Source organism: Ostrinia furnacalis, unplaced genomic scaffold, assembly GCF_004193835.3.
Source record: "Ostrinia furnacalis isolate ACB-3 unplaced genomic scaffold, ASM419383v2 OfSCF4915, whole genome shotgun sequence".
Taxonomy (NCBI): Eukaryota; Metazoa; Arthropoda; class Insecta; order Lepidoptera; family Crambidae; genus Ostrinia; species Ostrinia furnacalis.
In genome coordinates, this window is record NW_021135154.1 from 487,590 (window position 1) to 540,536 (window position 52,947).

Below are 52,947 nucleotides of genomic sequence, written 5' to 3' on the forward strand. Positions count from 1 at the left end.
AATGTAAGACCAAACAAATAGTAAGTGCAGTACCTATCGTATTTTTATGGGTTCCTTATTTTTAGAGTTTTGTGATCCAGCGTCCTGCCGTTGATTTAAGTGTAAAATCATGTTCAAAACGTACCCAAATGTTTTAAATTCCTTCCTATGTTTGCCATTAGCGTTCACGTAGCGCCATTTGTTTCTTATTGTACTCGGTGAGAGTAATTAAAGTTGATCCGTCTGTCGAATTCATTAGCCTCAGTTTCGGTGATTCAGACTTTGGAACAGCGCAGTTTAATCAACTTTATGCGAACAAGATAAAATTGATGTTTTTCGGCAACTTGAATGGGGGAGTGATTTTTTTAGAGCTTCGGGGATAGTCATTTGTCTTAAAGATGTTTTGGACGGTTCTTTTACTTACCTACCTTTCTCAATGAGGTTTGGACTTAGGTAAAACCTGGCGATTAAGTAGGTAGACAATTTAATAAGACCATATAATATTCAATATAATATTCAAATATCAATAATATTAGTTTAATTTGAGGATTGTACACTTCCGCATCCTCACTATAGTTTTTCTATTAGTATAATAGGTAACTTTAATTTATTATGCTTTTTATATTTCTCGAAATAAAAATCATATTCGAATGAATATTTGAGTTGAAGGACTCTACTTAGTCCCTTTTAGAACTTTTTTCTTATAATCTTTTACAGTTTTTACCTAATTTGAGAGTACTGTACCTACTCCCAAATTAAGTAAAAACTGCAAAATATTGTAAGCAAAAAGTTTTTGGGAGGCAGTTCAGGCAGTAGACGTTCTAAGTATAATGGCTGAAATGATGATGATGCAAAAAAGTATTATGGTGTTACAATATTCTTAAAGTAGGTCAACTGACGACAACAGACTTCTTCCCCGAAAATCCCAATCATTTTTGTTTCCGTCAAAATATTATCGAATCAATTTCTGGAAATTGACATTGAATTCCATTGATTTCGCGGCAGAAGGCGAATCATTCCAGGCGTTTGTCAAGCTAATGGGTTGCTAATCGCCTGTCATTGTTATGATTTATGGCGCTCGCTCCCATTGTCGGCCACCCCTTTCCTGCCTGCCCGCAAGCAGTGGCGCACCTAAGTAACCAAGGGCCCTGGGGCAAATAAAAAAATGGGGGCCCATGGCAATCTAAACTGGTAAGGTTTTATCAAAATTAAAATTAAGCTTACTTACTCCTGATACAATTTTTTAACCGTTCTATTCTCTTCATAATACGCACCCATCGCTATCCGTCAAATTTACAACACTGCCAACCCACAGAAATAATTTAGGGGAATTACCTAGATATAACTTTCGAATTTCTCTCTATTTATTTTGAAAGTAGGGGAATATTTATAAAAGTTCAGTTCAGTTGAGATTTTCTGGTTTTCGGGGGCCCTCTGAGCTTGGGGGCCCCGGGGCACCGCCCCGCCTTGCCCCTTAGTAGCTACGCCCCTGTCCGTAAGAGGCATTTGTATTGTAGGAACAAACAATTAGTTTATATCAAAAGAACCACAACAATTCTGTAGAAATTTTATATACAAAGATTTCAAAGGTACTCAAACAGAGATAACTAAAAGTACAAACTATTTAAATACCAAGAAGTGAATTGGTGACATTTTCTCAACATTCAGAAATTAAATAGGGGTTTAAATGGTTCTATGAATGTATTTCCAGGACTTAAAATATTGAAAGCACTTTAAGTTCCTGTTTTTTCATCGTACCAAGAAAATACGAGTTCCTACCTAGTACCTACTTACCTATAGAGAAGAGATAGTGTAGTGTAGGAAAGTAAGTAATCATTCTTATATGCCTAAACGTGTAGCTATTACTATAAAAATAATTGATTAGTAGGTAGGTATTACCTATCTACATAAATCTAACCATGATGAAAAATAATAAATTATGCAATCGTTTACTCAAAATTTCCATTGTTTTCCATAGATTCGCGACTATTCCCGAGCGTAAAGTCAAGTTAATGGGTTGCTAACTTGCTAATCGTCTGTCAGTGAACTGATTTATAGAGGTTACTGCTCCCTTTGTTGATTACCCTTTTAATGTGTGCCTTGTAATGGACTGTTTTTGGTGGCGATCAGATTAGTAGTTTTATAGGAATTAGGTAGGTACTTTTGTTAAATTACTAGGTGACTAGAGAAACATTAATCATAATGATTGTGTGTGTACCTATCAATACGTAGCATTAATCTAGAAATCTAGAATCACCAATAGCTCAACTGTTTTGTCATGGACTGCTCATTCGATAGGTAGGTTTTTAGCTGAACTATTTAAAAAATAGATACTAGAAAGCTTGTTCCATCAGTGTGGGTACCATAGAGGAATTAACTCCTCTATGGTAGGTACAGTCCGTCTTTGTTTCAATTGGAATAAGGTTGTGTCGTCAACTTTTAGGCCAATTTGGTTAACACGAACTATTATTTGACGCTGACTGTAACATAATGTAGGTAAGTATCTAATCTCCTATCTAATCTCAATGATTCCCAAACACGTCAATCTTTCAAATTGACGCGCCATGAGAAGGAATTGAAGCTACGATGGAATTGCGATCAGTGATTTGGCCAATGATCATGCCACAGTGTAATGGAATACCTAAAAGCTAAACAAATTGACTGTAAAATATCCGCTGCGAATTTTTTGTGAGGTGGGTAATCAATGTAGAGCTGTAAAGCGTTATCCATTCTATGGTAGAGCCTAATCTCTTTTTTATAATAAGGCAACCTTAATTTAGAATAAGGTTTATGTTTTTTTTAGATGCCTGCCTGACTTGTACTCTGTAGACTTCACTAGTTGGGTTTTTATTGGCAGTCAATCTGGAGATCCCAGCTATACACAGGAGATGCAGCAGTGGGAACGAGAGATGGGAATAGTCTCGAAATTACTCTGTAGTCTGGTCATGGGATTAGACACCACAGTCAATTAAGAAGGTTCTTTATTTCCAAGAGCCATGCCTATTTCCTGGCTAAAAAATATTTTGGTAAATTCAATCGACATCTGCTTGACGATAGTCTGTGCCCGTATAATCCCCGGATCGGCATCGCTGACAAATGAACGGCATCAACGCCGCGCGACACGGTGACGCTGACGCCCATCCGATGCGACAGGGCTCCAATATGGGGGATCTATTTTGCTGTGTGATCAGTCGGAAATGTTGATTTACTTAGCTATTCATAGCTGGGGTAACTGCTGTAATTAAAACTACATGGATAGAGAGTTGAAGGTGCTGTAAGCCCAAGATGAGCACCGTGATAACTTTTATCGACGTCAAAATGTATGGGGAAAAACGATAAAATGGCGTGATAACCGCTTATCGCGGCGTGCATCTTAGGCCTACTGGTAGAGCTCGACGTCGAGACCAACCACCAATACCTAGACAGCTGTAGCCCAATTCTTTTTACGTTCGTTAGCGATGTGTGTGACATTACAATGTAGGTACCTACATCACATTTTTTTACAATGATCTAAGTACCTATAGGTTACTTTATCTATTTTTATAATACTTTATCTATTATCTAAGTAGGTACATAGCAGGTACGCAGAACTGACGGCCGATGGTTCTGAAGTGGAAGCCGCGTACCGGAAAACGCAGCGTAGGACGCCCACCCACCGGTGGTCGACATCATAAAGGTAGCAAGCAGGAAGGCGCTGGACGCAGGCCGCTTGGAACATGGAAAGCATGTGGGAGGCCTATGTTCAGCAGTGGACGTCATATGGCTGAGATGATGATGACGAAGTAGACTTCAAAACAGACCTTTTACTTACACAATCCCATTATAATTTCAACTTATCGTAAGTACGGCTTCGGGTAATATAGACATTAATTTGAACTCTCCGTAGGTAGATACTTAAGTACTGCTTCGGGCATCCAGACAAAATAGCCCGACTGGTTTTTAACGTGATGAAAATCGAACTTAGTTGATTGAACCATGACCTCTGGGGCTCCTTTCATTTTAACAGGATTCCTTTTTTTGAGACATCAAAGATTTCTTTCATCCTTTTATTACATATCAAAGCACTGTTTGTATGTTTTTAACAATCACATCAAAGGAATACAACTTATTGATTGTATTGTTACCTACGTACCTACACTTGGTAAAAAGAAGTGAAGTACCTAGGTAGGTATACATATTTTGACCTTATAAAAAGTAAGGAAGGATAAAGGTTCCATAATAATAACAATAAAGAGTAAAAGTAATGTGATATACATGTTACAGGAAATGTATGAATTCTAGGAATTGTATAACTACTATTCCTAGGAAATGTATACAATTCCGAAGCTATTTAGGAAATGTATAAAATATTGTTACAGAGATTTTTTAATACGCACATATTACGGAATTTTATAGAATTCCAACATTGTATTAGGAAATGTATAAAACTAAGCGGCACTAACGCGGTCGCGTGATCGGGTGCCCCTCGGTACGCCTAAAATTTCATTTAGCCAAACCACATTGGCCTATAGGTCCACTTTAAACTCACAATTATTATTGTTTAGCCTGACAGTTGTTTTCGCACTATTATACTTTGGCCGAAAAAAATATTTGCCTAAAATTTATTGGCATAGGGGCCGTCCATATATTACGTCATTCTAAATTAGGGGGGGGGGGGTTGGTCTGCGGATGACGGTAAATGATAGATAGGGGGGGGGGGGGGGGTCTAAAATCTGAAAAAATCGATGACGTAATTTATGGACGGCCCCATACCTACCTTCCTTTCGGCATCACGCATATTACGCTGAAGTATTGGAAATCCCTAATTTTAACATCTCTTTTTTTAAACTGTTTTTGGCATGAAGGTTTTAGTACTCCTGTAGCTGGATAACAAAGTCTCGGTTAGGTTAGGTTAGACTTACGACCTCCCCTCACACCGCATGTCCACGCATATTCATTGAAATCTTATAGGTTATTACATTTCCAATTTCTGTTTAGGAAATGTGTAAATTTCCTAGGAAATGTGTCGAATATAATTTACATCACACATTTCCGCGTGATTTTAGGCATTATACACAATTCCTAGGAATTGTATACAATGACGGATTTCATACATTTCCTGTAACATACATAATTTTACATGATAGTAAACCCGTGGGTATCTAGCTCCATAGTAATTTTATATTTCCATTTACAATTTATATAATCTTATTTACTTAGTTACTAGGTCGGAAAAAGAGTTTTACCCCTTTTTCCAATTTCACTGTAAAGGCAATCAATGCTCGGTCACTTCTGAGTAAAGGCCTTTATTTGTTAGCAAATTTAATTATGGCTGAATTTCCCTAAACTTGTCTCCGGGTGTTTTTCGGTTGCCATAAATTAATTCATTCGGTCACTGTCCGCGACGTGACCAGCGAGTGTTAAGTCACAACCCGCGTCCATTACGCTAACCGAAAATAACGCACCATTTGTGTTCAGCTTATCACTGTTTACGTGCGTGTAGGGTCGCCATGGATAATTATTAGGAAAGTCCCAAAAAGTTAAGACGTTTTAGAATTGGTCCAGATCCAGACAATGATACCTATCGAAGTCACGCAGGTTTTTAAATCTCAAAAGAGTTTTGTCCTACCGAGGCATAAAGTAAAACAGAGTACAGTGGGCCACAGCTCCAGCTACCCATTTCCGGTCATGAGAGTGAAAGAAGAAATGGGAATTGGTAACTAAAACTTTGGCTTTCTGTACATACAGCTTTTTATAAGTAGGAAAACGGGGAAAAAAGACTGCTGGAAGGCTTAAAGTCCGGATATTCTCGGAAAATTCGGAGGTATGGTAAACCTATGTGCGCGTGACCCACGTGTCGAACGACGGACCGTTAATACTCATTTACGGGGTTTTAAACTCTGGTTCTAGTAACTTTGATAGTAAAATGTTTACAGCTTCGGTTAAGTAAGTTAGGGCAAAGCTTCAGTCTTTGAAAATATACTTTAAGCAAAACATTAGGTCAAAGAATTGAAAGAAAGATATTTTTGCATTTAAATTTATTTACTACATTTGCGTATAAAATATCAATTTCTAGATCATTCTCAAAATAAAATGAATATCATTGCTAATACATTACAAGATAATCTTACATTTGTCATCATGTTAAAAAATGTTCACATTTTCAAAATAATACTTTCGTAAATACAATTCAACAAATAATAGAGCCAACTCTTTTTTGTTTATATATAACTTATAACAGTTTACGGAATATTTCAGGCATGTATAAAACTTTGCAGTAAAGAAATATTGTATAATAAGGCAGTGGCATTCCAAATAATTATTCTCTTAAGTAATCCTTATCTATTGTAAATGGACATTATCAACTTATGAATAGCTTACAATTACTACAAGCATTAGTATCTCATAATTAAGATTGTCTTAAATTACTTCAGGCACAGTTACTGTCAGGCAAATAATCATAGGAATGTCAAAATCTGAACTCGTTATCAATTAAAACTAATACTCTTGTATAAAACGTTGTTTAACAGTTAACAATGTCCTGTCTTTTTCTGTCAAATGTAGAATAACACAAGACAGAAAGAGAGAAAACCTTTATTTAGCTAATACTTGAACAACATTTATATAGGGTGTAAATTACGGAACCATAGATTCATGAGATTACATCATAAGAAATGCATAAAACCAACTTTGATTGTATAAAATATTGAATATAAATTAACCATTAGGCTTATACTTGAATAAACATCTTAAAGCTATGATAAAACATGTAAAAAATATGTATAAATAGGCTTTAAGCCCCCGGATTTTTATCCGCCAAGCAAATCAGTCATACGATCGGACATCTTTTTATGAAGTGACGGTCAGAATACAAGATTGAAGGTGGAGGTTAGCAAAAACTGAAACAGTGAACACAGTACAGTCTATGCTTTAGTTAGTCCCGAAGTAAATATCGTTACCCTCGTATTTCGGAATTCAAAGTATTTCGTTTCTTTTTAATTCACTTGTTTAACGCTCTATTGTAACTGCTTAGTAACACTATGATCTGTATGTGGTCGAAATAAATAAATTTATTATTATTATTATTATTATTATTATTATTATTATTAGTTTGTTAGCTTTAATGTATATAGCTAAAACAAAAATTTTCAAAGACTAGATTACGACATTCCACAGAAATGTTATTTGGAAAGTCATACATTTTCCGGGAAAAAATACTAAAAGCATCAGAACTCAATGTTGAAGTTTTCACCAACCTCTTCTTACACTCTGTATGTTACCAACCAAAATCAGTTTTTTGTATGACGGCTTGGTATATTTGACTAGCCGATGAGAAACCAGGAGCATCTTATAATTAAAGTTAATATAAAGCTAATAATTTTGTGCTAACATTAGAACGTTCGATATTTAACGGCATAATACTCAAAGTAAATACGTACTCTTTAATAACGTTAAGTAAATTCTGGCAAAGCGTCAATAAAGTTGAACCAATGAGTATTTCTTAATCACTAATTTCGCTAACATGTCTACTGTCTGTCGATAAATCTACGAAAATAATATCAGAACTTTGATGAAGATTCATAAAATTCGAAAGCCTTTAGACAATGTAATATTTCGCATAACATCGCTAACGAATCGAATTATCGCAAAGTCGAAACGTATTATACAGAATGTTATAATTAGGTACATTGTCTAAAGGCAAAACTTCTAAAGCATCCTGTTAAATAATTTCTTTATCAAAATCCATTTGCACCGCATTAAAATAAATATTTTGTTTGTAATATCAGTGCACTAAATTCATTGTATATTCGATTGTGATCTTCGTGTCTCATAATACATAAGAAATTAAATATAAACATGTGATGATGAACTACAAAAATATTAAAAAGCCATAATAACTATATTAAAGTTAGACGAATACAACATTGCCTTACACTAGCACTACACTAAGCAGACAACAGACATGTTATGAATAGTTTGAGTTAGTAAACTTAGCACTAAAGCCCGGTCTGTGAGCACCTAGAATTTTGTCCAATGACCCCAAGCTACCCATCCTTTTCGCTCGCGCGTAATTATGTTGCTGTTGCGCTCGCACACTCACTGCGGGCGCCCGTCGCACAGTCGCAACAGCAATATAATTACGCGCGAGCAATAAGGATGGGTAGCTTGGGGTCATTGGACAAAATTCTACGTGCTCACAGACCAGACTATAATAAAATATACGTTTTATAATACACTCAACATTATATTGTCAGCCATTATTCTCCTGCTGCATTTCACACGACCCTAAACATTTCCACGCGAGTATATAACATCAATTCATCAATGCAACATTACCTTCTCGTTTATAGAACAGAAATATAACTTTAACGTGATCGACACAGGAACGATTTTCAAATACCATTGCAGAATAAACTTCTGTGTATGTAAATAAATAATTGTACTTTATGAATACCACGATGGCAGATCTATAACATTGTCTTTTCCTTCAATTTTACTAATTCTTCATAACATTTAAGTCAGATACTAAATTCATCTCACAGCTCCCGTTAAGGCTAGTAATTGGCCAATAATTGAACACATCTCTTTAGAACATCTATAGCTCTTAACACACTGTATTAGTTTAACAATATTTAACAGTCACTTAAGCCCTTATTACGAAAACGACCCAAAACTCGATCCATGCTAAAAAAATTCTGCACTGTAAATTGGCCTTAACGTTGACGTTTAAACCCAATTTATGCTTTGGATTGAATCGAATTTTGGACTTCGTTTTGTAATACGGATCTTAGTGTTAAAGAGCTTAGACATCCACTGGCAATAATACATTGGATATTTCTAACATGTTATTAACATCTTATAATGTAACAGGCACAATCGGATTATGAAAGGGAGAAATGTCCACGAGTGTGCTTAGTCGCATGATACGAATTCAATCATAAGAGCGCTGCAAATATGGGTCTTATTTGCTTGTTCGTTATTGATTTATTGTATTCTGCGCATTATCTTAACTGTATTAAGGTTCAAATTGTAATTGTTTACGTAATACCATACAACTAAGCAGTTCGTGAACGGAAAGTAGGAAGGTGTTAAGAAATGTGCCACAAAATGGGAAAATTCAATATCCAAAAATTTTTATAGTAACACTTATGAAAGCCGTAGGGATAGTAAGACGAAGTGAGATTACGTCGTGAGGTTCTTACCCTAATAACAATAAGGTACAATATTAGACTTACAATTGAGAAGTACGCCTTACTTTTTAAGACCTACTTGTTTCTGTTTTACAATATTTAACACGTTACACATTTACAACAACAAGTTTTTTAAGGTCAGTAGCGCGTTTTCTTTAAATGTTAGTTGGAAAAACTTTGATATAATAAATACGTCATATTGTTACACACAAGTTATACAGATAATTCAAGTGATAAGAGATGCCTGCATCTTTCTTTATTCATTCAGTTTGTGGCTGAATTTAAGGAACTAAAATGTATTTTATGATTTTTTAAATGGTTACACTTCAGACTTAACTTGGAACATTAAAAAGTTTTTCTATTGTTTTAGTGACATCACATCACACCAAGTCTGCTTTTGTAAACCTCATTAGAACTGGTAAAAATATCTATTCAAACTTGTTTCAAAGTTCGAATTCAAACTGGCGTGTTATCAACATCACTGGAGGGACTGAGGTTTCTAAATTAAAATTCAAACTGGCATGTTACGAACATCTTTAGCAAGTCAAGAGAAAAAAAACATCAATATGAGGAACTAGGAAGGGTTCCAAATTCAAATTTAAACTGGCACATAAACATCATGAGACGGAACTGAAAAGGGTTCTAAATTCAAATTCAAACTGGCTGGCATTCAATCTTTAGGAAGCCAAGAGAAAAACAAACATCTTTAGGAGGAACTGAGAAGGGTTCTAAATTCAAATTCAAACTGGCTGGCATTCAATCTTTAGGAAGCCAAGAGAAAAAAAAGTGAAGTCAATATAAAGCTTGTAAAAACATCTTTGGGAGGAACTGAGAAGGGTTCTAAATTCAAATTCAAACTGGCATGTTGAACATCTTTAGGAAGCCAAGAGAAAAAAATCTTTGGGAGGAACTGAGAAGGGTTCTAAATTCAAATTCAAACTGTGTTACGTGCGCGCGTAGAGTTGTCCATAGGGGTCGCGCGTGCGGCGCGGGCGGCGTCACACGGCGGCAGGAGAGGCTGATTGTCAGTGCCACTTCGCTTTTTGCGCGAAGATGTCCGCGCGCAGGTTTTGCGCGAAGCATATTCCCAATATCTGAGTAGAATAAGAGCGTGTTAATGTATGTGCTAATATAATGAAAAAAAAAATGTTTTACATGCAAAAATTATGTTGTAAAGTCCGGTCGCCGAGCAGATAGAAATTCATACAATTATCCCAAACTACCCATCCTTATCGCACGAGCGTAGTTATATGTATAGCCGTCGCGCTCGCACACTCACTATGACCGCCAATCGCACATTTGCGTGAGATAGCAATATAATTACACGCGAGCGAGAAGGATGGGTAGCTTGCTTGGGGTCATTGGACGAAATTCTATCTGCTCGGCGACCGCTGCTGTGTGACAAAAATGTGCTTATGTACTGAGCCCAAAAACATTTAAACTTTGTTTTTTTTTTCCTTTAATATGTACAAAGCTACAAAACATTGAATGTTTTTGGTTTCAACTACACAAAAAGTGAATCAAAACTATGTGCAACTACACAACACAACTTACTTGTGCAAAAGCAGTACAAACAGCGGATGTGGCTACAATCAACAGGTTGTGGTCAAACCACTCCTCGGCGGCCTCTAAGCAGCCCTTGTCATATATTATCTTAGCTACGTCAAAGTTCTAAAACAAAAAGAAAATAAAACGTGACCAAAAAAAGTCTAGCTACAAAATGTGGACAAAGATATCAAGTGTGACGAACTAGCCTAGGATGCGCGCCACTATATTTTTAATCGAAACATTTTATCGATTAAGCGATAAGCCCATACATTTGTCGTCTAACATCGATAAAATTATATCGCGGCGCGCATAATAATCACGAAATGAGATTTCTACATCTAGTCTACGGTACTTTCTATCTAAGGTGAGTATACATTTAGGCCCATATTACGAAATGACAACCAAGTATGAATTTTATTGTCAAGAAAGAAAAAGGCTGTAATGGGCCAAACATTGCAATTTAATCAATCAGTCTTGAGTCTTTTCAGTTTGAATCGTGTTTTGAGCATCATTTCTTAACCCAAGCAGTCAAGGATAATGCAACTTTATTGTCTCGTGTTAAGGTCCAAAAAACGATGAACATTTTTACTTGCTTGCTTGGTAATAAGGGCCTTATAGTGCTAACAATAAGGTTGAATCTTCAACAAAGACTACACAGTATCACTTGTAAAACCTTCAAAGCCAGCGGGCCCAGAATGACCGCGGCTACAGGGACGAAATTCCTTTGGAGCCAATCTTCTCCCGCCGCTAGGCAGCCTCGTTCGTGAATCACGCGCTCGCTTACTTGCTAAATTATTATTTGTGACATTTAAAACTTTATGCTAGCTACTACACATCAGTTAAGAAAAGGAGGGAGAATAAACTGCCTCTCAGTAACCAATTTTTATTTAATTTCACTCGCAGTGAGTTCGTTCGTTCGTTTCAGCTAAATGATGTCCACTGTTGGACAAAAGCCAACCCTAAGGATTTCCCGCGAAGTATGTAAGGAAAGAAGTATGTCACAGTGAGTACAAGGTCTACATTAATCTTATATTAACTCAAAAGTAAAGACAATTCTCGTAATAACAGCATCTGACATGAAAGGTAATTCAGTGCATATTTTACATTTGCCTTCATCATTATCATATTTCAACACAAGACACTGGGAATCGAACCCAGGAACCTAATGCCCGTTTTCACCATCAATCCCTAATTTTTAATGGCTTAGTCTTCAAAATGACAACTTCTCAAAATGACAACCGGGACGCAAAATGTCCACAAATAATCGAAATATCCGAAATAGACAATATTATTATGAGAAGTAGTCTTTTAGCGAAGTTGACATTTTAAGAAGTTGTAATTTCGAGAAGTGGACATTTCGCATCCCGGTTGTCATTTTGAGAAGTTGTCATTTTGATGACTAAGCCTTTTGAAGTGACCCCTATGTCAACAAAATTCATGTTATGTGTTACCATAGGGGTTACTTAAACATTAGGGATTGATGGTGAAAACGGGCATAAGTCTCTCTAACTCTTTTTTATTAGACTAGACCACATAGACTCACATAGTCACGCAAAATGTATTGATTTGTCAGTTCTAATTAATTTAGTCTAAAAATAAAGATTTTAATACTCACATAAGTCCGCTTCCTAACGTCATACCCGCACTGCTTATTCCTAATGATGTCCTGCGGTTTGCTCCTACAACAGCTGAAGGGAACGCCGCAAGCCTCTCTCGAGCCGACGGCTCCGCTCGAACAGTTGAAGTAGGCGTTGCGGTCCCAGTCCGAAGGACCCTCTACGCCGCAGCATTGTAACTGTAATGTGCAATGAAGGTAAAGTAATTTGCACCCTAAGCCTGGACTAATTTGCACCCAAAGACTTAACTAGTTACCTAAAGACTAAACTAATTTGCACGCAGACTTAAATAATTTGAACTCCTATGAACCACTAAACAGGCAGTGGTTTTCCAAGATTTAAACATCGACTCAAGTTGCTACTTTGACGCTTATGGTTTTACGAAAAAAAAAAGCGAAATGGAAAGCAAAAATATAAATTTATTGCAGGTTTAGTCAGTAGTTGGGACTTAGGTAGTGCTTCCTAGAGTAGTCAATTCTAACCCATCAAAAACAATACTTGTCAAAAAACCAAATAATTTAATTTACACGTGTTTTCATGCGATGGCCAAGTCAATATATTTATGTAAAACGTTAAAGATTTCCTGGCCTGGACTTGGTATTACATGGATCTCACAACTTTTTACCGTAGAACAACTGAGTTGCGATTGCGAGACTTGGTTTTTTGACAAGTATTGTTTTTGATGGGATCTCATTTCTTTTTGTATTTTGTAGACAGCAGTTATGTATCTAGAAAACTGGACCGAAATTGAAAAATTTTACTCGACTTGGCGGTTGCACTACCGTGCCCCAAAATCTTTTAGTTTTTCCTTGATTCATACACCAAACACTACTTATATTCCAAATTTGAAGCTTCTAGGTCTGCTAGAAGTGCCTTAGAGTTTTGATGATCGGTGAGTCAGTCAGTGAGTCAGTGAGTCAGTGAGTCAGTCAGTGAGTGACAAAATTAAGTAACTTTGACCCGTTATAATTCTTAAACTACTGGTTCAAATTGAATGAAATTTTAAATATACCGTGTCTTTACAATGCCTGCATAGCTAATGAAAATTCAGCCTTCTAGTTTTATCCACAACGAAGTTACAGGCGGTCGAAAATGGCCTGAATTGCTTCGAGAAAAGGATGGTACGGCCGTGCCGCTTTTTTGCTCGACTTGGTGGGGGCACTGCCGTGCCCCCAGATTATGAAAGAATGTTTATGAATTTACCATAGTCCGGTCAAATTAGACATCAACCCTGCAATAATTCGCATACAGCTAAAAATTGGTCCTAAGTTTATTTGCTTGACCCTACTCACTGTACAACACCCTAACTCAATCTACTGTCATATTATTACAAAAGAGTTCCAGTAATAAACATACCCAATCTTCCTGAATCCAGTCAATCAGGTTCTGCTGATCGGGATCTTCTCTGTAGTGCGCGATAAACGTTTGGAAACCACTTGTAGCTTGTTGTTTGATCTGAAAACATGTTTACAATACACTTAAAACCTAAAATACAGCAAATTGAATAAATATACATATTAGATATACAAACACCCGTATTCAAACACGATGCTTGCTTAAGTGAAGCAGCAACGCTATGCAAAGTCGAACGCACAGCGTTAAATAGTGATTGGCTCGTGACTCTGTGATTGGTTCGTGTGTGTCACTCCGCCACTCAAGTATTGTCTATGAATAGGTTTTTGGGAGCCTGTGCGTCTTTTGGGTCCATGCGCACAGTGACATCTCATAGTAATGTTTGTGAATACGGGTGAAATAGGTACCTACCGGTCGAGTTAACTGCGTACCTGGCGGGCGTGACGTCACATCGACGCTCCGGTACGGAAGGGGCGGCGTCTTTCCGTTCTATACATAGCCAGAACGCAAGGGTGTGAAACTAATCGAGTATAGTTTGGATATGACTTTTTTTACTGAGCTCTTCCAAACTATACACGATCAGTACGCAAAATTCGTGTATAGTTTGGAGTCACAGATTTACAAACGGGCACTACAAAATATACACGAGCAGTTTCCTATGGGTGCGTTCTGGCCATGTATAGAACGGAAAGACGCGACGCACTGTGATTCGTGTAGAACAAGCTAGCTGGACAAAAGTCATTGTTGAATTTCTGATTATCGTTTATAAAAAAACGATAAACAACATCCCAGACATTAAGGATTCCACAATTTTTTACTTTGTTAATTACCTAGTCGTGAGTAATTAACATGGTAAGTGAGGATATGAGTATAGTGTAATTTTTAATTCCTAATTTTGCTCGACTTTCGACAACACCTGACATTATTTTTTACTATGGTGACCAAATATTTGTGTGATGGATTTTGAAGATAAGGGTAAGTACTTTTTATTTTCTGTACAATAAGGTGCATAATAATGCACATAGTTTTAAAAAGTATGGCGAAATGTTGACCTTTATATTTTTCTCAAAATTTTATGTTTGGAAGACTAGAAGTTGTATGCCCCCACTTGACCCCAGTCTGGAATTTATATATTATATTGTAGCTGTAACCCTCTAGTATTCAAATATACCAGTTTCAGTTTGCACACTTTTGCACAACAATTTTATTTTTTCAGATTGATAAAAAATCAAGTTTTTTGATTAATGATTAAAACATTGAAAAAGTGACCAGAATAGCATGATTTTTAATTTATATTCTCAAAATGTGATGTATTGGGATCACGAAAATTCGCTGAGAGAGTTGAAGAATAGCATCAGTCGCATTTCAATTTCATTTCAATGGACGAAATACGGCAAAACAGGGAACGCTTCATGAAAAACAAAACTGAGTGGATTCCCGGAGCCATAGTGTTACATGTTTCTGTTCATAAAGTTCAGTCTTCCACGTCGAAAGATTCTACACCTGGACGACCACTCAAGGAGTTCGACGAGTCCAGCAAAAAGACGAAAAGAAGAAGACTTTTAGACCTCATTTCCTCAAGAAGTACTTGAGAACTGATATTGGCTGCTGAAGCTGCAGCGCAAATGTCTGCTGGCCACAGCAACTTGGCAAGTCATTAATGTTGTCGCAGTCTACCCACTAAATTTAAAAAAACTGAGATTCTTTGTTCCATATAAATCGCAAAAATGTTTATATCGAAAAATTGATTTTCATTAAATTCTCCATAAAAAACGGGAATTTCATACTTTAACACCTAATACATCATAAGACCAATTATTATTATACTGTAAAGTTAGTTTCTTCTTTCCTTTTTAGTCTGTTTCTCTTGATTTTAGAAAATAAATATTTTATTACCAAAAAAAATTTTTTTTTCAAACCTACCTATAATAATTATAATAACAAGCCTAATTAATCTTAAATTGCACAAAAAAGTAAGTAATGCGTGTATTAAACACATTAAAGTAAAAAAATAATATTGTCCAGCTAGCTTGTTCTACTCGAATCACTGTGCGACGGGGCGAACGCGGGGAGGTGTGCGGCTAAGTGGAAGGGAGTCGCATTCCAGCGAGGTGCGCAGTTAGCTCGAGTTTGTATTTATACTAACTATAAGGAATTAATAACATTAAATAGTAATAATCTTTGGTCCACATACCCAATCTTTAAAAACAAAGAACAGTATTCCCGTTGTCATTTCCGCCAGCAGCAATAGAGCAAGGAATACTGCATACTGAAAGTAAAAAAAAACTGTTAAAGCAAACAATATTTACCTACTACAACTACTCTGTGAAACTATCAAAACAACATCTAATCTTTAAAGTCAATTGAAGAAGTACTAAGTGCTGAAATATTATAAACATCATTAATGTACTAGATCAGCGGTTCCCAAACTTATTTTGTTTACTGCCCACTTTGAGAATACATTTTTTTTAGCGCCCCCATTTGTAGTCGAGAGTCGAGTGCTCAGTCGGTGTCTAAGAGACCTCCTAGTAAATGACGCCTCCCAAGCCTCTACACAACGTCCCGATTTTTTTTTCTGGGTCTCTTACCTTTAAGCCTGCAGCGCCCACAAGGGGGCGTTATCGCCCACTTTGGGGCCGTCCATATATTACGTCATTCTAAATTAGGGGGGGGGGGTTGGTCTGCGGATGACGGTAAATGATAGATANGGGGGGTTTCGAAATTGACGTCATTCTTATTTATTTATTTATAGTTTATTGTTCACCTACAAAAAGATTATTTCTAGTGATGGGCCGACTATGGTCTTTGCCGACTAACCGACTAGCCGACTAATCGGTTTTCAAATTGCCGATTAGTCGGCCGACTAATCGGCAATGCCGATCATTCTAATAATAATTCAAAAGATAAGGAGACATGTAAAGTGCCCCATAAGGGCTACCTTTTTCTTTTTTTATTATTTTCTATTGACGTTCATAAGTGCCACTTGTGGTCTAAACTGAATAAATATTTTTGATTTTGATTTTGATTTTTTGAATACCTACTTGTCCGAAGTTTAAATTATCTAGATTTACTCAAAGAAATATGAATAATATCTAGATTTCTAAAGAGATAAATATAACTTTTTGAGAAATTAGATTTCTTTAATACGAGAAAGAATAAAATGTTGCTTTTTATTCTTTCTCGTATTAAAGAAATCACCTAACAGTACCTAAGGTAGCATATGTATCCTGCGGGGAAGTGGTAAATTATGTGGGGCTCCTCTCATCGGAAGGATGAGGAATACCCACATAAATAACCCCTGAGATCGCCTAAGTGTGAAGAACTATGGGAATCCCGACAAAGCCATCAACTATCATAGTCCGTCCCGGCAATTGCCCACCTGTATAATATGATCGCCCCCTGCTGGGCTAGGATGCGCGCTGTGATATTATTCTTATTTATCGACGTCAAAATGTATGAGCAAAATTGCGCTAATCGCGGCACGCATCCTAGGCCCACTGATTCCTCTCCACCCTCCACGCAGTCCACGCCTGCATAGCAGGGACTAGCACCACCGTCGGATAAGCAGAGACCGCCATACAGGTGGGCAATTGCCGGGACGGACTATGATAGTTGAAGGCTTTGTCCAGATTCCCATAGTTCTTCACACTAATGCAATCTCAGGGGTTATTTATGTGGGTATTCCTCATCCTTCCGATGAGAGGAGCCCCACATAATCTACCACTTCCCCGCAGGATAGGTATGCAATTCCATGCATTTTTTTCTCGAAAAAAAAAGTGTCATAATTTTGGACAAATTACATAGGTAAACTTTACACATTTTTGATGATTTCCTGGTAATTTTAACTAATGTTAACTTTGTATGAATTTAGACTGATTGCCAAAATTTTAAATCAGGTGAAACCTCTTTTTACGGATTTTTTGTAGTCAAAAGTGGTTTAGATAAACACCCTTGGTCTACCACATAATCATCTTGGTGATTATGAGTTTATTTCATTCACATATTTATTTTTGTAATGCGCCGATTATAATCGGCATATTTTGCCGAATAGTCGTCACTAGTCGGCCGACTACAAATGATGCCGAATAGTCGGCTTTCCCGACTAGTCGGCGACTAGTCGGCCCATCTCTAATTATTTCTAAAAAGAAATTTCTTCCAGCACACCTAGGTTGGCACCCGGGGCGATCACCCCCCCCCCCCCCTTCCGCCGCTACTGATTACATATAATACTAGCTGCCCGCCCCGGCTTCGCCCGTGGTACTTACGTGTATTATACATATAAACCTTCCTTAAGAATCACTCTATCTATTAAAAAAAATAAAAGGTGATTCTAGAAGTGTTTTAATTTTGTCAAACTGGTAATGACGTCAATTTTGGGAGAAGGGGGNTTGGGAGAAGGGGGGGGGGGGCTTTAAGAAATGACGCTAGGATGATTGTAGGGGGGGGGGGTCTAAAATCTGAAAAAATCGATGACGTAATTTATGGACGGCCCCTTTGGAAAAGACTGTACTAGATGCTTTAATAATTGCATCTGATTCCCAGAAGCAGTTAAGTCCATTGAATTGTATGGTATCTTTTAAATACTTACACAGGCCAGTAAGCATGTGTTCTCACGCAACGCGCCCACGCAACCAGTGAAGCCAATTATGAATGTTATCGTCCCTGAAATAAAACAAAGTTATCTGAGTTACTTATTATCAGCAGATATTAAACAAATGCACATCAAGCTTAACACTGAAGCATCTTAGGTAGATGTAATTTTAATAGTATTTTAAGTAAAACATGTAAGACTTGTGATGAAACTTTAGTCTTTTATTGTGCAATCAGGCCTCAATCCAAATTAAAATATGTTTAATTCTTTGCATCAATGTAATTCAACCTTGATTCTGGCTAAATAATGCAAATGTAATCAAAATTGAGCATACTGTGTTAATAACATACTAAACTCAACTACAAAATCAGTGCATTCGTGATTTGAAATATAAACAAAATTAGTTTAGAGCTTCTTCCTTATTAATTTTTATATAAAAAGATAATTGTTTGTTATCCAGCTAATTAACACTTTTAATTAGCTGGATAACAAACAAGTTTATAGATATCTAATATTAAATCTTCTATACTTATAATAAATCTGTAGAGAGGTCAATTCTGTACATGAAATATATTTTCAAAATAACTATCAGGGGGTGATTAGTGTTCGATACTGATGCCAAAAATGCAATCAGTAAAATTTTTGTCTGTCTGTCTGTCTGTATGTTCCTTATAAAAAACAAAAACTACCAGACGGATTTTAACGAAACTAGGTACAATTATTCTTCATACTCCTGGGCAGGTTATAGTAAACTTAGGAATTCCCACGGGAACGGGAATTAGCGGGAAAATCCTTTTGTATAAAAAATCTAAACCGCTTAAGTTAGACGCTTGAAATTTGGCATGCAGGCAAACCTTAGTAAACTTAAAGCTTAGTTACAACAGGATATTGCAAAATTCCCACGGGAACGGGAGAAAAAACATTTGTATGAAAAAATCTAAACTGCGTAAGATAGATGAAGGGGATAAAACCGGATCCACGCGTACGAAGTCGCGGGCGGCCGCTAGTAGTCAATAAATAAATAAATTGGTATAACTAATTGCTAATAAATCAACATTTAATAGGAACTCACCAACGCATATTAATATAAAAGCAGGATCGAGGGCTATATTAGTAAGACGGGAGAGATTGTTGAAGGTGTCCTTCTCAGTCCACGCCCACACTCCGACGGCCAGTACGATTAAACCAAGGAACTGGAAATACAATTGAGTGATTAACGTAAGAATCTTCATACCAGACATGGCCATTTTTAACAACTGAACATGTCTTCAGTACTTTGTATACTAACGTAAATTGATATTCTTTTCCCCTTTTATTGACATGTTATGAACAAAGTTTATTTATTTGGAACAGAAATACTTTGAATCCCAGATAATTGTTTATCGTATTCACAGAATGAGGACTATTGCACAGTGTTTATTGTGCATTTTATCAACAAAACAATTATTTATTTGGTATAATTATTCTCTTTGACCTCTGGATATTTGTTTATCATATTCACAGAAATTACTATGATAGGTTTCCCTGGGTTGTACATTTGGATTTTTTTTAAATGTTGCCCAGTTATTATTATGGGTATGTAAGAAGAAATACCTAATTACAGTATGATTCAAATTATAAAAATAAAAGCACTAAACAAATATTTAATTGACCTGACTCATGCTTTGGAAAGTACATAACCAATACCAGGTTTTTTTAGTTTTTTGCTGCCTCAAGGTTAATGCTAAGATAAGATCTGTTTGCTTATATCTTAGGCTTACTTAGTTTTAGTTTTCCAGAGGCATTAACTTCAATGTTTTTGGGCGATGAGTGTGTAAATAAGTGTTAGTGAATAGAGGTTCATAATCTTACACAGGAAAAAATAATCAAATAAGCAACCCTTGAAATTAGAGTTTACATTACAAAAATAGTTAGCGAATGATCTAATTCCTTTTTTTATGTGTTAAACATCAATCTTTTAAACTGCGATCTCCAACCCGCCTGCCAAGCGTGGAGATTATGGCAAAACCCTCCACTATAGTGGAGGAGGCTCATAGTCCAGCAGTGGACTGTAAAGGGCTGTTGATGATGATGATGATGTGTTAAAAAATAGTCAAAACAATGAAATTCAAAGGAAAATGTCGGCTACAGTACTGAGAAGTAGAGGTAATGTTACTCTCACTCATTGCAACCTTGACTCCTAGTTTCTCATCACAGGTTTGGCCACAATTGATGATTATATCAACACTTATTAAAATAACTAGGTATGTTATTAACGAATATCATACAAAAACTCACCCAGAACAATACATTTACACCAAATATAACATATTTCAAACAACAGCTGACTTCGCTGGTGTCCCTTCGATACTTTCTCATGCTAGGCATTTTGCAGTGTGATGTTTTGTTTTAATTAAAAATAAGTCTTGATAACGCACTACATCTGGTAGGGATTTAAATGGGTGTTAAACTAGGAACAATAAACAAGTAGGCCAAATTAAAACAAGTGAACGACCGATGAGAAGGCAAGGAAAGAAAACAGTACATATAATGCTACTAAATTGAAATGACTAAAATTGTAAACTGGTTACGCGGATAGTATGAAACAGATATATGCCATGTTACAACGAGTGAAAAAGAAAGAAGATATAATGACACTTCATAAAATTTGCTCTTGCAATTGGTCGTATTTTAAGCGTCAATTTGTTTACGTTCGGAAATCAAAAATCTATTTTTAGAGTCAAATTATTAAAAAAATTACGTAAATGGTCCCTGATCGTAGCTCGTTCCTGAAGGAATTAAATAAAAGTAATGTAGGACCTTAATCTCTTTAGACCTTATTATAAATACAAATTAACTATTTAAATAAAAAAAACGCTGCCCACAGTCCCACAGAGCATGATGACGCTGCTATTTATGAACGAAAAAAAATCGTTTTGGCGGGAAAGTTAAATGATATTCAGCATTCGGCAATTTTTATTTCTCATAAAAGAATTTGATTTGAGTTTAGTGGAATATTAACGCAACTTAATTTCAGGTAAGGTATATTTATCGTGGCATTCAGTAAATATGCAGCGTTCTGGCATTGTTTGATTTAAAAATAAACACGTAAAAATATGTAGCGTTAGAGCACAAAATATCTCAGTTTTATTATGATTATTTACTGTATTAATGTAATGTGATTTAACCTAGTCGTGTCCGCATTGAATAAAGTGTAAAAACCTAAGGTCTGTCACTGGGAGAGATGCAATATGCAAATAAAAATTTGTATGATCTCTCTAATCTCTGGGGCACAAAAAAGTCAGTCAAACTTTTACTTTTTATTTTATCGGGAGTCGAACCCTGCTGATAACGTATCTAGCCTTCTCCTATAAGCTTTAGTTAACTTTAACTATTTTAATTAACAACGCTTTTAAAACTTGAAAAAAATTATACTGCTTCGGGTAACTAGTATAGGTACCTATCCTACCTACTTAAGCCCACAGCCTTTCGATTGCCGTGACTGTTCTAACCAAACGGAGGCTGGGGTTTTCAAGTGTCTTTTACACTGTGAGCTAGGGTTGCCAACATTTCATCAGCGAAATATAGTATTTTCCAAAATAAGGTGTAAGAAAATATAGTACATTTAAAAAAAATATAGTATTTTATGGGAAAAACAAAAAAATTTACAAATACATATTTTCTAATTATTTATTTTTATAAAAACTATATTTTTTGCAGTTCTTGCGCTGTGTAACAGTTTTTTGTTTAAAATAAAGTCATATGCTTTGTCACATTCAATTTTTAAATAAATATAAATCAAAAGCTCTTCTATACACTACTTCTGTTTCTTTGTTCTCGCCACTTCGAATTCATAACCGAAAATATCCTTTCTGTAAATGCCGAAGTGGCGGGAATAGAGAGCAGGAATGAAATTACTTCAAATAAATTTGGTAAGTCATTTTCAGTATTTTTTAAAATATGCTGCCATTTTTGGCCTGTAGTTTTGTCAGTAAAGTCACTACAGTCAATATCGTTATTTCAGAGTATAGGTCGTCCATTTTGATACTCAATTTTTCTTGTAAATTTAGAATTTCTAACATTGTCTCACAGTCATTAAATGAAACCTCCTTTTTTAAATTTAATTTTTGGATTTTAAATAACCAATTGCTTTCACTGAAATCAAAACCATTTATTAAGATAGTCTAAACATTTATCAAAAAATAGCAAGAAAATCTTTTGAATTCCATAACTTTCTGTGGGGGGGATTTTGCTTCTATTTTTTGTTTTGTAACCAAAAAAAAAATCTTTTTTACGTTGTTCTAGCGCCGATTTTAAAATTGACATAATATGTTGTGATAAGGATAGAGACATACCTAATATGCAATTTTTAGTTTTACAAAAGTAATACGATAGAGAATAATACAAAGCAATAAAAACCACCTGTTATAGGGGCATTTTTTGGAGAAATTGATCAAATAACCAAAAAAACACGAAAATAAAAGCGGATTTTTTTTTCAAAAAGTATAATTTTTTATTATTTGTTGGCATTTTCTGGGTATTTTATGTATTTTATTAGTATTGCCTGTTATTTAGCATTATTATTGTATTTATTTTATCAGGATATACCTCTTAGTTTAAAAGTTATTACGTTTTCTTTACGAGAAGTAATTGGAAGAAAAAAAAATCTATAAAAAATAAAAAAATCTCAAAAAAAATTTGACCTCTTTTTTCTCGAAAAAAATTGGTCTAGTTTCACATATTTTCATATGTGCACTTTATCGTGACTCACATTGTATATTTTGGGGATCTTCAGTAATCCAGTCATACTCTCTGTCCCACTCCGGTTTATTTTATTTGAAGTCTTTTTAGTATTTTTCGTTTTTTAATCGGCGTTAGCGGCGCAATAGAATTTGACGCACTTTCGTTATCACTACCACTTTCCATACCTAATTTATATAAGATTTCAACTTTTCAAAAGAAATAACAACATCTAGTTGAAAACGATTCTGCCGATAAATAAAGCAGACCAAAATATCGTTTGACGACGTTAAAATTTACGTTGTCAATTTGACATTGACCAGTTCGTTACGTGCGATGGGGCGGAAAGGTTCTGGAATGGAGGCCGCGTACCGGAAAACGCAGCGTGGGACGTCCACCTACAAGGTGGACCGACGACATCGTAAAGGTAGCAGGGAAGCGCTGGACGCAGGCCGCTACCAATCGATCAACATGGAAATCATTGGGGGAGGCCTATGTTCAGCAGTGGACGTCCTATGGCTGAAATGATGAAGTTCGTTACGCAAGCGTTCGGATACTTTAAAGGCGCGTTCTTATTTTTTTTAAATGAAGGATTTGTTTGTTAGATTGTCGGTGTTGAAAATATAGTATTTTTGCGTACTATATATTTTTTCAACAGTATATAGTACGCGGACCCGAAATATAGTACAATACTATATATTATAGTACGGTTGGCAACCCTACTGTGAGCCCATAACATCCAAAGAATATAGATACCTATAGGTAAATAAGTAATACCTTCTTCTAACCTACTGTTGTTCACTGCACCCGGACGCTGTTTAAGGAACAAGATGCATTTAGCAATGGAACTGATTATAATGCATTATGGCAGCATAACATAAATCGCAGTTAAAAAATGAAGGTATTAGGTATACTGTAAGTACAATACTTATACATGCTGCAAATACAAATTGAAACGGAAACATAAAACACGCACGAGTGGCATTTCATATCAGTAAGAGGTTTTAATTAAAATTTTCGAATTTGTTCTTGAACTGATTGGCCAATAGAACATTTCAGCTATGCTGACGATGGTGGCGACTCTCTCAGCTTTCCTCATCCTATGTACGTCTATAAAATGAGACAGCTATGGGTCGCACTTTATCTTATAAGCTCAGCGGTAAGTGGAGCCTTAATTAAGCGATAGGTTGAAGAATACATGTAGGACTTAATTATCATTGTACTAATTTGATATCTACAGGTACATGGACAGAAAGTAAACAATTCGTGTGGTAAGTAATTTGCTGGATGTACTTAAGTAAGTGCCTACTTCTTCTTCTTCGTCGCTAAGTACATTCTTGCTAGAGTGGTAGTGGTCGTCACACCTGTAGGTAGGTACTTACTGTGCATCAGTAGTAATATGTTTTCCAAGCTGATAAACATTTCTTAGATCAACGTCGATTACTTGGTTAAGGCTAATGCTATTAAGATCATAGGTGCCTACTTAGATACCAATACTACCAATATATCTCTAGAAAGGTTTAGTAAAGGGCTACTTACTTATGTAGAAGAAAATGTAATTATTTTGCCAATGAGATTTTTTCTAGTTTCACTAACTTCGAAAGAGTTCGAAATGTTAACATGATCTATCTATATTTTGTGTAACTTTACTTTTGAGATGTAAGTTATCCATACAGAATCATTTTTCTATACAGAATGTGGTATAGCCGGCAAGAACCGGCGCATAGTTGGAGGCACCACAGTCCAGCCACACGAATACCCGTGGCTGGTGTCGCTGATGCTGGGGCCGAAGCTGCACTGCGGAGGGGCGATCATCACAGATATGCACATCCTCACCGCTGGACACTGCATCACTTTCGGGTTAGTATGTAGAATAGGACCACCCCAACCAGCTCATCCCTTGAATGCCCTAATGAGACGACTTCCAGAACCAATTTCCGAACATAAGGCTTCCATCTAGCCAACAAATGGAGTGTAGGCTAAAGGACGAAGCAAACTTATCAACCCGGAAACTGATCGTAACCGTATCAACTCGAGGCGAAACTCCGTACTGCAACGAACACTTATCCGCAACCGTAACGTAAACGCCTCGACGCGTCGCCTCGCAGTTGACAGCGCGCGAAAAGCGATACGGTGTTGATCCCTTTCCGGATTGTGATATGTGATGTATTACCTAAAATCCTCCATTTGCCTCCGATAAATATAGAGAGTCGTGCTCGCGTAGCAGAGACAAGTGATCTGATAGTAATGACCCATACGAATATTTCGTTAAATTGCCGTCTCTCCCTATGAGAAAATATACTTCAATGGTCTACCAGAACTCGAACCAAAATCGTTTACAGGGTACATTTCCGCGACTTAGCAGTCTATGTGGGAATGCATGACCGGCTTGACAACTCCTTCGTCACCCTCCGCGTGACCAACGGCGTAAAGCACCCTCAGTTCACGTCGAATGCTGTCCGGGACATCAACGACATAGCTGTGCTGACGCTCAACAAGAAACTCCGGTTCTCTGACAAGGTCCGGCCCATCTGCTTGCCGAGTGAAGGTGCGTTTACATCATAATTTCCCTACAAATGACACATCTCGTACTTTAACAAATCTATTCTGGGACATTGCTTGCTAAGGTAGCTTATAAAGTTAGCAGCACTAATTAAAATAAATGGTTGAAAGAAATGGATAAAGCAGAACATTAGGTACTTCAGAAGGAGACTTTGCGAAATATCAGCAAACCAAGAGGTTTTCTACGTAGGTATGGTAGGAAGTAAATAGGTTGGAAGTCTCTCCTGGTTGCCTCCGACAGGCCAAACTGGAACATTGGGGGAGACTTGTGTTTAGCGGTAGACGTCCTACGTATAGCTGAAGGAATGCCTGAAAGGTTATCTTGTGGCCTTGCTGTTAAGCTAACTACCTACCTAATCACGTCAGTATTAAGCATTCTCGATCTTTCTGTCAACTACTTCGTCACCCTCCCTCCACGTGTCAATCGATCCACATGGGTCAGGGATATTAAATCGCTATACAGTCGTGAAATGAATCTGTTAAACAGCAACATACTAATGGAAAAATGTTGTTTACCACAACCTAATTAGGTACATACCAACACTTGTTAATAATGTGTGAAGCATGTATAATGTGACTTTCACGACAATTAAGCTAATTGCCATAGCACCTTAGCGCAGTGACACCGTACGGATGTGAATACATATCCAGTACCCTACCTTATTCATCGAATGTAGTGCATTTTTTTGTTGAATGTTGACATGTTTTTGTTGATTGTGTAGGGCAAAACATTGGGTTGGCTTTACATAGATGATCCGTACCTATTCACCGCCCGGCCCTCTATCGGAAAAATGGTTGAAAAATGTTTCAAAGAAAATTAGTCGCAAAATATATTATTATTATGTATGCTCTTTGACTTTCTACTCGTAATAGGACTAATAAAATACATAGCTTCATGCTATTTACGATAGTGAATTGCTAAGGTATTATCGTATTTACCACAGATTACTCACCACATCATACTACAAGCAATTATCATGGCTTGGTTGCATGGTTAAATCGAGTTTATACATATAATAGTGTAAAATAGCTTTTATAATGGAAAACCTAATATTATTTTCTCGATCGCAATATTGCTAAAATGAAACTTATTAGATTTTCTCGTCATAATTACCTAGTACGCGTTATAGAGTCCATGTAGAGTGAAGTCAACATTAGATAAAGCTAATCCCTCGACTATAAAATTGTCACGTTAGCATAAAGCCAAAAACTTACCTATAATTATACTTCTTACAAACTGTGCTAGTTTAGAACTAAGTAGGTATTCATCGGTATTAATCCCACTATAACTTTTTTATGATGATTGACTTTTGTTATTCCAAGCTTTCATTTGTTTAATTAAATTTAAAACTATATTTAAAGGGACCGTGGTTACCTGCTGATTGTTTTCAACTTATCAAATCAATCAAAGTAGTATAAATGCCAAACTAATTCGATTTAATCCGTTTCCTTCTACCATTTGTTACATTTATTATTAACTATTTTGTTATGTTGGAGATTGCTTTTATTTTCTTACTAGCTTTCCGCCCGCGGCTTCGCCCGCGTGGAATTTTGTCTGTCACAGAAAAACTTTATCGCGCGCGTCCCTATTCCAAAAACCGGGATAAAAACTATCCTATGTCCTTTCCCGGGACTCAAACTATCTTTATACTATCAAAATCGGTTCAGTGGTTTAGGCGTGAAAGCAAGACAGACAGACAGAGTTGCTTTTGCATTTATAATACATATTAGTAAAGATGTGTATGCTAATTTAATTTTTCTAATAGTCTCTATTTCTGAAGTCATAAGTCAAAAAATATCAATGCAAAGTACGATTTTCGCATTTGTACCTAAAGGAGTATCACGAAATGCCTTTTTTTCGCTGAGTAAATGCTTTGCGCATTATTTCTGCAGTGTAGGGATCAGTCCCATACTCCAAGTTTATCCATTAAAACCTCCGCATGTTCAGGTAATCATGTCGTTATATCTCGCTAAGTATCGGCGGGAAGATGGAGAATCGCTATTCGCATAAACTCCACTAGCCTACGCCTAGCTAGGTGTCTCATAACTACGCCTAGCTAAATAGCATAAAAATTGCTAATCTACCTTCTCCATGTTTTTCTTCACAGACATGGACTTCCATAATCTGCCACTAACAGTCGCTGGCTGGGGCAAGACCCGTCAAGGAGCGTTGACATCCTCAAGGTACCTTCTGGAGACAAAAGTGCAGATCGTTGACACTGAGAGGTGTCGGAAGTCATCGATATACAGGGACAACCTCGTCCCAGACACTATGATGTGTGCTTACAGCCTTGGAAAGGATGCTTGCCAGGTAGCCTCATTTTTTAGTTCTATTCTCACCCAGATGATCAAAGTGGACTCCAAGCGTCAATTTGGTGTCCTTTGATCACCCATGGATAAAATGACCTGGGTGATCAAATCAATTTGGTGTCTTTTGATCACCCATGGATAAAATGACCAGGGAGATCAAAGTGAACTCCAGTTTAATTAATATTTTAGTTTCCTTTGACCTGTAAATAAACATCACTGAATAGTCACATACATGTCCAATTTGTTTGTTGCGGTTTTTTAGAAAATATCAAAAATGTTACAAAACAAAATGATATGGAGTAGACCATTTATTATGCATTACCAGTCAAGTTTACTTCTTCTATCGGTACATGAAAAAGAACTGCCTACATATTAATGGATCTTTCTCGCTGGATAAGACCTAATGTAGGCGTCTGGGTCAATCGGACCCACACGTCTTACTGTGCCCTCTGAAGAGTGGTATCTTTATATCAGGTCGATCCAAGCAACGTCGTATTAACTAAGCGGAGAACAAAAAATATTTACGACTAAAGTATGAATTCATGTTTTTAAAACCTTATTGCTATATTCTTTGATCTATTACAGGGTGACAGCGGAGGACCACTTTTCTCAACGAATCGGAAAACTCACAATAAAAAATGGTATCAAGTTGGTAAGATTTTTCGTTCATTTTACGAATTCTTAGTGGGATTATTCTATACCTATCATGGATGTAGTACATACATAATTACTTATACACAATGCAAGATATAATATGAAAATAAAACTAAATCAAATCTGAAGTGAAAACTGCCTTCAAATGAATCATGAAGAAATTTTCCATGAAAATTGTAGAGCCGGAATTTTCGTTGTTTTACGCAGGTATCGTCTCATGGGGAATCGATTGCGCAATGCCAGACTACCCGGGTAAGTAAAGGGCTTTTCCTTGACACTATACCTACCTATAAATTATAACATCACCTGTCTCTTGACGCGTTTAATTCAGTAAATTTTATAATTTCCTTATTAATGGATTCCGTTATATTTGTATCGATAAGGTGTCGAAGTCGATAAAGACTATCTTCCCTAAAATCTGAGAATTTAATTTAAAACATAACCCTCCTTCAGGCGCAGTCAGGTATAAACAAATTTATTAATTTTATGTTATTTTTTCAACAGGCGTATACACTATTGTAGCAAAATACATTACCTGGTTAAAACAGCAGACTCAAGATGGGACGTATTGTGTGTAAAACAAACTTTTTAGAGCTTAAACTAGTTAATAAAAAATAGTTCATAGAGTTAAGATACATCCATTTATTACAAAAGATATTATAAAGTAATGTTTTTCATTAAGCCCAATAACTATTTAAACTTTCAGGACTGTCTTGTTTTCAGGAACAAAAATGCAATGGGATTTGAAATTTATTCGATACCTCTATGTCCAAATCTCAAGATGATGGTTTAAAAATAAGTAATAGGTACTTACAATTTCTCGTGTGCAAATTTTATGTGCATGTGACCGCTTACTAAATCGCTATTTTATTACATCTGATAAGGAAACAACAAACAATATAATATGACGATTGATTTCTATACATTCCTATGTATGTTGACATTTAATATTTTTGCAAAATTATTGTGATTACTGTGTATTTATTATTACACTAAGTAGTATACTTGGTTACATATTGTGTGTTAATAAGAACGATTTGTAATACAAATTGATTCAACTTAGCGGTGCATCAAACTTCATTTTGAAAAGCAGTTCAAATTTGCGAGATGAAATTTATAACGTCCAGCGTGAGAAATTTACAAGGACATTATCGCGTGTATAATTTCTGCGTTTCTATACGGTAGTGAGTGAGTGTACTTCGATGGGTCGGCGCGTGGTGTGTAGCAGAATGCTGAGTCTTGTGATCATCCTTGCAGTCGTGACGCAGGTTTGTAGCCTTGGGCTTAAGTAAGACCTCATGCAAAACACCTGTATGGATTGTAATGTTCTTTTAGGTGCCGTCAACTCGCGGACACGAGTGTGGTGAGTGCAACATTTGTTATTGTTTTAATGTTAGTTTCACTCCTCTCAACTTATTTTTGCGCGTTAACTCTATATTACTCAGTTTAAGCTTTCTTTCCAACGTAAAAGTAGAGACCATTTGTGTTTTCATAGAGCTACTATTCATACAGGCTATCCTTAAAAGTTAAACGGTAACTTTACAGAGTTATTTTCATTTCCCTGTTTAAGCTACAATGAACTAATGAAAAATTATCAAAATCTTCGGTACCACATTATTATTTCTTCATGAAACTGATTTGCTTACATGTTTGTCAATTATGAGCTAATTAAAATACTTTAATAAATTATTTAAATAAAATACATGTTTGACAATGGACCACCCAATTTGCATGTTCTGACTCTACATCTCTGCAAATTTTTGACAAATCTCCGCCTATTAAATAAAGCATTTATGAATAATTACTATCATGTCATTCAGTTTTGCGCTAGTAAGCTGAAAAAATTTTGCCTCCATCGACAGAATGTGGAAAGCCTTCAGACACAGTGGTATCCATGCGGATCGTGGGCGGTCGCCGAGCGGCACCCCACTCCCACCCGTGGACGGTGGCCATCTTGAAGAATAATCGGATGCACTGCGGCGGCGCCATCATCACTAACAAGCACGTGCTTAGCGCAGGACATTGCTTCAAATGGTGAGTCTGAAGGCATGTGCTGTAGAGATTCTTGTTTACGGTATAGAAATGCTGCATCTTAATATGGAAAGCCATAGGACATACTGGTGTCCATGCGGATCGTGGGCGGACGCCGAACGGCGCCGTACTCCCCACCCGTGGGCGATAGTCGTATTCAAGTCGTATGCCTTCTCTTCACTGAAGTGCCATAACTTAAAGCCTTGTTCCTGCATTTGGTTAGCGCAGAAACGGTTGTCTAGTAAAGTAGGCCTTTTTCCAGCTGTAGACATCATTCAGTTGAAATTAAAGTGATTTTAGTAAGGTAAAAAAAAAAGTAAAAGTACTTAAAGTAAAAAGTATTTTATTTGCCAACAAAAGAATTACAGTTTGTTTATCTAGCGGCTGCTGCACTAAGCTGTGCTTGTGTCGCGGCAGCCTAAAGGTAAAGAAGAATCACCTTTTCAGGGACAACTTCAAAACCATGCAAGTCCTGATCGGGCTGGACAACCTTGACAATCTCAACAACGTGGCGCACCGCAACATATCTGACGTGGTCATCCACGAAGGGTTCACGTCAACCGCGGTGCGCGACGAGAACGACATCGCAGTAGCCACCCTGAACGAACCGGTGGAGTTCGGACAGACTATTGTGCCGATTTGCCTGCCAACACCAGGTTTGTTACGTATTTTATAGCTATTCTTAAAAAGGTTTCTTTGTCAATAATTAGCAAAACAGCAGCAAAAAGTATTAAGGCTTTAGAAAATGGCAATTTGTAAATTAATTTTAGTAATTTAGATTTCATTAATCCGTCAATGAAAGCAGTCCAACCACCGAACATAATTCTCACACATGACTGTGTATTCGAGCCAAAGCAATTATTTTTTTTAATTTCACCATTTATGGGAATGCATGCCGTATTCCTGAATGCCTGTACAATAGACTCTCGTCTACACTAATGTTATAAAGAAGAAGACAATTCATTGTTTGCATTGGATAGGCTCCGAAACTACTGCAGTTTAGAAAAATATTCACCTTTAGAATCCCACATATTTCTGATGAACATAGGCGGTACGAAGTTCGCCGGGTAAACTAGTCTATTAGGAACATTTAACTCAAAATTCCTTTTTTAACCCTAGGTCAAGAATTTGCATCAAGAGTCGGTACAATCGTAGGCTGGGGAAGAATGGGAGTAGAGAAATCTTCCTCAAAGTTTCTTCTCAAAGCACTCCTCCGTATACTCTCAGACCAAGAGTGTATGGAGTCGCAACTCAAACAGCATCTTAAGCCCACAATGATGTGCGCTTTCTCCAAAGGAAAAGACGGCTGCCAGGTAAATAACACTCGTTCAGAATTTACAAATGACTGCTGGGTTAGAGTTGTGCAAAGGAAGGAGCGATATGATTCACTACTGATATAGCGTAACATTGAAACATACCTACTCGTAGCATGCCCGCTTAAAAATCTTTAATTAGTAGTTAGTTGGTAATCATGCGAAAACAGTATAGATACTGAGGGATGTTTGAAGTTCTGCATATCCTATAAAAAATAACACTATTACTAGCTTGATGTTTGTGGAATATTTCTATAGAGGTGGCTTCAGTAAAAAAATAATTACAACACAAATAAAAAGTGAATAGAGTAAATAAATAAAAAGTTAAAAGCGCAAAGTGCTAATATTACAACGATGAAATCTACGATTTTTCCAGACGATATTAGAATCGATATCACAACACTAATGTTGTAAAAGGTCTCTTTGATATGTAAGACCACGTTGCTATTTGGTTTTTAATGGCCTAGACTCTAGTCTAGGCTCTAGATGCTTAATCCACACTTCTAATTTAACTCTTAAGTACACGTAATTAAATGACTAACGCATTTGCCTGAATAATCGCTATTCTAAATATCTCTCTCTACATACAATGCGAAGGAAGTATCGGATTTAATTTATCATTTTCAGGGAGATAGTGGAGGCCCACTTCTGGTCTTCGAAAATAGTGGTCGTTATGTACAGGCAGGTAAGAAAGTGATGATGCACAATATATCTTTTCTGAGGCCAGTAAAACAAAAATGGTCAGGATAAATCTGAGATAACATTAGGGACTTTATCAGTATTTAGGTGGTGATATAGACTCATATCGCCTTATTACAAAAATTTAGCCTATAATTAAACTCTAATTTATATTTCCATTTTGGGGAAATGTTATTTTAAACCAGTGTTCATCTCGGGTTCACCATTTTTGTAATAAGGCCCTTAGTAAATAAGCTCTACTAAATCCGTACCTACCTCAATTTTCTCAGGCGTTGTGTCTTGGGGTATTGGCTGTGCTGATCCTAGGTACCCTGGTAAGTTACTATTTCGCATTAAACTTCATGAGCAATAACTTCAATATTATGATAATAAAATATTTTATTACCCTTTTAGGAGTTTACACAAAAGTCAGCAATTACATTGATTGGATACGGCAGCAATCAAAAGACGCGATTACTTGCGACTAGTTAATATTATTGTAATAGATATATTAAATTACTAAAAATATTTATAATTTGTATTGATGTTTTATTTTTTTAACAATCAAGGTGACATGTTGAACATGGCGTAGCACGTTCGTAAAAATACACAAAAAGCACCATGTTGTTTCATGAAGTGCTCTATAGTGACTTTCCCATCACCAACCCGTCCCTATCACGAACCGTTCTACCACAAAAAATAAAGAAAAACGTGTTATTCTTCAAAACTTGCAATTTGAAAAGGAAGGTTAGCCTAATATTAATTAAGTTAATTTGGTCAAACAATCAAATCGCATTTAAATTATAATTAACACTACAAATTACAAGAGCGTATTCATTGTCATTTGCATCAAGAGTCACAGGTTCAAGTATCACCGGTTGCCTAACCACTTCTTTGATTGTCTACTATCAAACAATGCTCTGAATTCTTTTATAAACTGAATTATTTTTGGACTCTCAGTACAGTCCTCAACAGGTCTTGTGATAATAAACATGGCAGCTTCTGACATCCACACAGAGAGCCCTTGTGTGGCAAATGGAAAATCTGGTAAGGCAAATGGAAAACCGTGTCAGTCAAATGGAAAATCAGTCTCTGAACTCACCGTTCAGTATATTGGAACGGATTTTAAATATAAGCACGAGATAGTTTGGAAGAATGCCATCGGTTTCTTGGTATTACATTTGCTAGCTCTTTGGGGACTGTTCATCGTGTTTACTGGTGGAGTACAGTTCAGGACTTTATTATGGAGTAAGTACCAATTTCATCGACCGTATCTTTTTAATTTTGTCTTTTAAACCATGTTTGTGTCTATTATGGTATTCACTTAATTCTTGTAATGTATCTGAAACTGGTGATGTTAGTATTATTATAATTAATTATTTGTAAAGATTAACGGTTTCAATTAATGTAACAATTTTTTCAGCATTCTTCATCGCGAATTTTTCCAGTGAAGGTGTGACCATTGGAGCCCACCGGTTGTACACACACAGATCCTTCAAAGCCTCCCCACCGCTTAGAGCTATGCTGCTCATCATGCAAACTATGGCTGGCCAGGTAAAGTTTGGGACTTTTGGGACTTTTTTACTTAGACTTTTCATGGATTTTGTATGGCAACACAAGGAAGTGAAGTCACTATTTTGTCAACTCAATTAAAATACTTTTTCCAATTGCAATGCAACTAAAAATTTTAATTTACAGGTAATTTAAAATTAATTAAGTCTTTAGACTACTGAAGACGTGTCTTTTTTTAAAAAAAGATGTGATTTCGAATTATTGGGGAAAGTTGTCAAATAGTCTAATCAAGGCGAAAAGTATTCCACAAATACATTCACCCGCATCCCTGGGTTGTCGAGTAACTTAAAAATACTTATGTACTTTGTAGAAGAAGTTAGGCTCATTCATTACCATGAAAAATGTCTGAAAAGACAAATGACTCAATCAGACGCGTAGCTAATTATTTGTACATTGTTCATACATAATTAATGCAAAATCATTCGACTACACTTGGCCTACATTGCATTGGCTACTGATACATTGTCACTAATCGGTCATACTAAGGCTGTTTCTTTCTCATTTAGTTGATTCAATTTGCTAGTGTTTTAAAATAAAATTGACACAGGCTTGGTCTTTTATAATTATCTAATATCAACTAATTCAGGATTATTATGTGCCTCTCCATTCCGTCTGGACATTATGGGCGTGCAGTGTGCTTACCATGAGTTTACGTTACGTGTGCTCACTAGCGACTGCGTAAAAAAATGACATTAATTGTATGACATATTGTGCAGCGCCCCTAGCGGCTACTTTCAAGAAACAAAATCTCCATAGAGATTTTTGACGTTTTCGCTAGCGAGCACACCTAACGTAAACTCATGGTAGGTACACAGGCCAAATCCTCCATTTGCCTCTCGTAAATTGCGAAACTATTGACCTGATGATGAGGAAGGGAATGCATTGTAGGGAATTCGAACCTTAACTTCAAACTCCGATGTTCTTCTGATTAATTTATTTATTTTAATTACACAGGTTTATACCTTATTACGTAATTAAATAGTTAGGTAACAACAAACACAATAACAATACCTTAAAGATTAAAGAGAACACTGCTCACAAAAGGATTGGCAAGTAGACAATATTTTATGCCAAGGGTCCGCAAATACTTATGTCACGATGAGGGTAGTCATCCAGGAGTGCATTAATATCGTTGCGGATCGAATGACAGTTTAACTTTCCCCCGGGACAAGCTTGACTTTTACTGGTTGGGTTTTTTTGGCGGTCAAGCTGTAGATCCTGGCTACACAGGAGTTGCAGCGGTGGGAACGAGAGGTGGAAATAGAATATTATGGTGATGAATTATGTAATCTCGTCTTAACAGAATTCCATGTTCATCTGGTGCCGCGACCACCGCCTCCACCACCGCTACTCAGACACGGACGCCGACCCTCACAACGCGAAGCGAGGCTTCTTCTTTAGCCACATCGGATGGCTGATGACCAAGAAGCATCCGTACGTCATCGAGCTCGGCAAGAGGATTGACTTGAGCGACCTGCAAGCTGACTGGATGGTCATGTTCCAGAAAAAGTAATTTCCTTTTTACTAAAACTAGAATACACTTAGCACTGGAGGGAAGTCGAACTCCTCCTATGTTCTTCTGATTAATTTCGTTGCGCGTCCAATGACAGTTTAACTTTTTCCCGGGACAAACTTGACCTTCACTGGTTGGATTTTTATTGGCGGTCAAGCTGTAGACCCTGGCTACGTAGGAGTTACAGCGGTGGGAACGAGAGGTGGAATAGTCCCGTAACACTACAATATTTAATGCTGAACCTTGATTAATGATGGCTTTCAGATGCGAAACCCGCATTCTGAGAACTATGTTGAAACTTCAAAAAAAATCAATTTCTGTAATTGGTGACATCAGTAAGTAGGTTATACGAGTATGTATTATTATCCCAAATGGATTCAACACAAACGCCTACTACTAAAGTCACTTGCCTCTTTGTAAACTCTTTCGATCAAACTCATATTTTTTCCATGTCCTACAGATACTACTACCCCTTGTACATATTATTCGCTATATACATACCCGTGGCGATTCCCGTGTACTACTTCAACGAGCCATGGCTGGAGTCATTTCTGGTGTGTTACTTCATGAGGTACATCCTCCAACTGAATGGGACTTGGTTGGTCAACAGCGCCGCTCATCTATATGGCACCAGGCCGTATGACAAGTAAGTACTTACAAAATACATGCCAATGTATACCAATGTTCTTCGAGTAGATAAATCTAAAATAATCCTTTAGATTCAGTCAACCTAATTAGTACCTACATACGCAATATAATAGCAATTATCTTAGACAATAATAGAGACAATAATTTGAGATGTGTTTATAAGACACGGTTAGAGCACAAAATAGAAATTGCACAGACTTCGAAATAAAATTAGTAAGAAACTTAGGTCAGTGTTCCTTCGGTTTATGCATGCATAGTCTCATTTTTAGATAAGTACTTGTTTATATTTATATTGATCTTTCTCACCAAATATTTATGTTAATTTAATTAAATAGTCGAAATGATAATAATTGACTTTTTTAGGAATCTCCAGCCTGTAGAGTCTTGGTTTGTCTCATTCATCTCCCAAGGTGAAGGGTGGCACAACTACCACCATGCGTTCCCATGGGACTACAAAGCGGCGGAACTGTCAACGCTTTTCAACTGGTCTGCCAGGTACATCGAGTTCTTCGAGATGGTTGGGCTTGCTTCTGACTTGAAGAAAGCGTCTCCAGAAATGGTAAGTTCGAAAAATAGTAGTTTGAAATCTTAACGACATTTGATGTCATTTATGTAAAAAAAAATCAGCAAGATGGCACAAATCATTAAGGCAGTCTTATCGTGATATAGCGTTTACCTAGCCATGTCCAGACGAGTGTAACGCGTAATGGAAATGTACCGTGTAATGTTATACGAATTCTACGGACGGCACTACGAGCATTACATGTAAAATGCTGCCCCATAATATGTATTTCCATTACATTACATGATACATTCCATTACGCGTTACACCCGTCTGGACCCGACTTTAGACAAGAAATCGTTGATGTGTCTCCATCAAAGAACCAAAAGAATTTCTTCTTTTTTGCAGATCAAAAACAGAATCAACCGGGCTGGTGACGGAACCCACTTCGAACTCGGTAGTGAAGAGGCAAAATGTTCAGTCAAGGCGCTAGGTCTGTTGCACCCATTGAACCCTAGTTTCACGACTACCTTCCCAGATCCCGAAGCCACTTTGAGGCTTGAAGGCCTTCCACTTTACCACGAAAAAGATATTTTAGACTGTAGTAATGTCACAGTAAGAAGATATATTGGATCTGCCAAGTAAAGTAGATTGCAAAGCCTGAATGTTATTATAGATATAGAAATTAAGAATTAAAATTATCTTAGCACCGTTTGTTTTATCTCATTAAGTGATTATTTTGTTTTGTTCTGCATAATAAGAATGATTTCAGGGGTTGTAGTGATGATAATTTAAGGACTCGTACTCAAGTAGGTATAGTACTGAAATATTATAGATTTTAATGTAGTAATTAAATACTGATAAATAGATACAAGATTTAATAATCTGTGATGAAAAACCTAATAATCAGTAATTTTTATAAATATATTTAGTTCAAAACAATAAATAATAAAAAAGTTATATCCTTTTTTACTAACGGAAAATCGTCTGTCATTGTGCCTTTTAATATCATGATAGAAACAAATAAATTATATTTGAATGAAAAACTATTTAGTACAACAATCAGATGCTCCGTTTTTGACTTTTAATTTTCAAAATAATTTTCAAAATTAGAAACACTGGCAATCCGAACGAATCTGCTGGCGGATCCAGGCGGCATGGGAACTTATGCTGGTATACAGAGGAGTGGTCTCCTGCTCACAGGACGCAGAAGATATGATCCCAACCAGACGAAATGCTCCATTCTTCAGCAATTGCGTCATCACTGGAGCGCCGACGTCATCCTGTTTGAAATAGATTAGTTTTGCAGGGAAATTGAATACGGCACTTATGCCCGTTTTCACTATCAATCCCTAATTTATAAGTGACCCTATGGTAACACATAACAGGATTTTTTTTTTCATAGGGGTCACTTAAAAATTAGGGATCGATGGTGAAAACGGGCATTAGCCTCTTTATTTTGCCATTGTGCGAGATTTGTGGTTTGAAATAGACAAAAAAATATATTTGAAGAGCACATAGCTACAAAGAAACTTAACATCGCCTTTAGGTATTCAATGAATAATTTAATTCCAGTAGAAAACCAATTAAGTATCTTAATGTTCCACACTTAAATATAATCACTTGGAGCAAGTTGAAGAAGTGTTAGAACTTGACAATTTTTTTAACAACGAAACTTGTTTAATCAACAACAACAACAACAAGTTCAATTTATAGATAGGATTTTTTTACCAATAGCACAAAACTTTTATCATGGATAACATTGTTTTAAAAATCGATTGAAATCAAAAAATAATTTAAACTTAATCAACAAAATGTGAATCTTCTTGAATCTTAAGTAAATAGACTGAGAAATATTGAAATTAATGAAAATGTAATAACGTGCACTTACGCTGCATATAACACTTGTAGTGCCAGCGGGTCCCAAACAGCCTTTGTCTGACGTCACCATGGAGACATTGATGGAGCTGGTGAGGCAGGTATCTGACGACAATAACGGCAAAGACGCCACCTTCGGCAAGCAGCTGGAGCCACTCGAATAGTTGCCCCATGAGGCAACTGAAGCCACTTTTCCTGATCTGTCTGATCCTATAAAAATATTTAAATGGTTAACTACTTGTCAGTTAAATGATTAACTACTTACTTAACTACAAACTTATTGTGACCGTGACTTTGTGCAAATCATTGTGATAATGATAATGAAGCGACTACGATTGAATAAAGCACACGTTGTATTGGCCATCAAGTCTGAACCCTATTTCTCTTTCTCTCAGAGAAAAAAGGGACAGGTTTTAAAAGGTTTTAAAAGTCTAGTCTAGAAGTCAGCGCTGTGGCTAGTTGTGTCGTAATAAAATGTCACTTATCAATATAATAGGCAAGCAAACATTTCCTGTTTGCTCTCGGTCCGATGCATCTCTCGATGAGGTTAGTGTAGGAGACCGAGTTCCTCAGCTTGATCAGCGCTATGTCATTGTCGCTGGTGGTAGGTGAGTAGCTAGGGTGGATGAGGATTGAGTCGGCGCCGTAGCTAGTACTAGTAGTATTGTAGTATAATGTCACTTACCAATAATAGGCAAACAAACAGGAGAGATGAGGTTAGTGAAGGAGACCTTGTTCCTCAGCTTGATCAGCGCTATGTCGTTGTCGCTGGTGGTCGTTGAGTAGCTGGGGTGGATGAGGATTGAGTCGGCACCGTGGCTGCTGGTGTCATCGCCGTAGCCACAGCGATCGCGACTGCCGAGAGTCACGGTCACCTCACTGCTTGATACTCTGAAAGCAAAGTATTATTAATAAAATAAATAGAGTTATTTAATTTTACATTACATAACTGTATTGTTGACGATACAATTTCAAATATGATGATGGATGATAATCTTTAAAGTTAAAACAATACTTGTTATGCAAAGAAAAGTAATGGACTGGTAAAAATATTAAAAGCATTATCATCAAATCATCGGCTAAGTGGCAAACCACACTGAGTTTTCCTCACAAAGATATCTTTTAAGAAAAGACCATTTTATTAAAGGGTACAATAAATAAATAGAAAAGGTTAGATATTTACCCATACAAAGGAGACGCAGCGGTCACGATATGTGAGTCAGACAATAAGACCCCGCTAATGTATCTTGAGCCAACCTCCACCGCCGCTAACCAAGGGTACTGGTTCGGAGACACCGAGTCGCGACTCAGCCAGCTCTGAGTAACTGGTCTTTGTATGCCACAGCCTGAAAGAATTAAGTAATTATCCTTATTTTGAAAGAAAGAAAGAAACATTACGAAACAGCGAACAAAGACAAAGTGGAAAAAATATTGAATTTCATTAAATTAAATGTAAACTAAAGCAGATAGAAGAGGTGAAGGTCGCGGGAGGTGCCTGGATGCGAGTGGCGCAGGACCTGTCTTTGTGGAAATCGTTGGAGGCCTTTGTCCAGCAGTGGACGTCTTTCGGCTGAAACGAACGAAGATCAGAAGCTGAACTTACGACAGACGCAGATTTTCTGTCTTCCCAAGAGAAAATCAAATAATGCAGTGGCATTCTGAAAACCAACAAAAGAAATGTCACAAACACTGACACTGGTGTCAGATTTAAAGAACCACCAACCGCCTTAAGCATTTGTTAAAACACTAACGACGTCATCAAAGCTTTGAATTACAAAATTTATTACTTAATTAGTTACTTCACAATCAGATGAAATAAAATGATTACCTGCACTTGTAAGAAAGCAAAACACAACAGTGGTAGGAAAAGCATCTTTTCGCTGTGACTTCCAAAATGTAACTGATTTCCCTTTTATTTAACACCCAAAACATTGACGTAAGATTTTCTTAATTATGCGGGCTAATTACCAAACTTCGATAAAATGGTGATTCACATTCTATGCAGGACAAATAAATTCATTCACTTATCTATTCGCAATTTAATTTCTAGAGTTAAAGGTACAGAATATACTAAAGTAGGTAATTAATTACTGAAATAAATTAGAAAAAAGAAATACAGTTAAATGTATGCGATGGCAAGTAGGGCCACATTTGCGATTAAGGTATCTTTCCATTATAATAATGATTACAATAGAATTGAGTTTGCAATGGCAAATTAAATAGTAGTCGGTATGGTGCTTAGTCTGAACAGTAGCAGCCTTGGCGGGCGTTTTCTCGGATCCAATCCAAATATTTGTTGACCCTAGTATACACCCCGGGGTACCCTGGACGTCCGCAGCCCACTCCCCAGGAGACCACACCTGGAAAATATACACCCACCTTAACACTTTCCCGGACAGTAACCCAGACACAATAGAAGTTTAACGCTGAGTTGCACCAGCTCACTTTAACCGTAACTTTAACAATAACCGGTGTTTTAGTATGGAGTTTGACAGATTTTTGACGTCTGTCAAGTTAAAGTAAGATAGTGCAACTCAGCCGCTATAGCAGTTCACTGTCCAGAAAAGTGTTATTAAGATAATATTAAGATAGACAGTTCAGTAAGAGGCATTCACTTCGCTTTAGCTTTCAAAAGGAAAAACATTATGGCATGAAACATAGGAGACAATAGCCCAATGTTTGATGAATGAGGCATCGACCTGTACAAGCTTATTAGCATAGTTATCTGTAGGAAGTAACGGGAATTATACCACAAGTACAAAAAATATAAGTTTAGATTAGTCAAAAAATACGATTCGATTGCCAAATACTAAATATTATCTATTACATACCTAAAAGTTCGTATTTGTTATCTTTTCTTTCAGCACAAAGAGGCCCACCGCTATCACCCTGTAAAAAGAGGGAGAGTGGGGTAAGACGGGGTGGGGGGCAAGACGGGGCGACCGATCCTGAGTGCGAACGAATTAGCCAATCAAGATCGTTTTAGCACCTGACGCCGCACCGCCATTACGGCAATCAGTTATCGAAGTGAGCGGACAACGACACCACGCATTTGATTTGTTTTCTGGAAAAAACTGTTTTTTGCTAAATAGCTAGTGATTTTTCTATATTATATTGGGCGTGTATTTTCCGTAAATAATAACACCTCGCAATTGATTTAAATGTTATCAAATGTGAAAATAACAACACTAACAGGTAAGAACTTGTTTTCCTCATTGCTGCGTACTGGTTTTATTCAGTTATTTTTTAAATTTTATTTGGCATACGGGGGCATTATGGGGTAGGTGTTAAGGGGCAAGATGGGGTAAGAAGGCAAGCGACATAGAAATGTCTAATTTTACTATTTATTTTATTCTAGAATGGTGAGAAATTATAAAAAAAAAGATTAAGAAAAAGAAAGAAGCGGAAGAGGATAAACAGCAAAAAAAAGAGTTGAGGGAACTTAAAAAATGTCAAAAAAAACCTGCAACTAAAGAGAAAAGAGTAACAAAGAAGAAAATAATAATGATCTATTCTTAGGGGCTAAGAATAGATCATTACACGAGACTAGTGACAGCAATACTGAAAATACACCTTGTTTGTATTGTAAAGGCCTATATTTGGACTCAAATGAAGGCTGGGTTGCTTGTTCAGCATGCGGCAAATGGGCTTACTGCAGCTGTGCAGGTTTAGATGACGAAGATGCAGATACCACTTGTTAACATTGTTAACAGTAAATAGTCGTTTGCTGCCATACCCCATCTTGCTCTCTTATTGGTACCCCATCTTACCCACGGGGGTACCCCATCTTACCCTAGGGGTGGGGCATGATGGGGATAAGGGTGTATTTCTACTTTTTGTTTTTTAAATTTTATTATGTTGATTAGACTGCCAAATTACACATTAACAATGAAGACTGATTATCGAAGAAGATTATAAGAATAAAACAAATTAATAAAACTCTTTACGGTCAATTTTATTTACCATCAAACGTTAAGGACCCCGTCTTACCCCACTCTCCCCTACCTAAGTATAAGTGCGTATACGGGCAAACCATAAATTTTCAATCGTTAGATATCTTACCCACTGAACCGTTAAGTTTTCTCAAATATTAATAATATTTACTATGACTATTCACTTACTTTTTTACTAATTATCAAGACAAATTACCTCCAAATCCTCCAATTATGCCGACGACCTCATTAAGGTCCGCTACCAACTGGTCGTTATGTAAATCATTGGGGAAGGCCCATGTTCCGCAGTGGACGTCCTATGGCTAAAATGCTGATGATGATGATGATAATGATGATGATGATGCCACTCTCACGTCCTCTATTTTACAAAGTCCCTAACTTCTCGAAACAAAGAGAAAACCAAAATAAAATAAACTCTACCTGACAAGTATCTTTCCCGCCCTCCTTAAGGTAGCCAGCGCAAAGCATGGTGTCAGCAATCATGTTAGGCATGTACTTGACCTTCTTGCATTCGTCATTGCTTAGCACTGGGACCTCCACTTCCATCAGCTTGCAGGAATGATTCTTCTCCTCTGTTAAGGAACCCCAGCCTGTTGCAATTGCCTTTACACCTGCGTACGTTTGTCCTGAAAGAAAAATGTGGAAAATGTTCGGAAATTCTAATTGTTATAGACAAATTCGGTATCATTTTTATTTTACGTCCACTGCTTAACATAGGCCTCCCCCAATAAGTTAGTTGCAACTAGCACCTTCCTGCTACCTTTATATTTATGATAATCATAGTTAATCTATGGAATATTGAAAAGTTATACTCCTTACCATCATCTTTAGGCAAGCAAATCGGCTTGACAGTATCAGTGACGTTGACTGGTTCGTTCAACTTCAGCAGAGCTATGTCATCCTTAAAATTGGAGTAGGTGAAGTTGTGGACAACCATTTCCACGACAAACCTGGTGACAGGTCGCCGGGTGGCGTTGCACCGGTCGTGCTCGCCTAGAGTCACTTTGATCATGAACCAGTTGAAACTGAAAAAGAATACAGTATTTTATGACAAAAAGCATTATGTATGTAAGCCCACATGGATATCGATCTGATTCAATAATAGCCAGATAAACACGTGTTTGTGACTTGTAAATAAAATAAAAGATGGGTTACTACCACATCAATTTTTTGTTGATAGAGAAACGGTTACCAACAGAAAGTATCTCACCTCTTAACACAGTGTGCCGCGGTAAGCACATAGCGGTCGTTGATGAGCATGCCCCCACAGTAGAACTTCTTGAAGTAGGACAACCTCACGGCCCAGGGGAACTCGTTGACCGCGGTCTCTACACCGCCCACTATCCGGGACGCTTCGTTCCTTTCGCCACATCCTGGACAGCACATTAATAATGGTGTTATTATTTTCATTATTATAATGTGTTATTTAGCAGTCTTTATCTACTTAATCTTTTTTTTGTTATCTTTCAACTTTAAAGTTCAGTAAGGCTGAGTTGCACCACCTAACTTTGACCGTCACTTTAACAATAACCGGTGGTTTTTGTATGGAGTTTGGCAGATATTTGACGTTTGTTAAAGTCAAAGTATGATTGTGCAACCCAGCCTAAGTCTTTCCAGAAGCTTTTGAAACAAACCTTTAAGTCTCACAAATGTGATTGGATATCACAAACTTGTAACATACCTTGTATACCTTCGTATTGTATTATGTGTTTTGGATACCAGCTTACAAGGCAAATGTGCTCATAAATATGGGGACCCAGGGGAATGTAATTCAAATACTTACGCAAAAAAGATTCACTAAAGGTTATTCCCCAGTAAAAGTTGTTTATGTTGATGATATCATTGGTTTAAATGATGCACACTTTAAAATCAACATCCTGAATGAATAATCAGCAGGTAGGTAATATAAATAATTCAAGAAATAGACAATTTAAAATCGGTACTTACGGCAATTACACGTCCGCTTTTCCTCAATTTTTACATCATTATCAATGTTTGTCGTCACATTCTCAGCTCTCACCTAAACAATAAAACCGGTGGATACAAAACTCTACCTACATTTGGTTAAAGTATGGACACACTTCACTTTGAAATTGGTACTTACGAAGAAGCTAAAACATATCAACACCACTATAATCGCCTTCCACATCTTCGAAGCACTTTCTTCATATGTTTCCACAATATATCAGAAATCTCAAGATGAGACTCACACAGGGAAGAAAGAAATTAAATTCGTTGTAGGAACTATGAAATCTGTGCAGACTCTAAATGCACTAGTGCATCTGAGATCCGAAGTAAAGTGCAACGGGAGCGAGATGGGAGCATTGCACTCGACCGCGGGTAGGCTATAGCATGCAGGCTCTATTTATTTGCATTGCTATAAACCTAGGCCTTCTTTGTAAGCGCTAAGATCATTGCTAACATTTTTACTCTGATGATGTTAACATACGTAACGGCTATTTAGGTTATCACCATCAATCCCTAATTTTTAAGTGACCCCTATGGTAACACATAACAATTTTGATTTCATAGGGATCACTTAAAAATTAGGGATTGATGGTGAAAACGGGCATTACAGTAATACTCGTTCACTTCGCTATTTCGCGACAAATCAGCGTATAGGTAACAGACTCTACCATAGTTCAAATTATACCTATTTTATTTTTCTTTATTCAGAAACACAGCCCTTTTAATATTATTACAAACAGGTATTGGTAACGTTTATGGATATCGAATGGATTAGAATTACCATGTAATAAGGCATATTATAAAAGAGGCATGTAATAAAAGGTAAGGGAAATAATAAACTTATTGCCTTACATTATATTTAATATGGCATTATAAATTGATTTTAGCGAGGTTACAGTAAGCACCTAAGCTCTTAAACTAATATTCAATATTTGCAGTAGCACGCATCCTGCGTGTTGTCCCGGATCCAGTCCAGGTATTTCGTCACTCTGGTATACACGCCAGGGTAGCCCTTCCTTGCACATCCGTATCCCCATGACACTACCCCTATAATATGAAGAAATATTATAATGAGCAATATGAAATGATCACACAGTTTAAATCACTTCTGTGGAAGAGATGGTTCTTACAAAAAAAACTTTAAATTGTTTCAATGAAATTCTTCAGTTGAGTGTTTTGTTATTAAAATTTTAGTTGACCCTGAGGCTGGGTTGCACTATCTTACTTTAACTTTAACAAACGTCAAAAGTCTGTCAATCTCAATACAAAAAACACCGGTTATCGCCAAAGCTAAGTCATGGTTAAAACAAGGTAGTGCAACTCAGTCTTAGTTTAATGAAATTACATAATATTTTTGTCAGTTAGCAAAAGTTATTCTTTATTTAATGTACCACTTAAATATAAGGTAATTCAAGCAAATGTATTTACCTATCAACTCGTATGCGTGGTCCTCGTTTTCTGTTATCAATGGCCCTCCACTGTCACCCTGCAGAAACAAGAATGAAACTAATTTATCTTAAATTTTTCATTGAATTCGTTTTTTTACAAAGACCTATGAATAATACGGGCTTATTTACATTGTCCGATATATGGATTACTTATCTACATGTTTTTGTGCTTTTGATGTTCTCAATAACGACTTTGCTGAAGAATTTTGCAATAAGATTTTTTTATGCCGAACTAGGCAAGTATTTCGTTTTAAACTTATTATTATTTCTGACGTTATTGCTAACATGTACCTACCTTAATTTTGAGTTTCCGATCTGATGGTAGCAATCCCATCAGTAATAATAATTAGGCATGTATTTGACCGCAATCTCACCTGATGTTAAGTGAGATGCATTATTTAGATGTTAAGTGAGAGTGTAGGATGTATGAATGTAGGATTAGCAATAAAATTTATAATATTGTATAGCATATCTCACAGTGCACGCGTCCTTATGCGCAGTAGCAGGGTAACCCGCGCACATCATAGCGTCCTTGATCTTGGAGGCGTTGTAGCTGGTCGCCTGGCAGTCCTGGTTGCTCAGCACAGGCAGGTCGGCTTGGAGTAAGGAACACGACCAGTTCTTGCTCTCCCCTGTGGCACCCCACCCGGCTACAATGGCTGTAGCGCCTACATATGTTTTTGCTAGAAAAAAAAATTAAGGCTCGTAAAAAACGACATCATGGTAGGTAAACACATGAAAATGCCTTGAAATTTTATTATATGAATGGTATTTGAAACAAAGAATTTGTTTTGAAGAGTATCCTACTAATATTATAAATGCGAAAGTTTGGATGTCTGGATGTTTGTTACTCTTTCACGCAAAAACTACTAAACGGATTTTGATGAAACTTTACTTTTGGTGAAGCCGCGGGCAAAAGCTAGTCATTTATAAAGGATCAATATAAATAAAGTAAATTCAATTCAAATGTAACTTCAAATTCTAATTTATAAGCGTAATTAAAGTGGTGTTTAATCGTACCTATTGGTGTTAAATAGTTACTTACTAAACAATTTGGCATCTACACTACAAAATCTTTGGAAAAGTACAAAGATAGTTATAGTCATTCATTACGTACAAAAGCATTAGCAAATCGTGGATGTTTCAACACTTGTTTTTTGTCTTAAGCCTACTGTGTTATAATTCTTTTTGTGTCAATAAAATTATTTCTGTTCCATTCTTGCATGTAGTTTTCAGTGAACACTTAGATAAGTGGAGCCTACATAAACTAACCTTCATTAATCGGCAGGCACACCGGCCTGACCGCGTGCGAGTACGTCACGGGTTGATTCAGCTTCAGCAAAGCCACGTCATTCTGGAGGTCCGTCAGCGAGAAGTTGTGGGCGTACATCTTCACCACGTACCGCGTTTCAGGCCGCACGCTCGTGTCGCAGCGGTCGTGCTCCCCGAAAGTCACTCGGAACATGAACCACATGAATCTGAGGGTATATTGAAAATACTTAATCAGGCGGCTTAAGCCCAGTACAGACGGTGAAACGCAATTGCAACGAAACTGCAACTGCTAGTTACTTTTGAGTTGCATTTAAGTTTCTGCTATAGCGTCCGTTGTTTGAAACTTTCAGTTTCAGTTTCATTCATAAGAATCATCAGAAAGTTGCAGTTTCTTTGCAGTTGCGTTTCACCGTCTGTTCTGGGCCTTAGTGCGACTTTACATCAAACGTATTCGATAACGACTGAGTAAAAAAATGACATTAAATGTATGACGGATTGTACAGCGCCCATAGCGGATACTGTCAAGAACTAAAATTTTCATAGATTCTTAACGCACTCGATATCTAATTGAAAAAAAGTTTGATGTAAACTCACACAACGCCCCAGGACTTATTTCTATAAGATTGAAGATATAAGACAAAACTCAATCTGTCCTGTAAATTGGTCTAAATAATCAAAACAACTAATAAAAACCTCCACTCCTGAAAATTGCATCGAGTATTAGGCTGAGTTGCACCATCTAACTTTAACCGTAACAATAACGATAACCGGTGCTTTTTATATGGAGTTTGACAGATTTTGACGTTTGTTAAAGTCAAAGTAAGATGGTGCAACCCAGCCTTTACCTGTTTCTGTAATACCTACATACGAACACCTACAATTAAGCTCATCAGTTCACATTACTTTTCTCCTATCAAAATTACAACATATAATGTAAGGATTCCAAAATTACGATTCTAAGAACATTTTTATTCTATATGCTACAAGATACCGTAAGCTCATTATGATATCGACTGCAGTACCAGTTTGAAAACGAATCCTGTATCCATACGATAGACTACGAACGTGTTACGTAAATATGTACGGCTGCCAAAAGATATCCATGCATGATAAACTTTCCAAGACTTTCCTTCTAAGGATGCGGTCCAAAGGTTGACGCGACGTACGCGCAACGCAATACTTATTTGATCTATGAACTATACTAAGTTACTTACTTTTTTGCGAAATAAAAATAAAATCAGGTGCAAGGCCTGGAATTATTCTAGACACAAATTCTTTAAAGAATCTACCCCTGAAATCAGGTAGTTTTCAATTGGCTGTAAAATTAAAATTTTAGTTCTTTGGAATCATTAAAGTGTCAGTCGATTAAGTTCCCAAAATAATGATTAAATTAATAGTCCTTTGCCATAGAAAACCTTTGGTAGAGTCGCGTTTTAAAGAGCTCATAAGTAGTCAATTGTCCACTATGTAAAGTAACTTATTGTTTTCATGCAGGTGAATGTGCTAAAAACTTAAAGCAATGTTATTTATTAATGTACAGTTAGGCTGAGTTGCACCACCTAACTTTGACCGTAACTTTGACTGTTGTTTTTTGTATGAAACTTGACAGATTGTTGACGTTTGTTAAGGTTTAAGTAAGAAGCTTTATGTACTTACCCTTTAATGCAATGTGCAGCCGAGATGACATACTTGTCATTGATGAGAGACGCGCCGCAGCCGAAGGACTTGTGGTAGATAAGCCTGGCCAGCCAGGGGAACGCGTTCACACTGGACCCCAGACCTCCGACTACCCTCGGTTCTTCGTTGCGTTCGCCACAACCTATTAAAATATCAGTAAAGGGCTACAGTGTTTTGTATTAGCACAATTCATGTCAATACTATCTTAACTCATTAAAAGATTACCAGACTCTAGAAAAGCTCGTGATCCGTGATGTATGCAGTCGCCGATAAAAAACTACTTTTATGCATAAGTAAGCAAATATTACGTAAATAACAATTCCACGAAGATTATTTTCCTTGTAACTGTAGGAGAGAGGTAGAATACAAAAAAGGATGAATCACTTACTGCAATCTCGGCAAAGGGGCAAACTCCTCTGAACTGGGACTGACGAAGGCAATGTGTATGAGTCTTCAGTAAATTGTAACCCATCCTAATTGACAGAAATCAGAACTTAACTGTGATTTTTATTTATTTTTTATTGCACCCAAACTGCAAGAACAATGTTTGTGTATTTGTTCTAATACTCGTATATTTTATGGTAAATCTAGATAGTAATGTAAACTTAACAGGTTTATAGTTTATTGATATCTAATCTTAGTTATAAAGTTGTTATGTCAGGTTAGCTGTTCTACCACGACTCTACTACGTATTTCATTAATCTAGAGATCGACATTAATCAACCAATTAATATTTACCAATAACATATTTTGTACCAAATAATAAGTACCTAGGTGTAATTATTCCAAACACAGTAGGTATATAATAAATGTCGTCGCTGATATTTAAAATATAGACTGAGAATGTTTGCTTTATTAAAATGTTGCATAGCTGATAAAGAAGTTACATTAACATTTAACTAATAATCTAAAAAACAATAAAGCTTACCTTGTTTATATTTAATCCTGTCGTGAAACACATAAACAAACACAAGAAAATCCACCACATGTTTGTCGTTTGAGACACTTCACTGTTATGAGCCTACAAAGAAAGTTCATGTATTTGGGGTTCAATGTTTTCAATACACTAACTCATTTTTTGTTTCCCGACGTACTTTATGGTTATAGGGCGCATAAAATGCTGCTCGAAGATCACGTAATAAAATAACATAAAATTAAATAAGCTATTGAAAATTAATCAATTAAAAACTTAAAAACCTCAGACACAAGCATGTATGACTGGACCCCGAATACAACTGTACGTTGAACATTTCGAATAATAAATTCCATGCAGCCACGATACAGTTATGATGACTTATTGTCAAATATATTTGGACAATATTGTCCAAATGCAAAAAAAACATGATTGTTACATTGAAAAGATTCTTTTAAATTTTTATCCAAACTTACTGGACTGGACATTGCTCAAGCAAGTAACATCAATGGTGTCCTATCCCACACAATAGTATTGTACGAAATTAAGTCATAACACCTTAAATTTATTCATAGATAGAATTAAAGGCAAATAATTTAAATGATAATTTTAACACTTCCAAAAATATAAGTAATAAGTAGTAACTAATTTGTTGATATTATAACAACTTTATTATACTCTTATTGAAATGCGAACACATAAAGCTCAATTTAATTTAATTGAAAATCGTGAACGGTATTCCGTGATTCAGATTAAATTGGGCAAATATTTAAATGGGTGGCGTCATCTTAGTGGCTGCGGAGGCTGTACGAACGACCGCGTATATTTGGCAATGACCTCGCGGTTCAATGAACTCTCTTACTTGTCTCCAATCGTCATTACAATTTAAACTTTAATACTCAATACATACATACGATATTGGTAAAAATTCGCGAATGCATCTTGGCCAATGATATTATGGCTAATAAATTTTGGATGCAGTGCCTTCGGACCACCTATAGAAGTTTTATATTACGAGTGTAATTCGGCAGATTGCTTTTGAAAATGAACACCGTTGATTTTATGTGAAATGTCGATGAAAACTGGTGCTTCTAACCAAACAATTACTTGACATAAAATTCTGTAAGCTTATATTGTTTTTTTTTTCATTATTCTAAAGATGTTACTGCTACTTCTCAAACATATGAACAGGTCCAAGTACCGCTATAGGATGGTATTACATAAAAGCAATTACGTAAATTTTATATGCCTATTTTAAATCTATACTCCTGGAGCAACTTTAGTACTTGTAAATTTGAAAAAAAAAAAACTTTCTTTTGAACATAACTACTAAAGCGCAATGTAAGAGAAACGAAGTTATCATTATCTGATTTTCCTTATCAAAAAATCAAAAATCAAAATCAAAATCAAAAATATTTATTCAGTTTAGACCACATGTGGCACTTATGAACGTCAATAGAAAATAATAAAAAAAGAAAAGGTAGCCCTTATGGGGCACTTTACATGTCTCCTTATCTTTTGGGCCCTACCAGCGCTTCGAGACAAACATTTATGGCAAGTGCTGAGAAGAAACGCCGGAACAAAAACATTGTCAACATTGTCTATTTGTTAACTCATATCAAGCGTGAGGTCGTACCTATTTTCCATTTCTTTATTATGTTTTCTTGGATGTAGAGTCAATACCCGATGTAATAGTTAATGAATTAATGTCAGTCTTTAGTCTTTAGTGACAAATTATATGAATTTAAGGGACTGATAATAAAAAACAAAAATGAATGAGGTACTTTATTGGTATACTGATCATAATTTAATTTTAAATAAAATCGTACAAAAATCCTTACATCTAACTTATCAAACTAAAATGACGACTTATTCATATGGCATGGCTTTCTCATTACAACTAGATTATTTTATAAAAAGTTACTAAAACATCTTCATTTAGGTACAATAATCCTTATTGAAAAAATAAAATGCCAAATTTTTGGTACTAAATACGTATTTTTAAATTAATTTAATACATAATTATTTGAATCTCGTAACGTATTTATGTAGGTTTAGGGAAATTAGTGGTTTTATAAAAGTTATATATAGATATACATATTTTATAGTAGGTAATATAGGAAATACAAAGAGGTATATTACTTCATTCAACAATATGCTAAAATTTTAAAAAACTTGACGCATATCTATTGATTATCGGTAGGTACAACGTTATTAGATATTTAAACCAAAACTTTCGGAATTCTGTAGTGATTAAAACTAAATGATAGATCATCTTAACTTATGTCATGAAATTGTACAATGTTAAAAACACTGTTAGTAAGAAACAAGATAATAAATTGTAATTTTTTCAAGACATATTAAAATCCTTGAAATTTTACATTAATTTGTTTTGTGTCCTTACTAAATCTGCAGCTGACTTAACTACATATTTGCATTGTTTTTTTTTTCAGTTTGTACCAGTTTCAATAATATCCACAGATCACATAGGACCTAGGTACACTTTTTTAAGACTTCATAATACAAAACAATATCTGTGGATGCCTAAGAATTTTTATTGAACAGCAGTCAACTCATTTAGGCAGGTAGTGGCGGTATAAGAAACTAGGTAACAAAACCACTTTACAGCTTAATACCTACCACCATTTTCAACTCTTTTAGATATAATCAATATCATACTACACCGTGTTGACCAAGAATTTGACGTATTCGGGCATAGTACGTTTGATTACCGTGAAATCGTATTGTACTGTAGAGACGTAGCTACTGTATTTGCGCTCACTAGTTGGCGCCACTAGTAAGGGGTATCCTTCCGTTTGGCCAAATTACTTTTCGCCAAATTTCACTTCGCAAACAACTTATCGCCAAAGTTTCATTTCCCAAATAAACTTTTAGCAACTGTACTTTTCACAACTAATTCATTTGGTCAAATTAACATTTGGCCAAATTTTACTTGGCAAATGTTTATGTAGCAAATGTTTTATTTTGCCAAATATTATATCCCAAATAATTTGCTTGGTCAAATTGACACTTCACATACTTACGAGTACCCACCGTTACCCACAAATCAAAGCATAAG

General features: G+C 36.4%; 5 protein-coding genes across 6 annotated transcripts; 2 read left to right on the forward strand and 3 right to left on the reverse strand.

Annotated features, from left to right (window-relative positions):
- Window positions 1-8,332: 8,332 nt before the first annotated feature.
- On the reverse strand, window positions 8,333-20,798 carry Tsp26A (Tetraspanin 26A). Of its 2 annotated transcripts, XM_028314820.1 has the most exons (9): window positions 20,535-20,798; window positions 19,330-19,450; window positions 18,255-18,328; window positions 15,861-15,935; window positions 13,670-13,768; window positions 12,313-12,492; window positions 11,362-11,484; window positions 10,704-10,820; window positions 8,333-10,243 (listed from the first exon to the last, which is right to left on the reverse strand). In XM_028314820.1, the coding sequence occupies exons 1-9, from the start codon at window positions 20,622-20,624 to the stop codon at window positions 10,175-10,177; spliced, it is 948 nt and encodes a 315-aa protein (XP_028170621.1). In that variant the 5' UTR covers window positions 20,625-20,798; the 3' UTR covers window positions 8,333-10,174. The 2 variants fall into 2 exon arrangements, with proteins under 2 accessions (XP_028170621.1, XP_028170620.1); XM_028314819.1 differs by lacking the exon at window positions 11,362-11,484 and having other exon boundaries at window positions 20,535-20,793.
- Window positions 20,799-24,675: 3,877 nt separating this feature from the next.
- On the forward strand, window positions 24,676-33,012 carry LOC114360178 (prostasin). Its single transcript, XM_028314757.1, has 11 exons — window positions 24,676-24,836; window positions 25,319-25,524; window positions 27,647-27,849; window positions 28,434-28,500; window positions 28,710-28,754; window positions 30,365-30,536; window positions 30,981-31,189; window positions 31,653-31,846; window positions 32,474-32,531; window positions 32,815-32,859; window positions 32,939-33,012. Exons 1-11 carry the CDS (start codon window positions 24,754-24,756, stop codon window positions 33,010-33,012), a joined length of 1,356 nt encoding a protein of 451 aa, XP_028170558.1. The 5' UTR covers window positions 24,676-24,753.
- Window positions 33,013-33,471: 459 nt separating this feature from the next.
- On the forward strand, window positions 33,472-37,572 carry LOC114360176 (acyl-CoA Delta(11) desaturase). The gene is made up of 6 exons (XM_028314754.1): window positions 33,472-33,772; window positions 33,948-34,078; window positions 35,400-35,605; window positions 36,070-36,255; window positions 36,621-36,816; window positions 37,168-37,572. The coding sequence occupies exons 1-6, from the start codon at window positions 33,517-33,519 to the stop codon at window positions 37,402-37,404; spliced, it is 1,212 nt and encodes a 403-aa protein (XP_028170555.1). The 5' UTR covers window positions 33,472-33,516; the 3' UTR covers window positions 37,405-37,572.
- A 165-nt stretch (window positions 37,573-37,737) lies between these two features.
- LOC114360177 (chymotrypsinogen A-like) lies at window positions 37,738-40,552 on the reverse strand. Its single transcript, XM_028314756.1, has 6 exons — window positions 40,466-40,552; window positions 40,241-40,295; window positions 39,821-39,983; window positions 39,323-39,528; window positions 38,651-38,847; window positions 37,738-38,042 (listed from the first exon to the last, which is right to left on the reverse strand). Exons 1-6 carry the CDS (start codon window positions 40,508-40,510, stop codon window positions 37,869-37,871), a joined length of 840 nt encoding a protein of 279 aa, XP_028170557.1. The 5' UTR covers window positions 40,511-40,552; the 3' UTR covers window positions 37,738-37,868.
- An 84-nt stretch (window positions 40,553-40,636) lies between these two features.
- On the reverse strand, window positions 40,637-50,418 carry LOC114360246 (transmembrane protease serine 9-like). The gene is made up of 15 exons (XM_028314864.1): window positions 50,345-50,418; window positions 49,884-49,976; window positions 49,344-49,428; window positions 48,935-49,097; window positions 47,279-47,484; window positions 46,484-46,689; window positions 45,987-46,044; window positions 45,495-45,605; window positions 44,695-44,774; window positions 44,538-44,610; window positions 43,801-43,963; window positions 43,410-43,615; window positions 43,011-43,216; window positions 41,469-41,526; window positions 40,637-40,997 (listed from the first exon to the last, which is right to left on the reverse strand). The coding sequence occupies exons 1-15, from the start codon at window positions 50,354-50,356 to the stop codon at window positions 40,876-40,878; spliced, it is 1,842 nt and encodes a 613-aa protein (XP_028170665.1). The 5' UTR covers window positions 50,357-50,418; the 3' UTR covers window positions 40,637-40,875.
- Between the last annotated feature and the right edge of the window lie 2,529 nt (window positions 50,419-52,947).

Coding starts and splice junctions, on each gene's coding strand:
- Tsp26A (XM_028314820.1), bottom strand. CDS start 20,624: ATGCCTAGCATGAGAAAGTATCGAAGGGACACCAGCGAAGTCAGCTGT. Junction 11,485..12,312: donor ACGTTAGGAAGCGGACTTAT/GTGAGTATTAAA, acceptor ATAATAATTTAG/CAAGTAAGCGAGCGCGTGAT. Junction 10,821..11,361: donor TGGCTTTGAAGGTTTTACAA/GTGATACTGTGT, acceptor TTTTTGTTTTAG/AACTTTGACGTAGCTAAGAT.
- LOC114360178 (XM_028314757.1), top strand. CDS start 24,754: ATGCTGGGGCCGAAGCTGCACTGCGGAGGGGCGATCATCACAGATATG. Junction 27,850..28,433: donor TTGGAAAGGATGCTTGCCAG/GTAGCCTCATTT, acceptor GATCTATTACAG/GGTGACAGCGGAGGACCACT. Junction 31,190..31,652: donor GATTTGCCTGCCAACACCAG/GTTTGTTACGTA, acceptor TTTTAACCCTAG/GTCAAGAATTTGCATCAAGA.
- LOC114360176 (XM_028314754.1), top strand. CDS start 33,517: ATGGCAGCTTCTGACATCCACACAGAGAGCCCTTGTGTGGCAAATGGA. Junction 34,079..35,399: donor TGCAAACTATGGCTGGCCAG/GTAAAGTTTGGG, acceptor TCGTCTTAACAG/AATTCCATGTTCATCTGGTG. Junction 36,256..36,620: donor GGCACCAGGCCGTATGACAA/GTAAGTACTTAC, acceptor TGACTTTTTTAG/GAATCTCCAGCCTGTAGAGT.
- LOC114360177 (XM_028314756.1), bottom strand. CDS start 40,510: ATGCTTTTCCTACCACTGTTGTGTTTTGCTTTCTTACAAGTGCAG. Junction 40,296..40,465: donor TTGCTTTCTTACAAGTGCAG/GTAATCATTTTA, acceptor GTTGGTTTTCAG/AATGCCACTGCATTATTTGA. Junction 39,984..40,240: donor ACAGAAAATCTGCGTCTGTC/GTAAGTTCAGCT, acceptor TAATTCTTTCAG/GCTGTGGCATACAAAGACCA.
- LOC114360246 (XM_028314864.1), bottom strand. Junction 46,690..47,278: donor GTGCCTGCCGATTAATGAAG/GTTAGTTTATGT, acceptor TTTTTTTTCTAG/CAAAAACATATGTAGGCGCT. Junction 46,045..46,483: donor CGCATAAGGACGCGTGCACT/GTGAGATATGCT, acceptor TTGTTTCTGCAG/GGTGACAGTGGAGGGCCATT.